The sequence below is a fragment of the Rutidosis leptorrhynchoides genome, chromosome 4 (genome assembly GCF_046630445.1).
Source record: "Rutidosis leptorrhynchoides isolate AG116_Rl617_1_P2 chromosome 4, CSIRO_AGI_Rlap_v1, whole genome shotgun sequence".
In the NCBI taxonomy this organism is placed as follows: Eukaryota; Viridiplantae; Streptophyta; class Magnoliopsida; order Asterales; family Asteraceae; genus Rutidosis; species Rutidosis leptorrhynchoides.
Window position 1 is genome coordinate 277,726,443 of NC_092336.1, and position 72,089 is coordinate 277,798,531.

General features: G+C 32.3%; 1 protein-coding gene and 1 non-coding gene across 2 annotated transcripts; both read left to right on the top strand.

The window, feature by feature from the left end:
• Positions 1-20,301: 20,301 nt before the first annotated feature.
• On the top strand, positions 20,302-21,141 carry LOC139841627 (heat shock 70 kDa protein-like). Its single transcript, XM_071831838.1, has one exon. The coding sequence runs from the start codon at positions 20,302-20,304 to the stop codon at positions 21,139-21,141; it is 840 nt and encodes a 279-aa protein (XP_071687939.1).
• A 7,740-nt stretch (positions 21,142-28,881) lies between these two features.
• Positions 28,882-28,988, top strand: LOC139845951 (small nucleolar RNA R71). The gene has a single exon (XR_011758702.1). It is a non-coding gene; the product is annotated as a small nucleolar RNA R71 (small nucleolar RNA).
• The last annotated feature ends 43,101 nt before the right edge of the window (positions 28,989-72,089 follow it).

Sequence of the window (72,089 nt, forward strand, 5' to 3'; positions counted from 1 at the left end):
ATTGTATATTAGCTACTAAGTATGAACTTAACGGGTAGGTACTACCCGAATTTAAACTTATAAAACGCTAATATGAAGAAAAAGCTTTTATAAATGAGTTCATATTATGCTACGAAATACTATTAACTACTCTTAATATTATGTATGATTAACTTGTTCCATTTAACTATTTTGAAGGAAATGGCACCGACTACTCGACACACCGTGAATATGAATGAAGAGGAATTCCGTACTTTTCTAGCTTCAAACATAGCCGCAGTACAGGCTGCGCTACATACCAACAATAACCTTGGATCTAGCAGTACAGGAAATCGTGTAGGATGCACCTACAAAGAATTCACTGCCTGCAAACCTTTGGAATTTGATGGAACCGAAGGACCGATCGGATTGAAACGGTGGACCGAGAAGGTCGAATTGGTGTTTGCCATAAGTAAGTGTACTGAAGAGGACAAAGTAAAGTACGCTACGCATACCTTCACAGGTTCTGCGTTAACATGGTGGAATACCTATCTAGAGCAAGTGGGACAAGACGATGCGTACGCACTACCCTGGTCAGCATTCAAGCACTTGATGAACGAGAAGTACCGTCCCAGAACCGAGGTCAATAAGCTCAAGACAGAACTTAGAGGGTTATGAAACCAAGGATTTGATATTACCACGTACGAAAGACGATTCACAGAATTGTGCCTATTGTGTCCGGGAGCATTCGAAGATGAGGAAGAGAAGATCGACGCGTTTGTAAAAGGATTACCGGAAAGAATCCAAGAAGATATAAGTTCACACGAGCCCGCCTCCATACAACAGGCATGTAGAATGGCTCACAAACTAGTGAACCAGATTGAAGAAAGAATTAAAGAACAGACTGCTGAAGAGGCCAATGTGAAGCAAGTCAAAAGAAAGTGGGAGGAAAACGGTGATAAGAATCACCAATACAACAACAACAGCAATTACAACAATAATCGCAATAATTATCCCAACAATCGCAACATCAATCGCAACTACAACAAACGGCCCAACAACAACAACAACAACAACAACAGCAACTACAACAATCATCCCAACAACAATAATAACCGCAACAATAACAACAATCAGAAGCAGCTATGCCAAAGGTGTGAAAAGTATCACTCGGGGTTCTGCACCAAATTTTGCAACAATTGTAAAAGAAATGGTCATAGCACGGCGAAGTGTGAGGTCTACGGACCAGGGGTTAATAGAACGAAAGGAACAAATGGTGTCGGAACGAGTAATGGCGGAGCAAGTAGTGTCGGAGCAAGTTATGCCAATGTAGTTTGTTATAAATGTGGAAAACCGGGCCACATTATTAGAAATTGCCCGAACCAGGAGAACACGAATGGACAAGGCCGCGGAAGGGTTTTCAATATTAATGCGGCAGAGGCACAGGAAGACCCGGAGCTTGTTACGGGTACGTTTCTTATTGACAATAAATCTGCTTACGTTTTATTTGATTCGGGTGCGGATAGAAGCTATATGAGTAGAGATTTTTGTGCTAAATTAAGTTGTCCATTGACGCCTTTGGATAGTAAATTTTTACTCGAATTAGCAAATGGTAAATTAATTTCAGCAGATAATATATGTCGGAATCGAGAAATTAAACTGGTTAGTGAAACATTTAAGATTGACTTGATACCAGTAGAGTTAGGGAGTTTTGATGTGATAATCGGTATGGACTGGTTGAAAGAAGTGAAAGCAGAGATCGTTTGTTACAAAAATGCAATTCGCATTATACGAGAAAAAGGAAAACCCTTAATGGTGTACGGAGAAAAGGGCAACACGAAGCTACATCTTATTAGTAATTTGAAGGCACAAAAACTAATAAGAAAAGGTTGCTATGTTGTTCTAGCACACGTCGAGAAAGTACAAACTGAAGAAAAGAGCATCAATGATGTTCCCATTGCAAAAGAATTTCCCGATGTATTTCCGAAAGAATTACCGGGATTACCCCCACATCGATCCGTTGAATTTCAAATAGATCTTGTACCAGGAGCTGCACCAATAGCTCGTGCTCCTTACAGACTCGCACCCAGCGAGATGAAAGAACTGCAAAGCCAATTACAAGAACTTTTAGAGCGTGGTTTCATTCGACCAAGCACATCACCGTGGGGAGCTCCTGTTTTGTTTGTCAAGAAGAAAGATGGTACATTCAGGTTGTGTATCGACTACCGAGAGTTGAACAAACTTACCATCAAGAACCGCTACCCACTACCGAGAATCGACGACTTATTTGATCAACTACAAGGCTCGTCTGTTTATTCAAAGATTGACTTACGTTCCGGGTATCATCAAATGCGGGTGAAAGAAGACGATATTCCAAAGACTGCTTTCAGAACACGTTACGATCATTACGAGTTTATGGTCATGCCATTTGGTTTAACTAATGCACCAGCTGTGTTCATGGACCTTATGAACCGAGTGTGTGGACCATACCTTGACAAGTTTGTCATTGTTTTCATTGATGACATACTTATTTACTCAAAGAATGACCAAGAACACGGTGAACATTTGAGAAAGGTATTAGAAGTATTGAGGAAGGAAGAATTGTACGCTAAATTTTCAAAGTGTGCATTTTGGTTGGAAGAAGTTCAATTCCTCGGTCACATAGTGAACAAAGAAGGTATTAAGGTGGATCCGGCAAAAATAGAAACTGTTGAAAAGTGGGAAACCCCGAAAACTCCGAAAAACATACGCCAGTTTTTAGGACTAGCTGGTTACTACAGAAGGTTCATCCAAGACTTTTCCAGAATAGCAAAACCCTTGACTGCATTAACGCATAAAGGGAAGAAATTTGAATGGAATGATGAACAAGAGAAAGCATTTCAGTTATTGAAGAAAAAGCTAACTACGGCACCTATATTGTCATTGCCTGAAGGGAATGATGATTTTGTGATTTATTGTGACGCATCAAAGCAAGGTCTCGGTTGTGTATTAATGCAACGAACGAAGGTGATTGCTTATGCGTCTAGACAATTGAAGATTCACGAACAAAATTATACGACGCATGATTTGGAATTAGGCGCGGTTGTTTTTGCATTAAAGACTTGGAGGCACTACTTATATGGGGTCAAAAGTATTATATATACCGACCACAAAAGTCTTCAACACATATTTAATCAGAAACAACTGAATATGAGGCAGCGTAGGTGGATTGAATTGTTGAATGATTACGACTTTGAGATTCGTTACCACCCGGGGAAGGCAAATGTGGTAGCCGATGCCTTGAGCACGAAGGACAGAGAACCCATTCGAGTAAAATCTATGAATATAATGATTCATAATAACCTTACTACTCAAATAAAGGAGGCACAACAAGGAGTTTTAAAAGAGGGAAATTTAAAGGATGAAATACCCAAAGGATCGGAGAAGCATCTTAATATTCGGGAAGACGGAACCCGGTATAGGGCTGAAAGGATTTGGGTACCAAAATTTGGAGATATGAGAGAAATGGTACTTAGAGAAGCTCATAAAACCAGATACTCAATACATCCTGGAACGGGGAAGATGTACAAGGATCTCAAGAAACATTTTTGGTGGCCGGGTATGAAAGCCGATGTTGCTAAATACGTAGGAGAATGTTTGACGTGTTCTAAGGTCAAAGCTGAGCATCAAAAACCATCAGGTCTACTTCAACAACCCGAAATCCCGGAATGGAAATGGGAAAACATTACCATGGATTTCATCACTAAATTGCCAAGGACTGCAAGTGGTTTTGATACTATTTGGGTAATAGTTGATCGTCTCACCAAATCAGCACACTTCCTGCCAATAAGAGAAGATGACAAGATGGAGAAGTTAGCACGACTGTATTTGAAGGAAGTCGTCTCCAGACATGGAATACCAATCTCTATTATCTCTGATAGGGATGGCAGATTTATTTCAAGATTCTGGCAGACATTACAGCAAGCATTAGGAACTCGTCTAGACATGAGTACTGCCTATCATCCACAAACTGATGGGCAGAGCGAAAGGATGATACAAACGCTTGAAGACATGCTACGAGCATGTGTTATTGATTTCGGAACCAGTTGGGATCGACATCTACCGTTAGCAGAATTTTCCTACAACAACAGCTACCATTCAAGCATTGAGATGGCGCCGTTTGAAGCACTTTATGGTAGAAAGTGTAGGTCTCCGATTTGTTGGAGTGAAGTGGGGGATAGACAGATTACGGGTCTGGAGATTATACAAGAAACTACCGAGAAGATCATCCAAATTCAACAACGGTTGAAAACCGCCCAAAGTCGACAAAAGAGCTACGCTGACATTAAAAGAAAAGATATAGAATTTGAAATTGGAGAGATGGTCATGCTTAAAGTTGCACCTTGGAAAGGCGTTGTTCGATTTGGTAAACGAGAGAAATTAAATCCAAGGTATATTGGACCATTCAAGATTATTGATCGTGTCGGACCAGTAGCTTACCGACTAGAGTTACCTCAACAACTCGCGGCTGTACATAACACTTTCCACGTCTCGAATTTGAAGAAATGTTTTGCTAAAGAAGATCTCACTATTCCGTTAGATGAAATCCAAATCAACGAAAAACTTCAATTCATCGAAGAACCCGTCGAAATAATGGATCGTGAGGTTAAAAGACTTAAGCAAAACAAGATACCAATTGTTAAGGTTCAATGGAATGCTCGTAGAGGACCCGAGTTCACCTGGGAGCATGAAGATCAGATGAAGAAGAAATACCCGCATCTATTTCCAGAAGATTCGTCAACACCTTCAACAGCTTAAAATTTCGGGACGAAATTTATTTAACGGGTAGGTACTGTAGTGACCCGAACTTTTCCATGTTTATATATATTAATTGAGATTGATATTTACATGATTAAATGTTTCCAACATGTTAAGCAATCAAACTTGTTAAGACTTGATTAATTGAAATATGTTTCATATAGACAATTGACCACCCAAGTTGACCGGTGATTCACGAATGTTAAAACTTGTAAAAACTATATGATGACATATATATGGATATATATATAGTTAACATGATACTATGATAAGTAAACATATCATTAAGTATATTAACAATGAACTACATATGTAAAAACAAGACTACTAACTTAATGATTTTTAAACGAGACATATATGTAACGATTATCGTTGTAAAGACATTTAATGTATATATATCATATTAAGAGATATTCATACATGATAATATCATGATAATATAATAATTTAAAATCTCATTTGATATTATAAACATTGGGTTAACAACATTTAACAAGATCGTTAACCTAAAGGTTTCAAAACAACACTTACATGTAACGACTAACGATGACTTAACGACTCAGTTAAAATGTATATACATGTAGTGTTTTAATATGTATTTATTCACTTTTGAAAGACTTCAATACACTTATCAAAATACTTCTACTTAACAAAAATGCTTACAATTACATCCTCGTTCAGTTTCATCAACAATTCTACTCGTATGCACCCGTATTCGTACTCGTACAATACACAGCTTTTAGATATATGTACTATTGGTATATACACTCCAATGATCAGCTCTTAGCAGCCCATGTGAGTCACCTAACACATGTGGGAACCATCATTTGGCAACTAGCATGAAATATCTCATAAAATTACAAAAATATGAGTAATCATTCATGACTTATTTACATGAAAACAAAATTACATATCCTTTATATCTAATCCATACACCAATGACCAAAAACACCTACAAACACTTTCATTCTTCAATTTTCTTCATCTAATTGATCTCTCTCAAGTTCTATCTTCAAGTTCTAAGTGTTCTTCATAAATTCCAAAAGTTCTAGTTTCATAAAATCAAGAATACTTTCAAGTTTGCTAGCTCACTTCCAATCTTGTAAGGTGATCATCCAACCTCAAGAAATCTTTGTTTCTTACAGTAGGTTATCATTCTAATACAAGGTAATAATAATATTCAAACTTTGGTTCAATTTCTATAACTATAACAATCTTATTTCAAGTGATGATCTTACTTGAACTTGTTTTCGTGTCATGATTCTGCTTCAAGAACTTCGAGCCATCCAAGGATCCATTGAAGCTAGATCCATTTTTCTCTTTTCCAGTAGGTTTATCCAAGGAACTTAAGGTAGTAATGATGTTCATAACATCATTCGATTCATACATATAAAGCTATCTTATTCGAAGGTTTAAACTTGTAATCACTAGAACATAGTTTAGTTAATTATAAACTTGTTCGCAAACAAAAGTTAATCCTTCTAACTTGACTTTTAAAATCAACTAAACACATGTTCTATATCTATATGATATGCTAACTTAATGATTTAAAACCTGGAAACACGAAAAACACCGTAAAACCGGATTTACGCCGTCGTAGTAACACCGCGGGCTGTTTTGGGTTAGTTAATTAAAAACTATGATAAACTTTGATTTAAAAGTTGTTATTCTGAGAAAATGATTTTTATTATGAACATGAAACTATATCCAAAAATTATGGTTAAACTCAAAGTGGAAGTATGTTTTCTAAAATGGTCATCTAGACGTCGTTCTTTCGACTGAAATGACTACCTTTACAAAAACGACTTGTAACTTATTTTTCCGACTATAAACCTATAATTTTCTGTTTAGATTCATAAAATAGAGTTCAATATGAAACCATAGCAATTTGTTTCACTCAAAATGGATTTAAAATGAAGAAGTTATGGGTAAAACAAGATTGGATAATTTTTCTCATTTTAGCTACGTGAAAATTGGTAACAAATCTATTCCAACCACAACTTAATCAACTTGTATTGTATATTATGTAATCTTGAGATACCATAGACACGTATACAATGTTTCGACCTATCATGTCGACACATCTATATATATTTCGGAACAACCATAGACACTCTATATGTGAATGTTGGAGTTAGCTATACAGGGTTGAGGTTGATTCCAAAATATATATAGTTTGAGTTGTGATCAATACTGAGATACGTATACACTGGGTCGTGGATTGATTCAAGATAATATTTATCGATTTATTTCTGTACATCTAACTGTGGACAACTAGTTGTAGGTTACTAACGAGGACAGCTGACTTAATAAACTTAAAACATCAAAATATATTAAAAGTGTTGTAAATATATTTTGAACATACTTTGATATATATGTATATATTGTTATAGGTTCGTGAATCAACCAGTGGCCAAGTCTTACTTCCCGACGAAGTAAAAATCTGTGAAAGTGAGTTATAGTCCCACTTTTAAAATCTAATATTTTTGGGATGAGAATACATGCAGGTTTTATAAATGATTTACAAAATAGACACAAGTACGTGAAACTACATTCTATGGTTGAATTATCGAAATCGAATATGCCCCTTTTTATTAAGTCTGGTAATCTAAGAATTAGGGAACAGACACCCTAATTGACGCGAACTCTAAAGATAGATCTATTGGGCCTAACAAACCCCATCCAAAGTACCGGATGCTTTAGTACTTCGAAATTTATATCATATCCGAAGGGTGTCCCGGAATGATGGGGATATTCTTATATATGCATCTTGTTAATGTCGGTTACCAGGTGTTCACCATATGAATGATTTTTATCTCTATGTATGGGATGTGTATTGAAATATGAAATCTTGTGGTCTATTATTATGATTTGATATATATAGGTTAAACCTATAACTCACCAACATTTTTGTTGACGTTTTAAGCATGTTTATTCTCAGGTGATTATTAAGAGCTTCCGCTGTCGCATACTTAAATAAGGACGAGATTTGGAGTCCATGCTTGTATGATATTGTGTAAAAACTGCATTCAAGAAACTTATTTTGTTGTAACATATTTGTATTGTAAACCATTATGTAATGGTCGTGTGTAAACGGGATAATTTAGATTATCATTATTTGATAATCTACGTAAAGCTTTTTAAACCTTTATTGATGAAATAAAGGTTATGGTTTGTTTTAAAATGAATGCAGTCTTTGAAAAACGTCTCATATAGAGGTCAAAACCTCGCAACGAAATCAATTAATATGGAACGTTTTTAATCAATAAGAACGGGACATTTCAGTTGGTATCAGAGCGTTGGTCTTAGAGAACCAGAATTTTGCATTAATGTGCCTTATCGAGTTTGTTAGGATGCATTAGTGAGTCTGGACTTCGACCGTGTTTACTTGAAAAATGATTGCTTAACAAATTTTGTTGGAAACTATATATTTTTAACATGTGAATATTATGTGATATATTAATCTCTTAACGCGTTTGATATTATGTGATAGATGTCTACCTCTAGAACAAGTCTCATTGACTCACCTAATAATAATGAAGAGTCAAATGTAAATTGGAATGATTCGTGGACTGATTCACAAGTTCCCGAAGAGGAACCGGAAGAAGAGTCGGAACCGGAAGAAGAATCGGAACCGGAAGAAGAATCGGAACCGGATGAAGAAATAGAACCGGTGGGGGAAATAATAAAACGGTTAAGTAAAAGAAAATCCTCAACCAACCGACCAAGGTTAATTATGGTCAATGGTGTTTCCGCCAAGGAAGCAAAATATTGGGAGGATTACCAATTCTCCGATGAATCGGATTCCGACGAGAATTCCGATGATGTTATAGAAATTACCCCAACTGAATTTAAAAAGGCAAAAGAAAATAATAAGGGAAAGGGCATAAAAATAGAGAAATCTAATTCCAACCCCGATGAACTTTATATGTATCGTCAACGCCCGAAGTCCTTAAGTTGTAACAATGACCCAGGAACCTCTAAACCACCAGGTTTTTCTAAACCAATGTGGATCACGACGGCTCGTATTAGGGGAACATCATATATCCCTAGAAACTTGGCAAAACGAACCAAAACTGAAGAAGAAGAAACAAGCGAGTCAGAATAAGATAGTTGTATTCGTGTGGTGTAATATATGTAATATAGTGTGCTTATGCTTTATGATATATGTAAAAATTGCTTGTATTAGTAAGTATTTTTTTTTATGAATCTAACTCTTGTCTATTTTACAGTATAAAAACACAAAATGGATAGACAACCCAATATTTTAAGAGACCTACCCGGAGACATGATTGATGAAATCTTGTCTAGAGTCGGTCAGAATTCTTCGGCACAACTATTTTTATGTGTTAACATATTCATAAGAAATATCATTTTTCCAGAACATGAACTTCCAATTCAAAGTTTAAGATGGTTTTTAATTCTCCAACCCAAAACAGCCCCCGGTTGCACTCCGACGACGTAGATTCAGTTTTTAAGATGTTTTTTGTAAAACCAAGTTATATCTTGTTAGGTTAGCATATCATTATGATATATTACAGGTCTTGAAGTGTTTTAAAAGTCAAGTTAGAAGGATCTATTTAGTTTGCGAACAAGTTTGAAATCATTCAAACTATGTTCTTGTTGTTAAAATTTTATACCACAAAATAAGATAGCTATATGAATATGAATTGAATAAGATTATGAACAAGGTTACTTGAACAAAGTTACTGCAAAAGATAAGAAATAATCTTGGAATCAAAGAGTGGTGGAGTTAGATCAAAAGGTTGGAAGTAAACTTCTTCAAATGGGTGGTTATTTTGATATATTCTTGAAAGAGTTTTCTTATGGTGTTTAAGGCTTGTAATTGAAGCTAAACGATGGAGAAAATGCTTGTAGATGATCAAGTATGAAGTTAGGAGTATTTTGAGAGAGAAATGAGGGTGTAGGTATGAGAAAATGGAGTGAAGAAATGGTGTTCATTTATAAAAAAGTTTTTAGTTTATAAAGAAAGAAAAGGATTCCTAATTTTGTTTTCTTACTAATAATTCATACTACTTGATAAATTCTAGTTACCTCATATCTAGGGCAGTAATAATGTTGATTAGGATGTTGATTTGATGTGTATATACCAATAGTAAATACATATAGAAGTTGGGTATGATACAGGTACATATACCCTAGATATACGTATAGAAATCTTGAGAAAACGGAACGAAAATTCAAATATAGCTATCTTTTGTGAATATACTTATATTGTTTTATGTATTTAAGTCCTTAAAAAGTGATTAAATACATTATATATATGATACATGTATACGCATTATAGATTATAAGTATATATATCAAAGAATGTTACGTATAGTTATCGTTTTGAAAACTTAAGTTAGTAGTTTCAAAATATACTTATAACTCATTGTCATTAGTACACAATGAGATGTTAAACCATCCTTAGATCATGTTAAATATATATAAATACATATATATACACAAACGTATAATTATCGTATGTTATATAGCTCGTGATATCATCGGTCATATTGGACGGTCAAACGTTGTGTAAAACTCTTTTCAAAAACACAAGTCTCAACAATTTGGATTGCTTATCATGTTGGTATGGTTTAATTTATGTAAATATTAATCTCATAAGTATAATTTGGTCGCAAAATTTCGGGTCATTACAGTACCTACCCGTTAAAGAAATTTCGTCCCCGAAATTTGATAGAGGTTGTTATGGATAACAATAAAAAGGTTTTCATGACAAATATAAGGTGATAATGGAGTTTTATCATCATTGAGTAATGTAGATAAAATGATTCGATTATGCGAAGAATATAAATGAGACTATCGTAAAAGAGTGAGATGAGTAAAATATATTCGTCTTAACCGATGACGTAGTTATGATTGATTTTCGGGATTTAAGGGATTTAAAGAGAATCTTACGTAATAAGATTCGGTTCTTTGGTGATTAAGGAAATCAGGATCTTCTTTGATTATATGCAATAATCTGTTTCGATTACTCTGTCGGATATTTCACTATAAATTCACCCCTTCGTTTCCTTATTTTCCACGACTCACACCTTCTATTCTTTCTCCCTTGATTCTTACTTTAAAGCATTCATCAATATGCTCCATCCAGTCCTGATTCTTGATATACTCCTAACTTTTATATCTGTCATTCTTCTTTTTCATCTACCACCAGAAGAATCTATTTACTTCTACTATACTCTTGTGTTTATAGTGTTTCTAATTCTCCCGTGTCTCTATATTGCTATCTGCATCGATATACACGGTTTGTAATTTCGAGGTTATTATCGGAGTTTATATTCTTCATTATTTTTCGGAGCTTCATGCTTTCGTTTTCTCTTCCCGACTTCGAGTCAAGCGAGTAATTGTCCGGAATTCGTAGATATGAAATTCAGAATGAACATAGCTAATGCTCTAAGAAGAAAATGGTAATAGAACGATTGTGATTTGTTAAATTACCAGAATACCCTGGAGAAGACCGAGTCATCCAGAAAAATATTCTCTTGATATGTTTAGAGATTAGATAGAATGTAAGAGTCGTGTAAATGGCACATGATGACGGTACTGTGAATCATCATGCTTCATTAGAAACTCAACATGACTTACTGTAATATAATGACGTTGATCAAGTGTCATTATATTATACTAATCCATGCTTCAGTTCTCAACACTACTTCAAAACATTCATATTTTAAACTCGAAGGTTTCAGAATTTAGAAACTAACACAGTTTCTTTTATGTTGCAGATATTACGGAGAGATAAATGATCTCAGATAAGAATAGTTGTGAAAATATCGCCAGAAATATGGAGGATATTTATAATAAAACATACGAGAATATCTTAGAATTTCTAATATCAATGGATGATGAAGAAGATTTGTCTGTGAAGGTTTAGAATGAGAAATAAGATGTTTGCTAACGATTTCAGCAGGCACAGAATCATTTGGATTCTTTGAAGGCAAACTTATTCTTTGTGATTTGTCCACGACTTTCTTCATAGTTTTGCATAATCCGCTTTTTGGTACTAAATTTTCTATCGAGCGTTCCTAACACTCCTTTCTTTATCATCAAACTTTTGGCCATTAAGATCATCTACAACATGCTGCTTCGTCAGCATTTTCAAAGTTAACTGATCTGGGTCATCGGTTATCAAACCGAGGTAGTTTCAGGAGAATTGTGTTTTTAGAATGATTAATCGCTGATGGTAATATTGTGGAATATAAAAGGTTCCCCGGTAACAATAAAGAGTACGCATATATATCGCGGTTATAATAAAGTTGTTTCGGATGAAAAGTCGGAGTTGACTTGCTGGAGCTGTGACAAAATTAGCTACTTTGGAAAGGGATTGCAAAACGATCTTCAGTAATAACAATGTCAAAGGAACTAGAACAGATACGTGTCAAACATTTACTCAGTTTCCGAGGGTTTTTCAGGTGCATAACTATATGCATCAATCTTTTCTTCCGTAGATGAAGTGCGGTTGGTTTATCCTCTCGATTGAGGTGTTTTTAAGAATCATGATAGATTTGAACGCTGATTGTAATCGTCGAGATACAATGAGGTTTAAGATGAAATCAAGTGGCAATCTTGAAGAAATGTTTAGTTTCATATGTTATAATCAATATTTTAATTTATTTTAATTGTCTAATGTCATTAGTCCATAGTCGATAGTCCACAGTAACAGTCCAATAATTCATATATAGTTTAATATATAATATACGAATTAATTAATACGTGTCGTGACCCGTATACGTCTCAGACTCGATCACAACTCAAACTATATATATTATTGTAGAATCAACCTCAACCCTGTATAGAGAACTCGATCATTACTGCATATAGAGTGTCTATGGTAATTCCAAATAATATATATAGATGCGTCGATATGATATGTCAAAACATTGTATACGTGTCCCGATATTTAAAGTGCGTAAAATAATTACAGAAATTAAATGACGATAAATAAAAGTGCGATAATTAAATTGCGATAAATAAACTGCGATAAATAAAATGTAATCAGTTAGCTAGGAACAGTTAGCTGGAACAGTTAGCGTGGATTCTTAACAAAATTTTTCATAGTTAATTTGTTTGTTTCTAACAGATTTTATTTTGTCATATGTTATCTTCATATGCCACTTGTTGGATTCTGGGAAGTCAAATCCAAATATGAAATTGAATGAAAATGGTTATTATGCGGTGAACAGATACGTATATCGGTAGTTGTAAGTAGGATAGTAAATGACTATTGAATCAGCTTCGACGAATGTACAATGTAACTTATTAAGATGAAATCTAATTATTCCTCGGGTATTACTTACCCGTTAAAAAAAAAAATTTCACCATTAATATTTTGTACAAAAGAACTTTTAATTACAATATTTATGAAAACAAATATACATATATATTTTCTTCAGATGAAATCATGAATTTAATGAGTTAATATGATATTAATCTCATTTGCTTTTCGGTTTGAGCTAGAATAAGAAATCTCTAAAACTTTTTGAAACCACATATTCTTTGCAGAATACCAATGAAGTTATGGATCAATACTTCATCGTTCATTATTGTTGGTACTCCTTGGTATCTATGGTGCGTATGATGTTGATGTTTGTGGGACAGATTATGATGTCGAGACGTGTGATGCGGATGTTGTTTGTTAGTGGTGATGATGGTATTATTGATGTTATTGATGGTGGTGCTGATTATGCTGCTGGTGCTGCTGCTGGTGTTTGCAACTTTTGCACCATGTTCTCCAAAGCCGTCACGCGAGCGCGAAGTTCGTTAACTTCTGCTAGTACACCGGGATGATTGGCGGTTGGAGCGAGCGAATGAACAAGATTTGTAATATGGGATAGTATATAATCGTGACGAGATACTCTAGAAATGAGAGAGAAAATGGTGTTTCGAATAGGTTCGCCGGTAAGTGCTTCAGGTTCATCGCCAAGAGGGCAATTTGGTGGATGGAATGGATCACCTTCTTCTTGTCTCCAGTGATTTAGTATATTACGAACCCATCCCCAATTCATCCAGAATAGATGATGGGAAATTGGTTGATCCATTCCGGTGACGCTGCTTTCGGAATGGAAATCCATATCGGCATAACTGTCGGAATCTGAAGAATTCGAACTAGATGCGGAATCCATCTTGTATAATGGGGAAAATGAATTTTTGGTATGGAATAGATTATAGGAGTTAGATTTGGTACTCTTCAATACATAATTTACATATGTATATATAATATCAAAATCCCGTAAATTACGGAGAATCTTTGAAAAGATATCAGTCAAAGTTCGCAATAACAGATATGCTAAGATAAGAATTCGTCTATACACTATCAATGCAGTAAATGCAGTAAAACGTGTCTAGAATTATGAATGATAAGCAGGTAATTTCCTAAGGATGATAAGTAGATGATTTTCGACTAGAAATGATAAGCAAAACTTTTGACATGTAGACACGGTCGAAGTCCAGACTCATTAATGCATCCTAACAACTACTAGTTAGACACACTAATGCAAGACCTGGTTCGCTACGACCACCGCTCTGATACCAACTGAAAGGACCCGTCCTAATCCACCTGGACGAAGTCATCAACATTTGGTCCCATTGCGATGATCGGCTCCAAGTAATGTCCTTATATTGAGCAAATGCACAGCGGAAGACTTAATTCGTACCTGAGAATAAACATGCTTTAAAGTGTCAACCAAAAGGTTGGTGAGTTCATAGGTTTATCAAAACAATCATTTCAATATGTTAATAGACCACAAGATTTCTTAATCATAAACATAATACACTCGCAAGTGTATGTAAAGCATTCTAAGTGGTTGAGCACTTGGTAACCATACTTAACATTTAATCAACGTCACATATTCCCTTTATTATGAAATCTCACTCCACCGTACCAAGTGTAGTCACCAAAACGAAGTACTGCGCAACCGTTGAATACTGGTCGTCCAGTCCGGTTGGGGTTGTTAGGCCCGATAGATCTATCAACAGGATTCGCGTTTACAATACCCATGTAAATAGTAGTTACCAAGCTACAGGGAAATATGCCAGTGGTACAACTCAACGTAGAATATATTTTTAAGTACTTGTGTCTATTTTGTAAACATGTATAAAAGCAACGCATGTATTCTCAGCCCAAAAATATATATTGCAAAAGCAATTAAAAAGGGAGCAAATGAAACTCACTTTTGCCTTGAAGGTATTTAATTCGACTTGGTCTCCGATAGATATCACGAACCTAACCATATATATAATATATCAACATATTTTCTTTTTAAGTAATCGTTACATATATATATACTTTTAATACTTTTAATACTTTTAATATTTTCTTAGTCCGTAGTTAGCAGTCCGATGTTAGTGGTCCACAATTAGTTGCTTAAATAAAATAAATAAAGACCCCATCGTATTCGTATTGATCAGAATTAATCTCGACCCATGGTACCATGTTGTCAAATGACGTGTTGCGTACATAAAGTACCGTGTTGTCAAATGACGTGTTGCGTACAATCATGAGGTCTTATGATTAATCTTCTCGTGTTATTTACGGGTGGTCCTGAAATATATAAAATCAAATCATAAGTAATTATATATAAAATATCATATTAATTATAAAAGATATGATTAATTTACTTTTTCTCCAAATATTTTCGTAGCTAAACTAGCTTCGGATACCCAATCTTGTTTTAGTCGTAGTTTCTTCAATACAACTCCGTTTTTGTTGGTTCAACTTGCCACTTCCTTGGATCGAGTCAAATTTTAAGAATATGAACTGAAAATACCTTAGTTTGTATTCAAAATCATAGGTTATAGGTCAAACTTTGGTGAAACTTATGAAAGTGATCATTTTCCATCATAAAAACAACATTTAATGATCATTTTTCTAAAAATACTTATACTTTGAGTTAAACCATAAAATTTTTATGTGTTAACATATTCATAAGAAATATCATTTTTCCAGAACATGAACTTCCAATTCAAAGTTTAAGATGGTTTTTAATTCTCCAACCCAAAACAGCCCCCGGTTGCACTCCGACGACGTAGATTCAGTTTTTAAGATGTTCTTTGTAAAACCAAGTTATATCTTGTTAGGTTAGCATATCATTATGATATATTACAGGTCTTGAAGTGTTTTAAAAGTCAAGTTAGAAGGATCTATTTAGTTTGCGAACAAGTTTGAAATCATTCAAACTATGTTCTTGTTGTTAAAATTTTATACCACAAAATAAGATAGCTATATGAATATGAATTGAATAAGATTATGAACAAGGTTACTACCTCAAGTTACTTGGACAAAGTTACTGCAAAAGATAAGAAATAATCTTGGAATCAAAGAGTGGTGGAGTTAGATCAAAAGGTTGGAAGTAAACTTCTTCAAATGGGTGGTTATTTTGATATGTTCTTGAAAGAGTTTTCTTATGGTGTTTAAGGCTTGTAATTGAAGCTAAATGATGGGGAAAATGCTTGTAGATGATCAAGTATGAAGTTAGGAGTATTTTGAGAGAGAAATGAGAGTTTAGGTATGAGAAAATGGAGTGAAGAAATGGTGTTCATTTATAAAAACGTTTTTAGTTTATAAAGAAAGAAAAGGATTCCTAATTTTGTTTTCTTACTAATAATTCATACTACTTGACAAATTCTAGTTACCTCATATCTAGGGCAGTAATAATGTTGATTAGGATGTTGATTTGATGTGTATATACCAATAGTAAATATGTATAGAAGCTGGGTATGATACAGGTACATATACCCTAGATATACGTATAGACATCTTGAGGAAACGGAACGAAAATTCAAATATAGCTATCTTTTGTGAATATACTTATATTGTTTTATGTATTTAAGTCCTTAAAAAGTGATTAAATACATTATATATACGATACATGTATAAGCATTATAGATTATAAGTATATATATCAAAGAATGTTACGTATAGTTATCGTTTTGAAAACTTAAGTTAGTAGTTTCAAAATATACTTATAACTCATTGTCATTAGTACACAATGAGATGTTAAACCATCCTTAGATCATGTTAAATATATATAAATACATATATATACACAAACATATAATTATCGTATGTTATATAGTTCGTGATATCATCGGTCATATTAGACGGTCAAACGTTGTGTAATACTCTTTTCAAAAACACAAGTCTCAACAATTTGGATTGCTTATCATGTTGGTATGGTTTAATTTATGTAAATATTAATCTCATAAGTATAATTTGGTCAGAAAATTCCGGGTCATTACATAAAATGCCACAGAATTTTGGTGATCGTTTCAAATGGTGGTATTATGATGGAAGAACAGAAGAAGCAGTGATTGTGTTGGATAATCCTGATGGTACTTTGGATCAGATCAGGATTATTGATCCAAGGTGGATTCACAATTTGTTCAAGAATAATATCAATGTGTTAAGGAAACACCCAATCTTTCATGAGTTGCCAAATACTGATCAGGCAATTCAGTTTAATCGTGCTGTTCGTACTTGTTATGCTTATGATATCCATGCTTAATGTCTATCGTGTGTTTCTATTTTCATGAACTATGAACTTGAATTTGAATGTTTCATTTTCAAATTTATTTCGATTTGGTTGTAATTACTTGATTTTTACGTCTTAATATTCATATTATTGAATGTGTTTGACTGTGTGATTAGTTGTTTTGCAGGGAAAGTACAGTTTGTGGTTTTAGATAATGAACTGGGTCCTAGGGGGAGTTTTTTGGTGCATAATTAGTCTCCGAGTTCATTGTAATCAAGTTAAAGTGCTTTATTGTTTAACTTTCTCTGCTGGTATGCAACCGCACGGTTGCAGGAATGCAACCGTACGGTTAGACAGGCAACCGCACGGTTGCAAGGTGCAACCACACGGTTGCAACGTGCTGTGTGTATTTAATGGGTATTAAGGGTTCATTGTTAGGTTTACGAATCCTAACATATCCTACACGTACAATTCGATACTCTGGTGTACTAGCATTCATTATAGTCGATCTTTAACATATTTAAGTCGATTTTGTCATTAAGATCAAAGGTTTACATTGGATTTTGAGTATAAAACCCAATAACGAGATTTTCAGCACTCGTTATTGAATCTAAGATCGTTTAATCCTGTTTACACGATCCTACAACATTGTACCACCTGATCGGTCATTGAGATGACCATGAGATTAACCACGTTAGGGTCCCATTCGAAAATAATCGGCGTGCCAATTTGGCACATACTATTATTAGATGACCACCTCCATGACGGGAACACGAAGTTACAGATTTCGGATAATCGAGCCTAGGAAACATGGGATTCCAAAAATGCATATATACACAACTTATTACTAGCCACCACATCTCGAGCCTCCTTTCGCTTAGGGGTGAGGTTCATACCCCTTAGCAAACTTACTCATCATAATCTAAAGCCGGAGGAACCGATTTAAAGAAAACTCATATTTCGACATCAAATAAAAATGACATTCAGTGCAATTAAGAGTTGTCTTTCCATATGCTTGTGGACCATATATCTCCATTACACGTCCCTTCATATGTATATTGACACTTTAAAGAGAATAGAAACATTAACAGATTATAAATACCCTCGAAAACCCTAAACACCTACATCACGAATCCAAAACATAATAACATTAAACTAAAAATAGATATTGTAATAGAATTTCAACTTGCACTAAGTAATTGAAAACCCTAAACACCTACATCACGAATCCAAAACATAATAACATTAAACTAAAAATAGATATTGTAATAGAATTTCAACTTGCACTAAGTAATTGAAAACCCTAAACACCTACATCACGAATCCAAAACATAATAACATTAAACTAGAAATAGATATTGTAATAGAATTTCAACTTGCACTAAGTAATTGAAGGTTACTCATTAGCTTTAACCCCTTGAAGATTTCTCATATTTAATCCCTTGATAATTTTAACCGTAAGTGATTTTGAAGATTTGTGATATTTAGGAGATTTGATTACTACCCGTCCTTTTTTTTTTTATGAAAGTTTAGTCATTAGCTTTAATCCCTTGAACGCGTTGCAATAATCTTATCATTTAATCCCTTTCAATTAGCATTAGCTTGTGGTTGCCAAAGTTGCGATGATTAAGAGATTTGACTCGATCAAATTTCAACTTATCATTTCAACGTGTTGGACGAGATTGATTGAAGCGTAATAATTTATATTCGAAATTAATAAACTATGTAAGGTAAACTTACCTTTGCAAAAATTTGTATACGGTGGGTGTAATTGTTTCTCGTCAATTGGATGAATGGATGGATTAGAGTGTACAAATTACTATACTATCTAAAACACAAAATCCTGTAACACTATTTATCAATAGTAATCAGAGGGTATTTTTGTCATTTCACTTTTTTTTTGTCTCCAACGATAAAAGTAGCAACTTTCATAAAAGAACCAACCCTTTAATGTTACCAAAAGATGTCGAAAAAAATTCTTTTTTACAAAAAAATCAACTACCTTTTTTTTTCCTTCCTCAAAGATAAAAGAGGCAACTTTCATAAAAGGAACAACCCTTCAATGCTACCAAAAGATGTCGAAAAATATTTTTTTTTTTACAAAATAGATCAACTAACTTTTAAAAAAAGCGCTAAAAGAAGCAACTTTCACAAAAGGAACAACCCTTTAATGTTAGATATCGAAAAAAATTCTTTTTTACAAAATAGATCAAGACTTTTTTTTTAATTCGCATACAAAACAGAGCCTCCGGCGCGAAGCGAGGGCTCCACAACTAGTTTGATCTAATGACCAGGATTGCATTTGAGAACTTTTTTTAAAAATTAATTATACATTTAAAGGCTCTTTTTAATGAGAAGGGAAAAGGGAGAATTTAATTTTTCGGATCATATAATTTGTGTATTAAAATTAAAATTAAATATATATGTTGAAATTTAAAATTATTTCATCTGAGATCTCGGAAACAAATTATTATTAAATAGAATCAATTTAGATGAATTACATACATTAATACGCTTAAAACGCTTAAAATGGTAACTCCCTAATTTAGTGGATCGATTTAGTTTCACTAATGAAAATTGTAATACTAATTTGTTCTAAAGGTAGGTTAGTCTTTGGGGATTTGAATTAATGGTTAGATCATTATATATTTACTTTTAATCTAATGGTATTTGAACACTTAAAATGAAAGATTATTTCACTATTTTGCACTTTTTTTTTTTAATAAGTAGGGAGAGGGAGATTGGAATTAGTATGCATAGGTCGACCAAATATCATGGATTCAAAGAGATTGTACGTGGAATAGAGCCTTCCATTTCTTTAGGAGAGTTTTCAGTGAGTAATGGGTCAAGTGGGTACTAGTTTGTTGCTATATTCATGCTAAAGTTGTAACTTTTTTGAGGCTACATATAGCCTATTTGTTTTGATAAAAAGGTGTGGCAGAAATATTTTTGTTCCCTTTTTATTTCAATCATTCCGTAGCTTTTGCTTCTCATTTGTTTCTTGAATTCTTTCACATTCTTTGACTAAATTTAGGGCAGGTATCCAACAATGGATGCAAAAATGGATAAGAAACAAGTGGATGATGTAGTACTTGTTGGTAGGTCAACTCAGATAACGAAAGTACTAAAACTTCTGCAAAAGCTTTTTAACAGGAAAAAGCTTAGTAAGCGGATCCATGTTGATGAGGCGGTTGCACATGGAGCAGCAAAGTTAAGTGAAGATGAACTAGGTCAAAAGGTGAAGGATTTGGTGTTGTTAGATGTTGTTCCGCTATCACTTGGTGTCGCTACATACGATGGCACTACGAGTGTTATAATTCCAAGAAATACCCCAATACCAGCCAAAAAGGATCATATCTACACAACAGCTAAGGATAACCAAACCCATATCATGGTTAATGTTTATCAGGGTGAGAGGGTTATTGCTAAAGAAAATAAGTGGCTAGGGAGATTAATAATTGGTGTCCCACTAGCACCAAAAGGTGAATCGAAGATTAAGGTGGTTTTCGATATCGAAGCTAATGGTATTCTGAAATGCTCGGTAGAGGAATTAACTACTGGACTAAAGAAGAAGATTGTAATTAGCGGGGACAATCAACGGCTTTCAAAGGAACATATTGAGAAGATATTAAAGGATGCTCAAAAGCACAAATATGAGGACGAAGAGTACAAGATAATGGTGGTTGCACGTAAAGATTTAGAGGTATACATTGACAAGGTAAAAAGCAAAATCAAGACCCACAGAGAAGATTTGATGAAAATTGATATTGCAATAAAGGATGCAAGCCATTTACTTGAAAGAAGCAAGATTTTTAATGTTGGTACGTATAAAGATACACTTGAACAGCCGGAGGAAATATGTGATCCAATCATTGCTAAGCTTGTGTAAACAGCAAGCTGTTTCATCTGTGGTGGATATAAAACATGTTGGAGCGCCATGCTTTATCATCCGTCGAAATCCCTAGTAGATCAATGTTTTTGTTTATTTTTTTTTCCAATAACTGCTGGACTTTATGTTGAAGTTTCAGTATTGCAACTTTTGTTTTTCGTATGTTTAGTGTGATGATATATACATTTAATAACTAGTTTTGTTTTTAAGAAAGGCAATATATTATACAAATAAATAAAGTCACGAGACTTTACAAAATAATCTAGTAGAAATTTGCATGAAGAAACCAGGGGAGGCCCGCATGGGCAATCTTATCTGATTGACTCTTGGGCATACGATTTTCACTTTTTCAGGGCCAAATTTTTTATATATAGAAACACAATCGAATATTTGAAAAACACGATATATAGGTAAACACAACTCACAACTAAAGCACCGAAAGCGAAAGGCTCAAAAGCAACATTTAAAGGTCTCAGAAAAAAAAAAAAAAAAACAAAGTCTACTAACATTCTAAAAATGCCAAAATGACCTTTTATAGATTGCTTATATTATTCGTTAGGGCATAAGAGACCTTTTTTAAATACATTATATTATTCGTAGGGCATAAGGGCATGTTTTCACCTCGTTTTAAATTCTGGGGACCTGCCTCGAAGAAACAATGCAATCACAAAGAAGTACACGAGAAAATTAAAAAAACTTAATAATAAAAGGATAACAATCATAACACGGCACTCGATACTTCTTTTTATCCTCTTGAAAACTTTTTATTTGTAGTTCGCTATGTGCATTCTACTATTCTAACACCTTTTCTGGAACACATTTTGATTTTTGTTTTAGTCGTTGTTTGAATATTTTTAGCTTACCCGATACTCCCAACCCAATGATCATACCGCAAATAAGTGTGCACACCACCACCAAATTATTTTGTAAATGAGTTCCTAAACTCACAACTTACTTTATCAAAACATTCCCCAATCTTTTATACTGTTCCATGTTGACCCAACCCCTCGATACATGCCCAATCTTTTATCAGTAAACACTAACAAACATTCACTTGTATTTCTGATATATATTAATATTATATATATATTTAATAGACAAAAGTTATGAATAGTAACTAAGGGCATTTTCGACTTTTCACCTTTTTTTTTAAACTAAATTTCATTTCACCACCAAAGCCCCCCCAGACTTTTATTAGTAACTAGGGGAATGATATGCCCAAATCGGACGGTTTATTTATGCGGTGTCGTTAGGTCGCAAAACGTCAAGTCATGATATCAACAGAAAGAAGTTGATTGTTTAATTTATATATGCTGGGCCTAAATCTATTATTCCTTCCTATGGGTTAGCAAGGGCAAATATGACCTAAGGTCGTTCCTTGAGCGGTCGAATTTGAAACGAAACTTATTCAGATAATTTAGTAATTAAGATTGGGTTTATACAAAATTTAGTATCCCAGACTAGTGGCCAGGTACACCTTGTGTAGAGAGGCAGGATCCTTTTGTTCCCATAAATTGACGACTGTTTGAAAAATCCAACAACCAAGTCCAACCGGTTTATTCTAGACACCATTTTATCCGGAATATTAAATTGTGTAAAGACAATAGTTGGGTTGATTTGATTTATAATTGTATTTAAAATATTAAAAGAATATAATTAAAAAAAGCTAGCTAGCATGCAACAGGTAAGGATAGAGAAGAAGTGGTTCACCATGATTTAAGATAACGTAGTGTCGGGATGATTATGAGACACCGCTTGGATAGATATACCTTGGTGTGAACACTAGATTCCCTACTAAGCGGTTTTTCGATTAGCATATCACGAGGAACTAGGCTTTGAAGATTCTGATCGGATGGACTAAGCTCAACTCCTGACGCTTCATCTTGTTTAAGGATATAAGCAGCCCATCTTGGATGCAATGCATACCTTGGACGCACGAATAAAGTAGCATAGTCATATACATATAATATCCAACCTTTCTTAACACCTTAGTGTATCACCCAAGTAAGTGGTTATGATTGTGTTTCTAATTCCTTTCTGTCAATGGTTTTGTAAAATCTAAGGGTTTGTAGAAAAATTAGAACCTCTGATAGTTCTCAGTCATCCTTAAAGATTTATAAGCTTAGTTTGTATTGTAGTGCGTTAATTTCCCATTTATGATTTAAACCAGCCCTTACTTAAATCTACCCAATAAATCCCTTAGTTATCCACCATGTACTAGACTTATAGTGGTTCCATAGCTTCTAACCTTGACCATGCTCAAGTGGTCCTATAGTACATCAACATGAGTCTTTTACTCTTGACCAATGTCTTGATCTGGTTCTACGGTAATTCCCCATGTACTTTATAGTATTTTCGATGGGTTCATACCTTGACCAATGTATAAACACAGATAATTAATTACCTTTATAATGTCGACTTTATAAAAGGTTTTAATCACGTTTATTGGCGGAAGGACGATAATAACGAGGTTTAATATCATAGACAAAAAGCGAGTACGAAACGATAATCATCCCTAACTAACATTATTAAATCATGGCAAACAATCAAGTAATTACTCACACATCATGGCAACAAGCATTTCTAATATTAATAAATCACAAACATCAAACAAGAATATTATAATAAATTAATAAAAGAAAGGATAGATGTTACCGAATAATGTCGGCAGAATAACACTTGTATTTCTTCATAATATCCATAGCATTACGATGCTCGATAGCTTCTACTACTAACTACATACTAATCTCCTATTGATCACTAGAGAGCGATAATACAGAGATAATTACATTTCCTAATCTCTGTACTTTTCTCTCTCTAGAATCTAAAGAGAGAAAGTAGAGGGAACTAATCTCCTATAGATCACTAGAGAGCGACTATAGAGAGATATTGAGAGAGAGAAGTGAGAAAGGTGTGTGTTGAAATGGTGGGATGAAGCCCCCATTTATAGAATATGATTGGTGGCAAAGTTGTTAATAAACTGCTGAAAAACCCCTGGCAAGTAGGATGTTTGTTAGAAAATGGCTGGCAAACGACTGGCACGCCGTTTGGCAGGCCGTTTGCCAGGCCCGTTTGCAAGGGCAAGCCGTTTTGTGTGCCCGTTTGCCAAGGCCGTATGGAAAGCCTTTTTACATACTGGCAGGCCGTTTGGCAAGCCGTTTGGCAAGCCGTTTGGCCTGTCTGTTCCCTGGATCGTAACTTGATTTCTTGTCTTTCACCGTTTTCGCTCTAGAATCTTCATTTTAGCTCCGATTTTCTTGATTCTTTTAGCATCGTCTTCGTAATTACTTTATCTACAAATTTAACTGAAAAACTGATTATTTTGCCGACAAAGTTTTGAACTTTATGCTTTTGGGACTCAATATCGGGGGTAAAAACGTGACTTTTTAGCTGATATCAAATATCCCACACTTAGACTTTGCGTGACCTCAAGCAAACCTTTCTTTTATTTTGAGTTCAAGGATGCTCCTGAGGTTTCTGTTCTATTATTCAAGTGGCTTATTATTTATTATAAGAGTAAGATCAGACAAACCGTCTTCTAAAAGGGTAGAAACTATCTATGCAAGCATGAGGGGTGGGTTACATGACTTTGGCTTCCTTACACGGGTCACTCAAATCACTCAAGTGTTTGGGTTTCCCTATCAATCTATGAATAGAATTCGCTCATAGCCAGTCATGCTGCAAGTATTGTCATAGGCTTGACCAAGAATCAAATCTCCACCGGTTAGATAAGGACGGCACTGATCTTCTCCCTAATCATTCTTTCAAGAGGAAGAGTGGGTTTTAAAGGTTGGTTTGCGGAGAAAAGTGAAGGTTTTGATATGGTAAAAAGGGTGATTTCGAATCTTTGAAATTTAGAAAGATTCGATAGATTTCGGTTTCAATGAGGATATACTTTTTCTAGGAAAGATGGTACTCAATTTTTGTTGAAGAGTTCCTTTAGAGGGTACTGATTTTCAGTGAAGACTTTGCTTCTTTTCTGCAATCCTCCTGGGCCACAATCTTCATTTTCTTGAGGGATTTACGCTTTTATTTGAAGACTTTTCTCTTCTTTATTTTTGAGACTTTGCTCAATAATTTTTTTTTTTTTTTCATATCCCATCTTCATAACTTTGTCTATTTCTTCTTGTGCCCAGATAGAAAGGTTTTCACCAGAAATAGGTCTTTTTAACCTATCAAAAACAGTCTAGAATTTCGGAATTTTTTGACAAGTGTTTGAAGTAAACTTGGTCGATCTATCTCTTTGAATTTCTAGATTTTGGAAATGAGAAAGAAAAGAGGGTGGAAAGGGTAACGTATTGATAGTGAATTTGGGGTGAGTATTTTCTGATTCATCAACTCTTTGGCATGAGTTGGTCGGTTTAAATGCGTGGAGTGGAAACGAAAACGGATGGTTTTTGTCTTCTCTATTCAGAATGAGTTCGGAAGGAGTATCGCACCTACACCACGTATGGCGCTTACTAACCATTGGCCTCGAAATGTATGTCAAGGTCAAGTTCTAACTCTTAATGCTAACATCGACACTCTCAACGGAAAAGATAGTGAGGCATTAAAAATGAATGCTTATTGGGCAATTTTTGGGGTGCCTCACAACAATTATATTGGGTTGATAATGCCTAGTCATGCAATGCTCTTTTAGAGAATCGGTTCATCCTTAAGAAGATTTATGTCCTCATTAGTCTTATTTTTAGAACAAACACACTTGATTTTCGAAAGTACTTTTTCAGAAAGTATCATTTAGTCAAAATTTTTGAAAAATTTACGTTGAGGACAAAGAATCTAAATAGTAGGTATACTCGAAAAGCTTAGTAATATTTTAAGTTACGAACATTTTCCGAGCATCCCATAGCTAATTACGGTGTACTACACCGCTATCCCACACTTAGAGGAACATTGTCCCTAATGTTCATTCTTAGATTTTAGGGACTAAAATCCCACACTTAGAGTTTGAACATGTCGGAAATGTATCTAAGCTCAATATTAGGTTGGAACCCCACACTTAGTGATAAGCTTAGGGTAGGGTATAGTTTAAAGATATAACGAAGCAAAATAAACGAAGAAAAAGAAACGAATTACTTCCCTTGAGTGTGGCTGTGTGCTGAGGATCTGAAGGTAGATGGAGTCGGAACCATCTTCTGCTGGTTCGAATCGGTCTTCTTGAAGTGTACTCAAGCTCATTAGGGCGTTCTCATCCTCCATACACCATCCACCAATAACTTGTAATGAAATAATCAACGTGTTTCCTTGTCGTTTCATCATTATTCAAAGAGTCTTCACCACAGGCATCAATAACTGTCTATTACTTGTAAAAATAGAAAAGATCAAACCTAGACAGGTGATTAAGCTTTAGGGCATATACTCACTGATTTGCGTTTTGATGAAAACGTTTTTTGAAAATTTGAGGTTTTTTAAAATTCAACAAATCAGTGTATGACTAAAAAGCTTAATCCCATACTTAAAGTGTTGACTGCCTTTAATTTTAAGACCTTTGAAATAATGTAGCAAATAGTGCATTTAAGCTCAAGACAAGTAGGAGAAGTGAATTCGTCCTAAGAAACGTTGAAAATTTTATTTTAAGTTTCACTTTCTCATTTATTCAATTACCCTAGTTATTCTAATCTAACTACTACTAAAGCTATAGAAAATTAAACACACGGGTTGCCTCTCGAGAAGCGCTTGCTTTTGTTCGAGTCACGAGCCTGACTCTAGCCTTATTTCTCAAGAAATCTAGGCGGCTCCCTTGCATCCATCAGTAGACACAAGAGGTAATATTGGAACATACCAATGAGATTGAAGCGGACATAGAATAAGGTATGTCCAATTAGAAAAGAAGGTGATTTAAAGTGAATGCTTTGTTTAACTTGAGGTATAACAAAGCTATCAACTTCTTTTACCTCCTTGATTGGTGCGGGTTGGTCAAAGGGGTCCTCATCACTCCATGATGTGTATGTCATTAGGTATTTGAGTGATGGTTTATAGGGTAGCCCTGACGCAAAACCCGTCTTTCTTCTTTGTGACTTCAGGTTGGTCGTAATGTTGTACTCTAAGGATGGAGGTGGGATGATGTCCATTGAAGTCTCCAATGTGGTAGCAACATTAACAACTACTTCGGTGCTAGAATCCTCCATCTCCTTCTTCTCATTCGGGCTCTCCATTTCAATTTCTTCATCCACCTCCTCGTCACTCTGGTCGGGAGCTTCAAGTATAATTGGTTCAGAGAGTTCTTCTAGAACGAAATCCTCTCCAGTCATTAAAAGATCAAAATAAGGCGAAAGTGAAGATTGGGTAGGTGTGGAGTGGTTATTCTTCTTGTCTTCTACTTCTATCTTCTTCTCTACATTCTCGAAATTTGGTTCACGAAAGATGACTTCATTAGTGGATATGGTATTTATTTCACTGTTCCCATCAGAAGGACATACATACTCGTCGATCGTGAAAGTGACCTCTTCTCCACGGGCTCTCAAGGTGATAATTCGTGAATAAACATTAATGATCGCTTTGCCTGTATTCATGAAAGGCCTTCCTAAGATGATAAGGGTTTTCATGTCTTCTTTATAGTCCATAACCACAAAGTCAGTCGGAAAAAGGAATTTGTCGATCTTAACCATGACGTTCTTAGCTATTCCCTTAGGATATCTAGTGGATTGGTCAACTAACTGGATGCTCATTTTGGTAGGGTTAAGGTTTCCAATTTTGAGTTTCTGGAATAGTGAGTAGGGCATGAGATTGATGTTGGCACCAAGGTCAGCGAGAGAATAGATAGTACCAGATTGGTAGATAGAACAAGGAAGGGTAAATCATCCCGTGTCCCCTAGTTTTTCAGGAAAAGTATTTAAGAGAATGGCTGAACAATCCGCGTTCAGCGGGACATTGGGTACTTCGGGTACCTTATCCTTGGTTGATAGGAGTTTCCTAAAATACTTCTTACTATGAGGAGTTTTAGACACAGTGTCCAAAAATTTACTGTCAAGCTTGAAAGATTTCATCTTGTTATGTCTTTGGTTGAGTTGGCCAATGGAATGGAATGGGTGCTTTCCCATTGGGTTTAGGTGATGACTCAATGACTGCTACCGAACGGGCATTAGTTAGTTTCTTCTCCTTAGATGAAACTGAAGGTTGGCTATGTGCCACCTTTGAGTCATTTTTAGGACAACCTAGAGAATCGAGACGTTGATTTAGCTGGCTTATTTGATTTTCAAGACTACTCAAGTGATTAGTCATGACTAAGTCATCTGCGTCTTGTCTTGCTGTGATAATATGGATGATTCGCAGTAAGACATCGTCTGGATTTTTCTTTGGTGGGGTAGTGGGTTTAGTAGGTTTAGTGGGTGGGTTGTGTGGATGAGCTAGGATCTTATCGGAGTAGACAACAGAGTCCTCACATTCAGCCTCGTATACCTTGGCCAGATGTGGACAGTACAATTCTGGCATAATTACACTTGAGACACATGTTGCGGGAGTTTCTTTGGCTCTCCAACTTCTTTGGTGAGGTTTTCTATTTAGACCGAGAGATATTTTATTGTTTTATTTTCGATAGGATCGGAGGCGGAAAGCGGTGTTGCTGATGAAATTTGCTCTTCCGTGTTCCAATCGTGATGGTGCATAGTCATCTCCTCGATCAATCTCCAGGCCTCATCAGCAGTGAAGTTCATGAAGTTACCTTGAGAAACAACATCAAGAGTAGACTTGTTGTTCGGATTCAGACCTTTGTAGAAGGTCAAAATCTGATCAGAGCTCTCAAGACGGTGGTTCGGGCATCTTCGAAGCAAATTTTTGAATCTTTCCCATGCAGTGTAGAGTGATTCATCGTATGCTTGTTGAAAGTTTACGATATCATTCCTAAGTCTGATTTGTTTTGATGGGGGAAAGTACTTGATTAAGAAAGTTGTTGCCATTTCCTCCCATGAGGTGATAGAGTTGGGTTCTAACCCCTCAAACCTTGTTTTTGAATGAAGAGTTAAGGAATAGGGGAACAGATATAGACGAACTACATCTTGTTCAACCCCGTTTTGCTTATAAGAGTTGGATAAGGAGAGGAATCTATCAAAGTGAGAGTTGGGATCGTCATTTGGTAAGCCATGGAATAGACAGTGATTCTGAATGAGTTGTATGATGATATGCTTAAGCACAAAAGACGCTCCGTTAACCTCTGGATAGAGTATCGGTCCTCCTCGTCCTTCTAACGAGGGTTTGGTGATATCAGCGAGAGTGATGTGTGCGACCATCGTCGAACTATCGGCATATAAGTGTGGATCTCGTCGGATGGGTACAACGTATGATATCGGATAGAAGAAAGGATGTGTCGGAAGAATGCTTAACAGTCTAAGTAGGTTAAACCATCCTAAAGGTTCACTAATAAGGAAGTCCATTTTAAACTTTAATTAATCGAAACGGAGCTTATTCAGATAATTTAGTAATTAAGATTGAGTTTATACACAATTTAGTATCCAAGACTAGTGGCCAGGTACACCTTGTGTGGAGAGGCAGGATCCTTTTGGTCCCAATAAATTGGCGACTGTTTGGAAAATCCAACAACCAAGTCCAACCGGTTTATTAGACACCACTTTATCCGGAATATCAAATTGTGTAAAGACAATAGTTGGGTTGATTTGATTTATAATTGTATTTAAAATATTAAAGCAATATAATTAAAATAAGGTAGCTAGCATGCAACAGCTAAGGATAGAGAAGATGTGGTTCACTATGATTTAAGATAACGTAGTGTTGGGATGATTATGAGACACCCTTTAGATAGATATACCTTGGTGTGAACACTAGATTCCCTACTAAGTGGTTTCCCGATTAGCATGTCACGAGGAACTAGGCTTTGAAGATTCTGATCGGATGGACTATGCTCAACTCCCGACACTTTATCTTGTTTAAGGATATAAGCAGCCCATCTTGGATGCAATGCATAACTTGGACGCACGAATAAAGTTGCATAGCCATATACATATAATATCCAACCTTTCTTAACACCTTAGTCTATCACCCAAGTAAGTGGTTATGATTGTGTTTCGAATTCCTTTCTGTCAATGGTTTTGCAAAATCTAAGGGTATGTAGAAAAATTAGAACCTCTGATAGTTTTCAGTCATCCTTAAAGATTTATAAGCTTAGTTTGTATTGTAGTGCGTTAATTTCCCATTTATGATTTAAACCAGCCCGTACTTAAATCTACCCAATAAATCTCTTAATTATCCACCATGTACTAGACTTATAGTAGTTCCATAGCTTCTAACCTTGACCATGCTCAAGTGGTCCTATAGTACATCAACATGAGTCTTTTACTCTTGACCAATGTCTTGATCTGGTTCTACGGTAATTCCCCATGTACTTTATAGTATTTCCGATGGGTTCATACCTTGACCAATGTATAAACACAGATAATTAATTACCTTTATAATGTCGACTTTATAAAAGGTTTTAATCACGTTTATTGGTGGAAGGACGATAATAACGAGGTTTAATATCATAGACAGAAAGCAAGTACAAAACGATAATCATCCCTAACTAACACTATTAAATCATGGCAAACAATCAAGTAATTACTCACACATCATGGCAACAAGCATTTCTAATATTAATAAATCACAAACATTAAATAAGAATATTATAATAAATTAATAAATGAAAGGATAGATGTTACCGAATAATGTCGGCAGAATAACACTTGTATTTCTTCATAATATCCATAACGTTACAATGCTCGATAGCTTCTACTACTAGCTACATACTAATCTCCTATTGATCACTAGAGAGCGACAATAGAGAGATAATTATATTTCCTATTCTCTGTACTTTTCTCTTTCTAAAATCTAGAAAGAGAATGTAGAGAGAGAACTAATCTCCTATAGATCACTAGAGAGCGAATATAGAGAGATATTTAGAGAGAGAAGTGAGAAAGGTGTGTGTTGAAATGGTGGGATGAAGCCCCCATTTATAGAATATGCTTGGTGGCAAAGTTGTAAATAAATTGCTGAAAAACCCTGGCAAGTAGGATTTTTGTTAGAAAATGGCTGGCAAACTGCTGGCAGGCCGTTTGCCAAGGCCGTTTGCCAGGCCCGTTTGCAAGGGTAAGCCGTTTTGTGTGCCCGTTTGCCAAGGTCGTATGGCAAGCCGTTTTACATACTGACAGGCCGTTTGACAAGCCGTTTGGCCTGCCTGTTCTCTGGATCGTAACTTGATTTCTTGTCTTTCACCGTTTTCTCTCTAGAATCTTCGTTTTAGCTCCGATTTTCTTGATTCTTTTTGCATCGACTTCGTAATTATTTTATCTACAAATTTAACCGAAAAAGTGATTATTTTGCCGACAAAGTTTTGAACTTTATACTTTTGGGACTCAATATCGGGGGAAAAAATGTGACTTTTTAGCCGATATCAGGGCATTTTTGACTTATCAACTTTTTATATTTAACTAAATTTCATTTCACCACCAAAGCCCCCTAGACTTTTCACCTTTTTTTTTTTTTAACTAAATTTCATTTAACCACTAAAGCCTCCCCAGAGTTTTTTCAAAAATTCAAATCGACCCCCCAAAGAGGGGGGTAAAGTGTCAAATAACTATTTCATAAGAAATCTTAAATAAACTCCACCCAAATATTCAACGGGTCATATCTTCTCGCTCGCAACGAGTTAAATTTTTCTGACACCATCGTTAACCTCGAAATAATTTTAGGAACACAATTGATCATATATATAGACATATATATGTATATTTCAAGTGCAAAAGGCAACTCAAATACAAGTATAAATAGAACCACGGTGACAAGTGAGTAATTGCGCGCTGCGCCTAAACATTGCGGGAATCCGCATAAAGAAAGTTTGCGAAGATGTCCCGCACAAACATTGCGGATATGTCGGTGCTGAGCGAATAATAATTACACGGATATCTGAAGCCTATAAATAGGGAACTTGGCCTCTCATTTTAGGTTGTTGATTATGTGCAATTGCTCTGGTCTTTATGATTCACTTGTGAATATGCCCAAGTATCAATCATAATCGAGCCAAGGTAATGCAATCAAGACCGGGACATGGTGATTGATCACTTGAATCTAAGTGAAAGACGATCATAAGGTCCCAAAACATTATCAACACCACCATCTACCCCTCATTGCACTCAATTCCTAAATTAGATCTTGGTAACTAATTTAGGATTGATCAATTGGCGCCATCCGTGGGACATGAATTAAAATTGAATTCGATAAATTTATTCTGCGTAATTGAATGATTTAATCGTGAATTCAATTGTAGTCATGTTCTTGTTAAATGATTTGCAGGTTTCTACGTTTAATTGAAAGCGTTAAGCTAAAATGACAACGCATAACAAAAAGAAGAGTAATAACACAGCTGGTATATGTGATTTTAGAAGCTCAACGTCATTTGATTTTCAAAAAAGTCCTGAGATCAGCAAGCAAACAAAAGATTTGCTTGCTAAATCATCAGGAAACGCCATCGTTAATGAAGGAACACAACAAAATGTTATAATTGAAAAAGCAATTGCAGCTAAACGCAATACTCAACAAGCTGTAAGCAATCGTGAAGAAAATACCGTGAAGGTTAATTCTGCAAATCCTCAAGGGAATGCAGACAAAAATTCAACGAATTAAAGCACTGCGAATGCTGTTAACAAAAATGCAGAAAAAGATGCAACAATTAAAACTACAAAGCGTGTAATACTGCCTTTAGAGGCAAGACAATTGCTTCAAGAGAAAGGTCTTGATCTTCATATTCCGCTAAACTATGAATGGCCACTCAATGACACTTCGTCACAAAAGAAACAATTGGTTATAAATAATAGCGATGATTTAGCTGAAGATGTGCGCGATTGCAATGCGTTTGGATCGCCCGTGCTGCTTTCAAAGAAAGAAAAGCATTCAAAAGTACAGCGCCAACTCTCTGATAATTCAGAGAGTGATCTCGAAGTTATTGAAGTTACAAATCTTAAACGCAGAGGGCCTAGAACACCAATTCCACAATATATGGAAGAGGGCAAAACTTCACAAGCTGCAGAGAAAGAAAATGCGCAATTGGTTCTAGTGGACATATTTCGCAAAATTGCACCAAAAGATATGCAACATAAGTTTGATCAACCTGATGTGATTCAAAAGATGATTGAGAGGTACTGCGCAGAAACAAAGGAAACGCGAACTAAAATAGCGACAGAAATTACTTCAGTTACAGAAAAATTTGTCCCGCATATTTCTGATTATCCAATAACGACACCTCCAATTGTGCCTGCAACTTTGGGCGTGTACTCAGGCTTAACTGATCTGCTAGATTTCTTACAGCGGTTTGAAGGAATCGTGAGTACATATAATTGGGATAAGCCTGTCGCATGCAGAGTTTTTCCCATGGTATTACAAGGCTTAGCGCGAGAATGGTTCCACAATTTGAATGCACGAAGCATTTGATAACTCCTAAATTACACATGTTTTTGAATACATTTTAAGGAGTTATTTTGTCATTTTAAAGACAATTGAATACTTAAACATACAAAAATGGGCAAAAACGGGAAAAAATTATTTTTAATGTTTTGTTTGAGAAATGTGTTAAAACGAGATCAAAAACAGATAAAAGTTGCAGAGATGGATGAAGCCACCGGCATGGATGCAAGGAAGTCGCCGGCTTAGTGAAGAAAGTTAAGAATGTTCCAGAATTGAGCAAAAATCGAAGAACTTGGAGAATAAGCAAAAGCAACAGAAGACGCCGTCTAATGAAATAAAGTCGCCGGCTAAGTCAAACGGAAGCCGCCGGTTACAATGCCATTTATGGAACCAACTTGGCCACCAAGTAATGCGTAAAGTTTACAGAATCTGTATTTTGGCCATAACTTACTCATACGATCTCCGATTAACACGCAACGCAAAGTTTAGTTCATTCTGTTACAAAAATGCCAAGTACAAGGGGCAATAGCAGTATGATGGCGACAATTTTTATGTGCAATTTGCAATTTTTTGCAGTTGGGTTGCGTAGATTGTTTCTACAAGGTTGTGTAGATGATTCATTGTATGTGCATACCCCAGTGAAAATTGAAAAGTCTGTTAATATGATTGGGCATGGTATAAAGACTTGATAAGCAACAATGGCAAAGTCAAGCACTTCATTGCAATATTTGCGCAATATGGCGCATTATCATAATTACTATCGCGAAAAGAAAACACCTGTAAAAATGTTGAAAAACATTATTTTGGGAAGCGTTTATTTGTATGAAATCTTTTAAAGGATGATGTGCTTAAGGCACATTTAAGTAATAAAGACAGTGTTTGGCGCACACTATTGTGTATTTCTTTTATAATAACTTTGCGTATTAAAGCGCAGTAGTAATCAAACAGCGATGGAAAAGCCCGCTAATTTGGAATAAAAATTTTAATTAAGTGTTTGCGAAATGATGGGAACTTGTATATATTAAATTCCTAAGTTGTGAATTTGCCCAACTTAGATGCTTCGCAATAATACATTTGGCGTATTTTAAATGCAAACATTTACCCAATGATCGTTTCGGCGGACTTGAAAGATTCGTAAGGTATATTGATTATACAATTAAAAGATTGTTTCGTGAAAGTAAATATTTATTATGTGCACAATAGTAAATGTTGAAATTGAAAAGGACAAGTCTAGCGATTACGAATATAAATTGAAACAAAGCGGTATATAAATAAATGAAATAGTTGCAACTGAGATTTATAAAAGAGAAACTTTATTGAATAATATGCAAAAGAATTGCGTCAAAATGTTTGCACAAAGTTACAAGAATAAATGCGTACATACGCGCAGTTAACAACAAAAATCTGCAAAAAGTTTACAACTTCAAATTTATGATATCTTCTGCGGTTATGTCTTCTCTGCGGCTAATTTCCAATAGCACAGGAATGTCAATCTTTTCAATTTCTGTTGCGCATTGCTTATATGCTTCACGAGCATCTTTAAGTGGGCATACTTCTTTTTACACCGCTTAAGGCAATGGCGTATTAAGATGTAAAGACCCGTCCTAATCTATAAGAACGAATACAATAACATATGATTATATTGCGAGGTATTTGACCTCTAAATGATACATTTTACAAACATTACATTCGTTTTAAAAGACAAAATTTCATTTCATCGAAAGTTGACAGGCATGCATACCACTTCATAATATCCAACTATAAATGATCTAATTTGTCATTTACTTAATCATAATCTTTACTGAACTCAACGACTTGAATGCAACGTCTTTTGAAATATGCCATAAATGATTCCAAGTAACATCTTTAAAATGAGCAAATGCACAGCGGAAGATTTCTTTAAATCCTGAGAATAAACATGCTTTAAAGTGTCAACCAAAAGGTTGGTGAGTTCATTAGTTTATAATAATCGATCATTTTCATCATTTCAATAGACCACAAGATTTTCATTTCCATTTCTCATAAATATACGTCCCATGCATAGAGACAAAAATCATTCATATGGATTGAACACCTGGTAACCGACATTAACAAGATGCATATAAGAATATCCCCATCATTCCGGGATATCCTTCGGACATGATATAAAACTCGAAGTACTAAAGCATCTGCTACAATGGATGGGGTTTGTTAAGCCCAATAGATCTATCTTTAGGATTCGCATCAATTAGTAGATCGGTTTACTAATTCTTAGGCTACCAAGCAAAAAGGGGCATATTCGGCTTCGATCATTCAAACATAGGATGTAGTTTCAATTACTTGTGTCTATTTGGTCAAACATTTATAAAAATGCCTGTATTCTCAGTCCCAAAAATATATATTGCAAACGCATTTAAAAAAGGAGTAATGAAACTCACAATACGGTATTTCGTAGTAAAAATACATATGACGTCAATGGACAAGTGCAAGGTTGGCCTCGGATTCACGAACCTATATTAATTATATATAATTATATGTTGGTCAATATTTGTCTAACACTTTAGGTCAGATCATAGTGTATCACAATCCTAATGCTCGAGACTACTATGCAAAAGTAAACAAAAGTCAAATTGACTCAAAATGATTTCCAAAAATTTATACATGATTATTATATAGTTTAAATATCCTCGTTTTATATTTTTTAATATTTTTAAAAGGTTTATTAGAGTAAATAATATAATTCATTTTTTAATAAATAAAATTTTATATTAAAACATACTCTTATATATCTTAAGTAATAAAATTTATAAAGTTCATTTAATTTCATAAAATAATATGATAGGTATTATTAATGTAATTATATTACACGTAGTAAAATATGTTTGTATCACATATTTATTTGATAAAATAATATCTATAATAATAGTAGGTAAAAGTTGTATTATTTTGTAATAATAATTATTATTATTCTACTAATAATAACAACAATATTTATTTTTACTAAAAATGATATTATGATAAAATGATAATTTTTATTAATAGTAATACTAAAATGATATTGATATTTTATATTAACAATGATATTCCTATAAATAATAATTTTTGTAAAAATGATAATTTTAATATTAATAATACTTTTAATAATAATAATAATGATAAAAATAATGAAAATGATATATTTATCTAAATCTATATCTTACAATATTTTAAATTTCATCCAGATACCCATACTCATTATTTCCTAATCTATTCGTCTAATAGTTTTTAATCGTCTTTTATATCGCGTTCATATTAATAATAGTAATCATAATAATTAGGTGTTACTAATATTAGTTTTAATTATAGTAATACTAATAATAATAAATATTATGATAATCTTAATGATAATACTAATAACTATTTTAATGTTAATAATAATAATACTAATTATGACTTTTACTCAAATAACGATAGTAAAAATAACAATTTTTAATGATAATACCTTTTATTGATAATAATAATAATAATAATAATAATAATAATAATAATAATAATAATAATAATAATAATTATTAGATAAAAACTATAACGATGATAATAATGACGATAATAATAATCATTTTTAATAATAATACAAAAATTCAATTGACTATAACTTCTAATCCGTTCATCGACACCATTCGATATCTAAATGAAAAGTTCTTAATTTTTCGCTAGCTTTCCAACGACATGCATATCTTATACCTTATCTCAACCGCATATGTAACTAATTCAGGATTCAACATAACCTATCTAATGACAATATCAAAAAATACAAGCATGCATAATCCTATATACTCGAGCACTAGTCAGAGATACACTATTAATATATAAATGTTAAGTTATGAGTGCTCACGTATCAATATTGAGATTCAATATTGCAGAAAAGATACGTAGACGCAACGGAGATGATAAACACTAGGTTGACCTCACGAGCATATCCCCCGAACATTACCCATCACCTCCATAGTTATAACCCATAATTTCCTTAGCTTTATCCCGCTCATAAAAAAAATCCGTTTTGAAAATAATGCACTCATGACCTCGTCGTAGTATTTTATGTATATTCTTAATAATAATAATACCACTAATAATAATACCATAAGATAATAATCTTTAATAATAATAATAAAAATAAATAAATTAAATAAATATTTACGGATTATAAGATTAGAGGGATAGAGAATTTGATAAATGAAATGCACTAGATCACGTCGAGTTTTATAGATCCAATCCTGGACCCCATGCTTCCGTTGATTGCGAGCTTCAAATTTTACATCTCATATGAATAAAGAAAAAAAACGTGATGAGGTTGGTTTATATAATATTTAATGTATATATAATTTATATAATTAATTAAATATTATATTATATTTACGTGCATAGTTGATCTGTAATTTTTACACCGATGAACTGTACGTTGACTCTCGACTTCCTTGCTGGTTCTGATTTTTCGAACGTCCTTTCGTACGCTTAGAAAACTTGTACTTTACGTTTCGTGACACGTACCTTTATCAATAATTAGACTTAATTCACCAATAATTATACTCCATGAAATGTAACTTATACATTTGAATGTTTTGGTCATTTGCTTCTATAAATCACCGCTCGTTATATGTACATAGGGTAATTTAAATCAAAACGTTTTGTATCTAGTTAATATTATGTTTAATCACTTTGTAAAATATATATATATGTATATATATTCTCAAAGAAAAATATAATTTTGTACATATTATATAGGATTGAAATATTTATTTAACAATATTATATTTTAATTTTTCAAAAGTAATTATATTTCAAAGTTCGTTTATAATCGTTTAAATAATAGAAAAATATTATGTCGTATCACATTTACATTTTTGAAACACTATATATATACTTGTAATTTATAATATAAACTTTAATTAAATTCTTCAAAATTCATAAACAAGTTATCTTAAAATGTTTTAATAATAAAGTTCTTTTTAAACCGAAAACATTTTAGTACGTTTGAAATCAAATCAAATAAACATTATAATTTGTTTTTCAAAGTTAAATATATTTAGGAATCATTTTGTTTAAAGGTTAAACTAATGGGAATTGTTATATCATAAAATGTTTTAGGAAAGTAAAATCGTATATAACTCATAACAGGTTTTCAAGTTATTAAATTACTATTTGCTGGTGAAGCGTAAGATATAGTCCGAAGGTTAGATAAACGTATGAAATTACTTTAATGAAGAAAAAAAATGTCATTTTTATTAACTTGTCGATATCCATTTTCTAAGTTATCTATATTCCCAACATTTCTCTTTCACTCTAAATAATATGACAGTTAACTAGTTAACACCTATATAGGAAATCGAACAGGAAACTCCACTAACCCTTGTCTAGTTCCTTTTTGTAAATCACTTTACCAATTATTCCGAATACCGTTAAAAAGGAAAGATTTCTTAAATCATAGTGGACCTCTCAACGGAGACCCGTAATCATAACACAATGTATCAGATAACTCAATCATTTGATATTATCTTTTAATCTCGTCGATAAAAATATTAAACTTATGTCGAAACAAATGCGTTCATGTAAAGTATTATACATTTAATACTTCGTTAACTTTTCAAGTTATACTATATATACACATATACATATATAATCATATCCATTTATATATTCGTTTGTGAATCGTCAAAACTTGGTCGAGGTTAAATGAATGTATGAACAAAGTTTAAAATTTTTGAAATTTAACTTAACAAACTTTGCTTATCGTGTTGAAATAATATAAAGATAAAGTTTAAATTTGGTCAGAAATTTTCGGGTTGTCACAGTACCTACCCGTTAAAGAAATTTCGTCCCCGAAATTTGACCGAGGTCGTCATTGTAGTGACCCGAACTTTTCCATGTTTATATATATATTAAATGAAATTGTTATTTATATGATCAAGTGTTTCCAACATGTTAAGCAATCAAACTTGTTAAGACTTGATTAATTGAAATAGGTTTCATATAGACAATTGACCACCCAAGTTGACCGGTGATTCACGAACATTAAAACTTGTAAAAACTATACGATGACATATATATGGTTATATATATAGTTAACATGATTTTATTATAAGTATGTATCTCATTAGGTATTTTAACAATTAGTTATATACATAAAAATGAGACTATTAATTTAAGAAACTCGAAAACGATATATATAACGATTATCGTTATAACAACGTCTTACTAGGTACATATGAATCATATTAAGATATTGATACACTTGGTTAATTATATTAAATGATAATTAAATATATTATTAAGTGTATTAACAATGAAATACATATGTAAAAATAAGACTACTAACTTAATGATTTCGAAACGAGACATATATGTAACGATTATCGTTGTAACGACATTTAACTGTATATACATCATACTAAGATATATTATATATCATAATATCATGATAATATAACAATTTAACATCTCATTTGTTATAATAAACAATGGGTTAACAACATTCAACAAGATCGTTAACCTAAAGGTTTCAAAACAACATTTACATGTAACGACTAACGATGACTTAACGACTCAGTTAAAATGTATATACATGTAGTGTTTTAATATGTATTCATACACTTTTAAAAGACTTCAAGACACTTATCAAAATACTTCTACTTAACAAAAATGCTTACAATTACATCCTCGTTCAGTTTCATCAACAATTCTACTCGTATGCACCCGTATTCGTACTCGTACAATACACAGCTTTTAGATGTATGTACTATTGGTATATACACTCCAATGATCAGCTCTTAGCAGCCCATGTGAGTCACCTAACACATGTGAGAACTATCATTTGGCAACTAGCATGAAATATCTCATAAAATTACAAAAATATGAGTAATCATTCATGACCTATTTACATGAAAACAAAATTACATATCCTTTATATCTAATCCATACACCAACGACCAAAAACACCTACAAACACTTTCATTCTTCAATTTTCTTCATCTAATTGATCTCTCTCAAGTTCTATCTTCAAGTTCTAAGTGTTCTTCATAAATTCTACAAGTTCTAGTTACATAAAATCAAGAATATTTTCAAGTTTGCTAGCTCACTTCCAATCTTGTAAGGTGATCATCCAACCTCAAGAAATCTTTGTTTATTACATTAGATTATCATTCTAATACAAGGTAATAATCATATTCAAACTTTGGTTCAATTTCTATAACTATAACAATCTTATTTCAAGTGATGATCTTACTTGAACTTGTTTTCGTGTCATGATTCTGCTTCAAGAACTTTCAAGCCTTCCAAGGATCCTTTGAAGCTAGATCTATTTTTCTCATTTCCAGTAGGTTTATCCAAGGAACTTGAGGTAATAATGATGTTCATAACATCATTCGATTCATACATATAAAGCTATCTTATTCGAAGGTTTAAACTTATAATCACTAGAACATAGTTTAGTTAATTCTAAACTTGTTCGCAAATAAAAGTTAATCTTTCTAACTTGACTTTTAAAATCAACTAAACACATGTTCTATATCTATATGATATGCTAACTTAATGATTTAAAACCTGGAAACACGAAAAACACCGTAAAACCGGATTTACGCCGTCGTAGTAACACCGCGGGCTGTTTTGGGGTTAGTTAATTAAAAACTATGATAAACTTTGATTTAAAAGTTGTTATTCTGGGAAAATGATTTTTACTATGAACCTGAAACTATATCCAAAAATCATGGTTAAACTCAAAGTGGAAGTATGTTTTCTAAAATGGTCATCTAGACGTCGTTCTTTCGACTGAAATGACTACCTTTACAAAAACGACTTGTAACTTATTTTTCCGACTATAAACCTATACTTTTTCTATTTAGATTCATAAAATAGAGTTCAATATGAAACCATAGCAATTTGATTCACTCAAAACGGATTTAAAATGAAGAAGTTATGGGTAAAACAAGATTGGATAATTTTTCTCGTTTTAGCTACGTGAAAATTGGTAACAAATCTATTCCAACCATAACTTAATCAACTTGTATTTTATATTATGTAATCTTGAGATACTATAGACACATATACAATGTTTCGACCTATCATGTCGACACATCTATATATATTTCGGAACAACCATAGACACTCTATATGTGAATGTTGGAGTTAGCTATACACGGTTGAGGTTGATTCCAAAATATATATAGTTTGAGTTGTGATCAATACTGAGATACGTATACACTGGGTCGTGGATTGATTCAAGATAATATTTATCGATTTATTTCTGTACATCTAACTGTGGACAACTAGTTGTAGGTTACTAACGAGGACACCTGACTTAATAAACTTAAAACATCAAAATGTATTAAAAGTGTTATAAATATATTTTGAACATACTTTGATATATATGTATATATTGTTATAGGTTCGTGAATCAACCAGTGGCCAAGTCTTACTTCCCGACGAAGTAAAAATCTGTGAAAGTGAGTTATAGTCCCACTTTTAAAATCTAATATTTTTAGGATGAGAATACATGCAGGTTTTATAAATGATTTACAAAATAGACACAAGTACGTGAAACTACATTCTATGGTTGAATTATCGAAATCGAATATGCCCCTTTTTATTAAGTCTGGTAATCTAAGAATTAGCGAACAGACACCCTAATTGACGCGAATCCTAAAGATAGATCTATCGGGCCCAACAAGCCCCATCCAAAGTACCGGATGCTTTAGTACTTCGAAATTTATATCATGTCCGAAGGAGGATCCCGGAATGATGGGGATATTCATATATGCATATTGTTAATGTCGATTACCAGGTGTTCACCATATGAATAATTTTTATCTCTATGTATGGGATGTGTATTGAAATATGAAATCTTGTGGTCTATTGTTACGATTTGATATATATAGGTTAAAACTATAACTCACCAACATTTTTGTTGACGTTTAAAGCATGTTTATTCTCAGGTGAATACTAAGAGCTTCCGCTGTTGCATACTAAAATAAGGACAAGATTTGGAGTCCATGTTTGTATGATATTGTGTAAAAACTGCATTCAAGAAACTGATTTCGATGTAACATATTTGTATTGTAAACCATTATGTAATGGTCGTGTGTAAACAGGATATTTTAGATTATCATTATTTGATAATCTACGTAAAGCTTTTTAAACCTTTATTTATGAAATAAAGGTTATGGTTTGTTTTAAAAATAATGCAGTCTTTGAAAAACGTCTCATATAGAGGTCAAAACCTCGCAACGAAATCAATTAATATGGAACGTTTTTAATCAATAAGAACGGGACATTTCAGTCATGGATAACAATAAGAATGTTTTCATGACAAATATGAGTTGATAAATAGAATTTTTTATCATCATTGAGTAATATGAATAAAACAATCCGTTTAGGTGAAGAGTTTGAGTGAAGTTATCACAAAAGAGTGAAATGAGTAAAAGTAAGTTTCGTCATATCTTTTGGCGTAGATGGGTTGATTTCTGGAGTTCAAGAGATTTGGAGAAAATCTTTGTAATAAGATTTGATTCTTCGGTAATTAAGGAATTTAGGATCCGCTTTAAATGCGATCATCTGTTTTGATTGCTCTGTCAGATATTTTACTATAAATCTACCCCTTCATTTCCTTACAACTCACACCTTTTATTCTTTCTCCCTCAACTCATACTTTAAAGCATTCGTCAATATACTTCATCCAGTTCTGCTTCTTGATATATTCCTAACTTTCATATCTGTCATTCTTCTTTTTCATCTACTGCCGGAAGAATCTATTTACTTCTACTATACTCTTGGTTTTATAGTGTTTTTAGTTCTCCCGTGTCTTTACATTGCTATATGAATCGATACATATGGTTTGTAGTTTCTGGGTTGTTGTTGGGCTTTATATCTTCCCTTATATTTCAAAGTCCCGATTTCTGTCTTCTGTACTCATTGTCATCCAGAGTTAATGCTCCCTTCTATTTCGAAGCTTCATTCTTTCGTTTCCTCTTCTTGTGATTAATATGTAATGGTTGATGATGTAGCGTGAGGGTACGAAATAGTATTATTTTTACTAGGAAATACTACAAAATATGACACAAGTTTTATTAATTTACGGATGGGATATACCTAAACCTTACTACAAAACTATAGGCAGTGTACCTAATCGTAGAGTAGTGTAGTTTTTAGTAAGTCCGGTTCGTTCCACAGGGAGCTAGTGATTACGTACTATATTTTTATAAAACTATATTTATATAAATATATATATATAAGTAGTAATATTATTATAAAAGGGGGTTTTTTTACCGTTTAATGACCGGTTTGTCGATTTTATATTTTTAAGCGTAAAGATAAATGACAATAATTAAACTGCGTAAAATATATAAATGACGATAAATAAAATAACAATAAATAAAATTGCGATAGAATATGAAATAAAAGGATTATGCTTATTTAAACTTCCGTAATCATGATGTTTAACATTTTGATTTTAATTAATTGTTACTCGGGTTAATTGTCCTTTGTCATGGTTTATTTGATACCTATCTGGTTTTTGTCCATAATAGTCCATCGGTCATAAATATAAAGTGCGAGTGTCCTCGTCAAATTACCCTTATACCCGAAGTCAAATATTCCAACTAATTAAGGATTTAAACTGTGACGCAGTTATCACTTCTGTCAACAATTACACCAGTTATCACTGTATGTAATCCACCCCTGTTTTGATTAGATATGAATATTAATTTACCCACTTGATTAGTTTGAATAATCAATTACCCAACCCGAATAATTAATTAAATGATTATAATAGATTCCATATGAACGTCACTAAATAGGACAACCATAATCATTATTAATTATTAGGTTAATTAATTTGAAGATAGGTTCGACAGACTCCAATGAGTTGTCACTCAATTAGACAATACCCCCCATCTATTAATAGTCAATAGTCCAATTTCCACAAGTGTCGGTCTTTTGCCCAAACCTTAATTATGGTACAAAGTTCAATAACCCCGTCTTAATATTTTAGCCCAACATCACGATTACTTCGGCTCAAATAAGCATAATAATAACTTAGTTACGAGACATTAAATTAAAAAGGAAGAACATAGCTTACAGTGATGATTAATCGCGTAGCGTTGCACGGACAGAATTTCGACTTAAAACCCGTAAAATATTTCTTACAATAACCCAACTAAACCATAACTTTATTATTAAAATTAACTTATATTAAAATTATAATATAAATATATATTACATATTACAGAAGAGAGAAAGGAATATGAAGAAAGGTGTACATAAATCGATCAAATGAATTGCCTTTTATAGGCAAATATTGAATTGAAATTTTCACTTATGACCCCTTAACTATGCTCAATTAACAACTTTTTATTATTTATTATTATTCTTATTATGAATTATTTAAATATTATTTTATATTCTTGTGCATAGTTGACTTGTACTTTCAGCTCCGTTGCGTCGAGCGTTGATAGTTGGCTCGGGTACCGGTTCCGGATTTTCGAACGTCCTTTCGTATAATTTAATATCTTGTACTTTGCATTTTGTAACTTGTACTCTTGTCATTTTTAGACGTTTCTCATCAATAAATTGAACCTTTTGAATTGTATCTTGTACATTTGAGCTTTTTGGACGTTTGTGTCTTCAAATCTTCATTTTCGCCTTTTGTCTTCACACTTATTTATTTAAACAATTACAATGAAAATATAATACAATTACATATGAAAACCTATTATTTAGAAGGGATATTGCTATGAAATATATGTTCCTTTTTAGCCTTATCAAATATCCCCACACTTGAGTGTTGCTTGTCCTCAAGCAATACAGAACTTGAAATAAAAACATACATGAATCACTTTTTTATTCATCACACTTTGTACATTAGTGAGTTTGATATGGTGGTATAAACAATGATAGTAACGATAGAACCATTGTTAAAGGTGGGGGTGTTATCCACAGTTGCCTCGGGTTTAGGTCAACGACACTTGCAATCAAATAGCCGATTTACTTTCGGTTTCCAAAGCAAAGTGCACATTTGAAAGGTGGTTTACAGTACCACATGACTATGAAAATGTAGATCCTTAAGGAAATTGGATCTTTATGAAAACATTTGATCTTTTTGAAAATTTAATCTAGCTTTTACCCTAGATAAGTTTTTCGGAATAACCCTTCACCGGTGTTTGCAAAATATTTTTGTGGGTTGTGTGGGTTTCAGATTTGAAAATTTTAGCTCAACACTTGTGGTTTTGTGTTATCCACTTGCTAACCTTGTATTGGGAAAGCAACACGTCCAGTTTACTTGTTCCGTATATTACCTTTCGGTAAACTACCGTCCGGTTGTAAAGGAAAGCGATGAACAAGAAACTGTTAAAGCAATGTCTAATGACATGCATATGATTATGGTCTTAAAAAGTGTCGGATGATAGTACTATCCTTTGTAGGAGCAATAGTAAAGATCATCCTATGATTTTTCGGTCTGGCACAAGGTCCTGTCTCTGACCATGCTATGCAACCACCGTTTCTTACGGTTGACACGCGATTTGGTTCAGGTGACCTAATGAATTCTGATGAATTCTCAGGATTTTACGTTCAATGGTAATGAACGCATTGAAAATAGGTTTTCAGAAAACAAATCGGTTTTATTTTTGATTAAAATATTTTCTCGTTCAAGCTCGAGTTTAGATATCATTGAATTCCATGAGTTTGTAATTCTCAATCTTTAAGGTCAATCTCTAGAATTGAGTAATATCAGTCTTAAAAGCTGATTTTTGATCTTTAAGGAGATTATCCTTTCTGGAGATTTGATTCATTAGTCTTATCAAGCTAATTTGCACGGTGCCCCCCCCATTGTGCGAGATAAATCCTTCTCATGGTTAGGATAAATCTGACCACATGGCGACCCTGTTTGATGCTGAGGTCCGTGGATTTCCTGCTGATTTTAGAGATGACTTTTCTAGATTTTTCGTCAACCTACAGCTGGTCTGGACGACAACTTCATGACCTAAATCAAGAAGCGCGTTTCTTTTTCGGAAGACTTTACTTCCTTTTAATGATGGAATTGATTCATCGTGTAGATCCATCTTTCTTACAGTAAATCGGGTAAACCAGTTAATTTAGTCCAAAGTAAAAGCACCTGCAATAACTTTACAAAAACATGTGATAGATAGTTTTTAATTGAATAACTTGGTACATTCTCCCCACACTTGGCTTTTTTCATGCGTCTTTTTATATCTTAATAAATAAATTCAAGCATTTTAGTTGTTTCTCAATTTATGTCCTTTCCGAGGTAACAATAATTTCGGCATTAACACCTAGTTTTATCGTTTATAAATATGTATAAACATCATTTTGAATTCATTTAGTTAAAAAATTTTAAAATTTTCATAATATTTAGAAAATAAGCCAAGTATAAACCCGAGAGAATTTATAACCCTTCCCCACACTTGAGATCATGCAATGCCCTCATTTGCATGAAATCAGACTATAATTATAAATTCATGAGGGTGATTAGTGTAGGAAAGTGATTAAAAATACCCAGTTTGTAATTACAAAGCTCGTCGAATGATAGATGGCGCGCCTCATCGTTCATTCCTTCATTTATTATATCACATTTGTTGTTTTTCATCTTGTCGTCAAAATCAGTAGCTTTTGCTGAACTTAATGTTAGTCTTTGAAAGTGCGTTGTTTTACCCTGTTGTTTACATGATAAAATACAAACATATATACATATTTTTAAAGTTGGGTATATTACCCCACGTTCAAAAATTTATAAAATCAAATATTTTTTTTTTTTTGCATACTTTAAATCAATAAAATTAAAAATAATAATGACAAAATTTTTCGCCCCGCCCTCGGGTAAAGTAATTTCGGCTCAACGACTTAGTCTTCAACTCTCGACGAATTTTAGAAATCATTTTTTTTCAACTTAATGAAATAAAGTAAATTTTTGTTTTTAAATTCACACAAAACTTAAATTTAAAAAGCATATTAATTTCATATAAAACCTACAAAATAAAAAAAAATCAGAATGGGGGGAGAAAACTAGTTCTTTAGTGTCTGCTAGTGGAAAAGACCAATCGGATTCCATTCTCGGAACTACACGAGAACAGAACAACTAACTCCAAACAACATTTTCTTTTTAGAATATTTGAATCTCCTCACACTTAGGTAGATGTGGTGTCGAAATTGTGATTAACTTCATCGTCAATTTCTCTTGGACCATAATCAACTTGCATATCTGTGACTTTTGCTTTAAGCCAGTGACCAGCTTTTTCCGTAATATCCACAAATTCAACTAGCTTCGCCTTTTCTTTAGGCGACAGATTGGATACTAACCGGTTATATAACTTAAAGTTCCCCTTACTTTTAGCATCAATAACCCGTTTAAAAAGTTTCTTCATTGAACTGTTAATAACGGGGTCATTTAATTTCGTATCAACTATGGGGTTCTTTATTATCAAGTCATCATTAGGTGTTACTTTATTTTCCCAACACTTAGGCGTTCTATTATTGTTAAGCATTACCGTTGGAGTTGGTAAAACAACATGGTTCTTACCAATCGTTTTTGTCGGTTCAACGGTTTTGGTTTGTGGATATTTAGACTTTCGAATCATAAAGGTGTGAAAGGACCCGTTCATATACATTATAAACGATTCACAATAGTTGATTACATCGCGAGGTATTTGACCTCTATATGATACGTTTTACAAACATTGCATTCGTTTTTAAAAGACAAACTTTCTTTACATCAAAAATTGACGGCATGCATACCATTTCATATTACATCCAACTATAATTGACTTAATATTAATCTTGATGAACTCAACGACTCGAATGCAATGTCTTTCAAAGTATGTCTTGAATAACTCCAAGTAATATCCTTAAAATGAGCTAATGCACAGTGGAAGAATTCTTTAATACCTGAGAATAAACATGCTTTAAAGTGTCAACCAAAAGGTTGGTGAGTTCATTAGTTTATCATAATCCATCATTTCCGTAATAGTAATAGACCACAAGATTTCAATTTCTATAAATATCCGTACACTCGCAAGTGTATAAAAGTATTCTATAAGTTGTAGGCACCCGGTAACAAGCTTTAACGTTCATGTTTTACCCTCTGAAGTACACCAGATCAGGTGTGTTTAAAATAACCTCGAAGTACTAAAGCATCCCATAGTCAGGATGGGGTTCGTCAGAACCAATAGATCTATCTTTAGGATTCGCGCCTACCGTACATAGACAAGTAGTTTAATGTTACCAAGCTAAGGGTATATTTCTGGTTTAAACCCACATAGAATTAGTTTTAGTACTTATGCCTATTTCGTAAAACATTTATAAATCAGCGCATGTATTCTCAGCCCAAAAATATATATAAAAAGGGAGCAAATGAAACTCACAATACTGTATTTCGTAGCAATTATGTATATGACGGCACTGAACAAGTGCAGTGTTTATCTCGGATTCACGAACCTATATTAAGTATATATTTATATGTTGGTCAATATCTGTCTAACAATTTAGGTCAAGTCGTAGTGTATCACATTCCTAATGCTCGAGACCGACATGCAAAAGTCAACAAAAGTCAACTTAACCCAAAATGACTTCCAAAATCTATACATGTTTATTATATAACTTATATACAGTAGTTTTATATATTTAAATATATTTATCAGATCTTATTATACTAAATAATACAAGTCATTTATTAATAAATAAAAATTTATATTAAAATTCATATATGATAAAAATATACTTTTATATATCTCAAATAATAAAATTTATAAAATTCACTTAATATCATAAAAATATAATGGTATGTATTATTAATGTAATTACATTACGTGTGGTAAAAATATCTTTGTACACATATTTATTTGATAAAATAATATTGATAATAATAATAATGTTAAAAATAATAAAATGATAGTTTCAATAAAAATATTAATTTTTAGTAATAAAGATAATTTTAGTAATAACATCAACTGATAACAGTTATAATAATCGTTTTAATAATAATATTAAAATTAATGATAATTCAATTGACCATATCTTTTAATCCGTTCATCGAAACCACACGATTTCTAAATGAAAAGTTATTAATTTTTTTCTTCAAATTTTCAACGACATGCATATCATATAACTTATCTCAGTAGCATATGTATCAAATTTGTGATTTATCATAAACTATTTAACGACGAAACTAAGCATACAAACATGCATAATCATATATACTCGAGCACTAGTCAGGGATACACTATTAATATATAAAAGATAAGATATGAATGCTCACGTATCAATATTGTGATTCAATATTGCAGGAAAGTACGTAGACGCAACGAAAATGATAAACGTTAGGTTGACCTCACGAGCAATACCCTCGATCAATACCCATAACCTTCATAGCTATAACCCATAATTTCCTTAGCTCTATCCCATTTGAAAACTTATTTTGAAATCGTCTGAATATAACTCCGTCGTAGTATTTTATGTATACTAATAATATCTTGAAATAATACTAAGTAATATATATATATATATATATATATATATATATATATATATATATATATATATATATATATATATATATATATATATATATGTAATTCGATTGAGAGAGTTTAGAGAAATATATTTTCAAGTTTCTATGAAATAATGAAACCTATTGAATTCTATTTATAATAGATTTTTGAATTATTAAAGTAAATTATTAAAGTATGAATTATTAAAGTGAATTATTAAAGTATGAATTATTAAAGTGAATTATTAAAGTATGAATTATTAAAGTGAATTATTAAAGTATGAATTATTAAAGTGAATTATTAAAGTATGAATTAAAGTGAATTATTAAAGTATGAATTATTAAAGTGAATTATTAAAGTATGAATTATTAAAGTTAAAGTAAAGTAAGGGTAAAGTAAAGGTAAAGTTAAAGTATAGTAAAAGTATAAAACTATGTACGTATAATACGCGTATAAAAATATATATAATATTAATTTAAATTGTTATATATATATATATATATATATATATATATATATATATATATATATATATATATATATATATATATATATTTAATAAAATAAAATATAAATATCGTTATCTTTATCATACTGGTTAAGTAATGAGTTGTCAAAAAAAATAGATTTCTTAAATCACAGTGGACCTCATAACATAGGCCCGTAATCATATCATAATGTATCTGATAATTCAATCATTTGATATTATCTCTTAATTCTGTCGATAAATATATCGAAACAGATATGTTTATGTAAAGTATCATATATCTAATACTTTGTTAATGTTTTCAGTTAATATTATATATTATATATACATATCTATATACACATAATTGTTCGTGAATCGTCGAACACGGTCAAAGGGTAATTGATTACATGAATGTAGTTCCAAACTTTTTGAGATTCAACATTACAAATTCTGCTTATCGTGTTAGAAACATATAAAGGTTAAGTTTAAATTTGGTCGGAAATTTCCAGGTCGTCACAGTACCTACCCGTTAAAGAAATTTCGTCCCGAAATTTGATCGAGGTCGTCATGGCTAACTATAAAAATGTTTTCATGACGAATATGAGTTGATAAATAGAGTTTTATCATCATTGAGTAATATAGATAAAACAATTTGATTACGCGAAGAGTATAAGTGAAGCTATCGCAAGAGAGTGAAATGAGTAAACGTATATTCGTTTTAACCGATGACGTAGTTATGATTGATTTCCGGAATTCATGGGATTTAAAGAAAATCTTTGCAATAAGATTTGGTTCTTCGGCGATTAAGGAAATCAGGATCTTCTTTGATTAAATGCGATAATCTGTCTCGATTTCTCTGTCTGATATTTTACTATAATTCCACCCCCTTCGTTTCTTTATTTCCACAGCTCACACCTTCTAGTCTTTCTCCCCAATTTATACTTTAAAGCATTCGTTAATATGCTTCATCTAGTATTGATTCTTGATATACTTTTAACTTTCATATCTGTCATTCTTCTTTTTCATCTATCACCGGAGGAAGTTATTTTCTTCTACCATTACCTTGGGGTTATTGTGTTTTTCATTCTCCCGTGTCTTTATATTGCTATATGCATTTATATACACGGTTTGTAATTTCGGGGTTGTTATCGGGCTTTATATTCTCCATTATATTTCGGAGCTTCATGCTTTCGTTTTCTCTTCCCGATCTTAAGTCAAGCGGATAATAGTCCAGAATTCTTAGATATGAATTTTTGGATGAACATGGTTAATGTTCCAAGAAGAAAATCGTAATGGCACGATCTTGATTTGGCAAATTACCAGAATATCCGAAAATATAGAGCTATCAAGATGATATGTTCTTAATATTTTTGAAAATTGGGTAGAATGTAAGAGTCGTGTAAACAGTACATGATGACGGTATGTTCTATGAATCATCACGTTCCATTAGAAACTCAGCATGACTTACTGTAATATAATCACGTTGATCAAGTGTTATTATATTATACTAACTCATGCTTCAGTTCCCAACACTACTTCAAAAACATTCCTATTTTAAATTCAATTTTTTTTTAAATTTAGAAACTAACACAGTTTCTTTTAATGTTGTATCGCAGATATTGCGAAGAGATAAAAGATATCGGATAAGAATAGTTGTGAAAATATCTTCAGGAATATCGAAGATATTATAATAAAAGATACGATAATATGGATGATGAAGAAGATTTTTCTGTGAAGGTTTAGAATAAGAAGTAAGGTGTTTGCTAACGATTTCAGTAGACACTGAATCATTTGGATCCTTTGAAGGCAGGTTTAGTCTTTGTGATTTGTCCACAGCCTCCTTCATGGTCTGCTCAATCCGTTTTCCAGTTTCAAACCTTATCTTTTTCTCAGCTTTACCACCATACTATTCTTTATCATCAAACTTTTGACTGTTAAAGTCGTTTACAGTTTTTGCTGCTTCATCAGCATTTTTCCAATTTCGGAGAACTAGTTCATAGTTTGGGATGTTTTTCAGAAAATTCACATTCGAAGTATGTAAGTCTAGGAGATAGACGTTATATGTATAACTTTTGACGTAAAATTGTCGCGAAATTCAAAATACTGATTGCTAATTCCCAGTAGTTGGTGTGACAATTATTGTTATAGGATGTAGGTGAGTACATGATGGGGTTTTAATGAATAAGTATAGTGGCTTTTCGGAGAGGCTTAAGTCGAAGGTTAATGAAGTTGTTGATAAGTTTACTGCTAATGTGGCGAGATATGAAAGGTTCCCCGGTAACAATGATGAAGGGGTAATTGTTATAATAAGGTTTATTCGTATAAACAAATGAAGGTGATTTGATGGAGCTGTGACAAAACTGTCTATTTTGGAAAGAGATTGAAAAATTATATTTGGTAATAAATATCAAAGGATCTGACACGGAGACGTGTTAAACTATAACTTTGGTTTCGAGAGCTTTTCAGATGCATGACAGTGGGTAATATGTGGTTGGATCATCATCTCGCATGTCTTTAGGAATTTTGAAGTGTTTGAACACATATTGTAATTGTTAATATACATATGATGTTCTAAGATTTTGAATGATACAAATATTTTTGTGAGTTCCATGAATAGAAATGAGGTTCTATGACAGTTTTGAAGTCAAAGTATAGTTTTGAAAGATGTAGGAATCTAAGAGTGATGATTTCGGTTATATCTTGAATCGAATTCTGAGATTTCAAAATCAGAATATGTAATTAGATTTTGAATGAGTATGGTTGTTTTGATTTCTATAAAAGAATGTATATTGTTGTGAAAGTAGGGAGTATAATGGATGATTTGCTGAATCAGATTCGAAGAATGTAACATATTAATTGTGAATTTATATATCTCTCGGGTATTACCTACCCGTTAAAAAAAAATTTCACAATTAATATTTTGTACAAAAGAATTTTATTACAGTCTTTATGGAAATATATATGTGTATATTTCTTCAGATGTAATATTGATTTAATGAGTTAATATTAAATTAAACTCATTTGATTTATGGTTAAGGCTAGGATAGATAATTTCTAAACTTTAGAAATTACATAATCACCGTAGAATGTTTCCCCAATGAATTTATGAATCAATACTTCATCGTTGTGGTATTCCTTGGTATCTACATGGCGTATGACGTCGATGCTCGCGGGACAGATTGTGAAGTTGAGGTTTGCGATGCGGTTGTTGTTGGTGGTGGTAATGGTACTGTTGATGTTATTGATGGTGGTACTGGTTATGCTGCTGGTGCTACTGCTGGTGTTTGTAACCTTTGCACCATATTCTCCAAAGCCACTACCAGAGCGCGAAGCTCGTTGACTTCTTCTATTACACCGGGGTGATTGTCGGTTCGGACGAGCGGATAAATAAGATCTAGAATTTGGTGTAGTATATAATCATGATGAGATACTCTATAAATGAGAGAGAAAATGGTGTTTCGGACAGGTTCGCCGGTAAGTGCTTCAGGTTCATTGCCAAGAGGGCAATGTGGTGGATGAAAGGGATCGCCTTCTTCTTGTCTCCAATGGTTAAGTAGATTACGAACCCATCCCCAATTCATCCAGAATAGATGATGGCTAATTGGTTGATCCATTCCGATCATGCTGCTTTCGGAGCTCATGTGGAAATCCATATCGGCATAGCTGTCGGAATTCGAGGAACTCGAACTGGTTGAGGGATCCATCTTGTATGATCAGGGAAAGAATTTTTTTTTGGTATGAAATAGATTGTAGAATTTAGATTTGGTATTCTTCAATATATAATTTACATATGTATATATAATACCAAAATCCCATAAATTACGGAGGAATCTTTGAAAGATGTCAGTCAAAGTTCACAGTAACAGATATGCTAAGATAAAAATTCGTCTATACACTATTATGCAATAAATGTAGGAAAATGCTTCTAGACTTAAGAATGATAAGCAGGTAATTTCCTAAGGATGGTAAGTAGATGATTTCCGACTAAAAATGATAAGCAAAACTTTTGACATGCAGACACGGTCGAAGTCTAGACTCACTAATGCATCTTAACAACTATCAGTTAGATACACTAACGCAAGACCTGGTTCGCTAAGACCACCGCTCTGATACCAACTGAAAGGACCCGTTCATATACATTATAAACGATTCACAATAGTTGATTACATCGCGAGGTATTTGACCTCTATATGATACGTTTTACAAACATTGCATTCGTTTTTAAAAGACAAACTTTCTTTACATCAAAAATTGACGGCATGCATACCATTTCATATTACATCCAACTATAATTGACTTAATATTAATCTTGATGAACTCAACGACTCGAATGCAACGTCTTTCAAAGTATGTCTTGAATGACTCCAAGTAATATCCTTAAAATGAGCTAATGCACAGCGGAAGAATTCTTTAATACCTGAGAATAAACATTCTTTAAAGTGTCAACCAAAAGATTGGTGAGTTCATTAGTTTATCATAATCCATCATTTCCGTAATAGTAATAGACCACAAGATTTCAATTTCTATAAATATCCGTACACTCGCAAGTGTATAAAAGTATTCTATAAGTTGTAGGCACCCGGTAACAAGCTTTAACGTTCATGTTTTACCCTCTGAAGTACACCAGATCAGGTGTGTTTAAAATAACCTCGAAGTACTAAAGCATCCCATAGTCAGGATGGGGTTTGTCAGACCCAATAGATCTATCTTTAGGATTCGCGCCTACCGTACATAGACAAGTAGTTTAATGTTACCAAGCTAAGGGTATATTTCTGGTTTAAACCCACATAGAATTAGTTTTAGTACTTGTGCCTATTTCGTAAAACATTTATAAATCAGCGCATATATTCTCAGCCCAAAAATATATATAAAAAGGGAGCAAATGAAACTCACAATACTGTATTTCGTAGCAATTATGTATATGACGGCACTGAACAAGTGCAGTGTTTGTCTCGGATTCACGAACCTATATTAAGTATATATATTTATATGTTGGTCAATATCTGTCTAACAATTTAGGTCAAGTCGTAGTGTATCACAATCCTAATGCTCGAGACCGACATGCAAAAGTCAACAAAAGTCAACTTGACCCAAAATGACTTCCAAAATCTATACATGTTTATTATATAACTTATATATAGTAGTTTTATATATTTAAATATATTTATCAGATCTTATTATACTAAATAATACAAGTCATTTATTAATAAATAAAAATTTATATTAAAATTCATATATGATAAAAATATACTTTTATATATCTCAAATAATAAAATTTATAAAATTCACTTAATATCATAAAAATATAGTGGTATGTATTATTAATGTAATTACATTACGTGTGGTAAAAATATCTTTGTACGCATATTTATTTGATAAAATAATATTGATAATAATAATAATGATAAAAATAATAAAATGATAGTTTCAATAAAAATATTAATTTTTAGTAATAAAGATAATTTTAGTAATAACATCAACTGATAACAGTTATAATAATCGTTTTAATAATAATATTAAAATTAATGATAATTCAATTGACCATATCTTTTAATCCGTTCATCGAAATGACACGATTTCTAAATGAAAAGTTATTAATTTTTTTCTTCAGATTTTCAACGACATGCATATCATATAACTTATCTCAGTAGCATATGTATCAAATTTGTGATTTATCATAAACTATTTAACGACGAAACTAAGCATACAAACATGCATAATCATATATACTCAAGCACTAGTCAGGGATACACTATTAATATATAAAAGATAAGATATGAATGCTCACGTATCAATATTGTGATTCAATATTGCAGGAAAGTACGTAGACGCAACGAAAATGATAAACGTTAGGTTGACCTCACGAGCAATACCCTCGATCAATACCCATAACCTTCATAGCTATAACCCATAATTTTCTTAGCTCTATCCCATTTGAAAACTTATTTTGAAATCGTCTGAATATAACTCCGTCGTAGTATTTTATGTATACTAATAATATCTTGAAATAATACTAAGTAAATATATATATATATATATATATATATGTAATTCGATTGAGAGAGTTTAGAGAAATATATTTTCAAGTTTCTATGAAATAATGAAACCTATTGAATTCTATTTATAATAGATTTTTGAATTATTAAAGTAAATTATTAAAGTATGAATTATTAAAGTGAATTATTAAAGTATGAATTATTAAAGTGAATTATTAAAGTATGAATTATTAAAGTGAATTATTAAAGTATGAATTATTAAAGTGAATTATTAAAGTATGAATTAAAGTGAATTATTAAAGTATGAATTATTAAAGTGAATTATTAAAGTATGAATTATTAAAGTTAAAGTAAAGTAAGGGTAAAGTAAAGGTAAAGTTAAAGTATAGTAAAAGTATAAAACTATGTACGTATAATACGCGTATAAAAATATATATAATATTAATTTAAATCGTTATATATATATATATATATATATATATATATATATATATATATATATATTTAATAAAATAAAATATAAATATCGTTATCTTTATCATACTGGTTAAGTAATGAGTTGTCAAAAAAATAGATTTCTTAAATTACAGTGGACCTCATAACATAGGCCCGTAATCATATCATAATGTATCTGATAATTCAATCATTTGATATTATCTCTTAATTCTGTCGATAAATATATCGAAACAGATATGTTTATGTAAAGTATCATATATCTAATACTTTGTTAATGTTTTCAGTTAATATTATATATTATATATACATATCTATATACACATAATTGTTCGTGAATCGTCGAACACGGTCAAAGGGTAATTGATTACATGAATGTAGTTCCAAACTTTTTGAGATTCAACATTACAAATTCTGCTTATCGTGTCAGAAACATATAAAGGTTAAGTTTAAATTTGGTCGGAAATTTCTGGGTCGTCACAAGGTGATCGATTTCTCATCATTACTAAGTGTCATTCTACCCTTTCTTACATCAAATAACGCCCCTGTGGACGCTAAGAATGGTTGACCTAAAATTAGAGGAACGTTTGAGTCCTCTTCTATGTCAATGACAATGAATTCGACTAGAAAGGTTAAATTACCTACTTGAACGGGTAGGTTGTTAGCAATTCCAACTGGGTGCTTAATGGTTTGATCAAGGAGTCGAACACTCATATCCGTTGGAGTTAACTCACCTACACCTAATCTCTTATATAATGAAAGAGGCATAACACTCACACTTGAACCTAAATCTGCTAGTGCATCATACATGACACAGTCACTAAGTAGACAAGGAACAATAAATTCACCCGGATCACCTACCATAGGTGGAGGATTTGGTGGAACTGTCTTCACCGGGTTTACTTCTACGGTTTTTATTTCTTGCACTTTCTTATTCTTCTTCTTCTTCTTCTTCTTCTTTCCAGAGGTATCACAAACTTTATTACCTATTACTTGCTCATACTCAACTCCTTTTCTTGGAAACGGGATGGGTGGTCTGTTTGGTGCCACCACTGGCTTTACATACTCGGGTGGTGGTGGTGGTGTAACTTCTTCATTGTTACTTACATCTAAAACCTCCCCATCTTCTGATGCTGGTTTTTCAGAATTTGTTGAAATCATGTTAACATTTTCATTCCGAGGATTTACTTCATTATTACTCGGTAGCTTTCCTTGTTCCCTTTCACTCATCAATCTAACAAGAGTACCTACTTGTTTTTCTAGATTCAAAATGGAAGCTTGTTGAGTTCTAAATGACTGATCAAACCTCTCATTCATTTGGGTTTGAGTTTTAATAAATTGTGTTTGAGATTCAACTAGCTTAAATACCACTTCTTCCAGATTTGACTTCTTCTCGTCGGTTTGTTGTGGTGGTTTATATAAGCCAGGTCTTTGTTGATTGAAAGTGTTGTTTTGAGTTGGTTGGTTATTCGTACCTTGTTTGTTGTAGAGTTATTGTTGGTTCCATTTGGATTGTAAAGAATGTTTTGATTTCGATTGAAGTTTAGCCTTGGCGGTTGATAATTATTTCCCGACCTTTGGTTCATGTAGGAAACATTCTCACATTGTTCCATCGTTTGTTCAACATTACAATCTTTCGTTAAGTGTGGTCCACCGCATTGCTCACAACTGATTCATATTGCGTGAATGTCTTTAGTCATCTTTTCCATTCGTCTCTCGAAAGCATCTATTTTTGCAGAAACAGAATCAAAGTTATGGCTAGAATCGGCTCTAGCTGCTTTAGATGATCTAACGATATCTTTTTCTTAGTGCCACTCATGTGAGTGGGAAGCAGTGTTATCAATAATTTTGTAAGCATCAGTTTCGGTTTTCTTCATAATAGAACCACCAGCTGCTGTGTCGATATCTTTTCGTGTAGCGATGTTTACGCCTTTATAGAAGATTTGCACTATTTGAAAAGTATCTAATCCGTGTTGAGGACATCCTCTCAACATCCTTCCGAATCTTGTCCACGCCTCATATAATGTTTCATTTGGTTTTTGCACGAACGTGGCAATTTCTCCTTGAAGTCTCACGGCTTTAGATGCCGGAAAGAATCTTTGAAGAAATTTCTCAACTAAAACATCCCATGTGTCAATCGTTCCTTTAGGTAACGATTCTAACCAATCTTTGGCTTCTCCCTTTAAAGTCCAGGGAAACAACATGAGATAGATCTGTTCATCCTCAACTTCTCGGATTTTAAGTAGTGTACAGATCCTATTAAACGTACGAAGATGTTCGTTTGGATCTTCCTTCGGCGCACCACTATATTGGCACTGATTAGTTACCATGTGTAGGATTTGTCCTTTGATTTCATAATCTGGCGCATTAATGTCTGGCTTAATAATGGCGTGACCTTGGTCCGTGCGTGTGGCTCTCATTCGATCTTCCATACTTAGAGGTTCCGTTACTTCCATAATTGAATTTGTTGAATACGAATCACTAGAAGATTCTGATTTAACGGTTTGTGGTTCAGGAGGAATGATTAGTGGTTCAGGATCTTGGAACTGTCCTTGAATATCCTCCGGGTTCTTGGTTTTGAGAGCCTTTATATTTAGGGTTTAAAAATTGGATTATCGGAAATTTGAGTTGGAGTACTTGGTCGTCTAGATGATGATTCTAAAGAAAAATCAACGGCGATAATATTGGCTAGATGTCTTGATCGAGTTACAGGTAGTGAATGTATGAAAGGTGGTGAACGTTTTGCTCGGTGCATTCACAGAATATCCTATTAATTATAAAAATAGAAAAACTTATATAAGTTGTCCAATTAATAGACTTTTCTGATTTTGCCCACGTTTCGAATAGCCAAAAGATGCAGCAGAGGGGCAGGATTCGTTTGGTCTCAATATAATTGAGGACTGTTTGGCTCCAATAACCCGGTCCACGTACAAATCCAACTATTACTACGAACCAGAAAATTTTGATGTCTTTCAATTTAACCACTTAAAATAAATTTTTGTAATTTTAAGAAATTTAGATAAGAAGTAGAATAAAAATCTATGTCCTAAAACTAGAATAGCGAGAAATAAGAAAGAAAAAGATTGCGCGTCAAAAAAGGTCGAAAAATAAAAAGTCGAAAAATAGGCGTCGAAAAATAAAAATAAGAAAGTAGCGCGAAAAACGGCGTCGCAAAATTCTAAAGCACATAAATCTTAGTCTAAGGAATAAGCACTTAAGGGATTTTACGGCAAACCTAAAAATTCTAGAAATAAAAATAACTATGGCAAAACTAAACTTAATACTAAAAATTGTAACTGGAGTTTAAAAATCTAAAGGTAATAAAAAAAACTTTTTTTTTAATTTTTTTTATATTTCGTTTTTTAAGGATTTTAAAATTTTATTTTTAAAAATTTTTTTTTTTTAAACTTTTTTTTTTTTTAATTTTCTTTAAAAAAAACGATTTTTTTTACAATTTTTTTTTTAAAATGAATTTTTTTTCTTTAAAAAAATGATTTTTTTACACAATTTTTTTTTAAAGGAATTAATAATTTTTTTATTATTATTATTTTTTTCAAAACTTTTTTTTAACTCATTTACTATTCATGAATAGTAAATGAAAAGAAATTAATTAATTTACTATTCACATGAAAGCGACATGATAGAAATTATTAATTGCAAGTTACATAATATACCCCTGAAATATTTAATAAATACGACTTTTTAAAACTTTTAAAACTTTTACGATTCAAAATAGTAAAGGAAAGAAATTAATTAATTTACTATTCACATGAAAGCGACATTGTAGAAATTATTAATTATAAGTTACATAATATACCCCTGAAATATTTAATAAATACGACTTTTTAAAACTTTTAAAACTTTTACGTATCAAATTTGATTCTAAAATATTATTATATTATTATATTTTATTTCAATATTATTATATTATTATATTTATTAAATTATTATATTTAAATTAATATATCTTTAATCAATCAAAAATTAAAAAAAAAACTTAAATACCCCGTGAAAACACAAAAAGTGTCCCCGAAATTACTTTTTTTATAACTATATTTTTACAGATATAAATTAAAAATATAGCGTTTTAGCTTTCCCCGGCAGCGGCGCCAAAAACTTGATGATGTAGCGTGAGGGTACGAAATAGTATTATTTTTACTAGGAAATACTACAAAATATGACACAAGTTTTATTAATTTACGGATGGGATATACCTAAACCTTGCTACAACACTAAAGGCGTGTACCTAATTGTAGAGTAGTGTAGTTTTTAGTAAGTCCGGTTCGTTCCACAGGGAGCTAGTGATTACGTACTATATTTTTATAAAACTATATTTATATAAATATAATATATATATATATATATATATATATATATATATATATATATATATATATATATATATATATATATATATATATATAAGTAGTAATATTATTATAAAAGGGGGGTTTTTTTACCGTTTAATGACCGGTTTGTCGATTTTATATTTTTAAGCGTAAAGATAAATGACAATAATTAAACTGCGTAAAATATATAAATGACGATAAATAAAATAACAATAAATAAAATTGCGATAGAATATGAAATAAAAGGATTATGCTTATTTAAACTTCCATAATCATGATGTTTAACGTTTTGATTTTAATTAATTGTTACTCGGGTTAATTGTCCTTTGTCATGGTTTATTTGATACCTATCTGGTTTTTGTCCATAATAGTCCATCGGTCATAAATATAAAGTGCGAGTGTCCTCGTCAAATTACCCTTATACCCGAAGTCAAATATTCCAACTAATTAAGGATTTAAACTGTGACGCAGTTATCACTTCTGTCAACAATTACACCAGTTATCACTGTATGTAATCCACCCCTGTTTTGATTAGATTAGTTTGAATAATCAATTACCCAACCCAAATAATTAATTAAATGATTATAATAGATTCCATATGAACGTCACTAAATAGGACAACCATAATCATTATTAATTATTAGGTTAATTAATTTGAAGATAGGTTCGACAGACTCCAATGAGTTATCACTCAATTAGACAATACCCCCCATCTATTAATAGTCAATAGTCCAATTTCCACAAGTGTCGGTCTTTTGCCCAAACCTTAATTATGGTACAAAGTTCAATAACCCCGTCTTAATATTTTAGCCCAACATCACGATTACTTCGGCTCAAATAAGCATAATAATAACTTAGTTACGAGACATTAAATTAAAAAGGAAGAACATAGCTTACAGTGATGATTAATCGCGTAGCGTTGCACGAACAGAATTTCGACTTAAAACCCGTAAAATATTTCTTACAATAACCCAACTAAACCATAACTTTATTATTAAAATTAACTTATATTAAAATCGTAATATAAATATATATTACATATTACAGAAGAGAGAAAGAAATATGAAGAAAGGTGTACATAAATCGATCAAATGAATTGCCTTTTATAGGCAAATATTGAATTGAAATTTTTACTTATGACCCCTTAACTATGCTCAATTAACAACTTTTTATTATTTATTATTATTCTTATTATGAATTATTTAAATATTATATTATATTCTTGTGCATAGTTGACTTGTACTTTCAGCTCCGTTGCGTCGAGCGTTGATAGTTGGCTCGGGTACCGGTTCCGGATTTTCGAACGTCCTTTCGTATAATTTAATATCTTGTACTTTACGTTTTGTAACTTGTACTCTTGTCATTTTTAGACGTTTCTCATCAATAAATTGAACTTTTTGAATTGTATCTTGTACATTTGAGCTTTTTGGACGTTTGTGTCTTCAAATCTTCATTTTCGCCTTTTGTCTTCGCACTTATTTATTTAAACAATTACAATGAAAATATAATACAATTACATATGAAAACCTATTATTTAGAAGGGATATTGCTATGAAATATATGTTCCTTTTTAGCCTTATCAATGGTCCAGAATTCGTAGATATGAATTTCGGAATGAACATAGTTAATGTTCTAAGAAGGAAATCGTAATGGCACGATTTTGATTTGTCAAATTACCAGAATATCCCGTAAAAGACAGAATCATCAAGAAAAATATTTTCTTGATATGTTTAGAGAGTAAGCAGAATACAAGAGTCGTGTAACATGGCCATGATGACGTTACGATCTGTAAATCGTCATGTCCCATTAGAAACTCAGCATGACTTACTGTAATATAATCACGTTGATCAAGTGTCATTATATTATACTAACTCATGCTTCAGTTCCCAACACTACTTCAAAACATTCTTATTTTAAACTCGAAAATTTCAAAATTTAGAAACTAAAACAGTTTCCTTTATGATATAATACAAATGGAGCGAAAAGATTATTGATTTCAGGTAAGAATAATTATGAAAATATCTTCAGAAATATGGAGGATATTATAATGAAAGATACGATGATATCTTAGAATTTCTAATATCAGAGGATGATGGAGAATATTTTCCGCAGGGGTTTAGAGTCAGGAGCAAGGTATTCAATAATGACTTCAGTAGACACGGAATCATTTGGATTCTTTAAAGGTAGATTTCGTTCTTGTGATTTGTCCACAGCCTCCTTCATACTTTGCTCAATCCGTTTTTCAGTTCCAATCTTCTCTTTTTCTGAGCTTTCCCAACACACTATTCTTTATCATCAAACTTTTTACCGTTAAGATCGTTTACAGTTTTTGTGCTGCTTCATTCAGCTTTTCAAAAAAAATCCGGAGAACTAAATCGTAGGTTGGGGTGTTTTTCAGAAACTTCACATTCAAAGTATGTAATTCCAGTAGATAGACGTTATATGTACACATATAACTGTTGGCGTAGCCATGCTACGAGGTTTCAAAATACTGATTGCTGATTCCTAATAATTGGCATGAAAATCCTTGTTACAAGATGCGGATGGGTAAATGATGGGGTTTTGATAAATATAATGATTTTTCGAAATGTCAAAGATCGGTGAAGTTGTTGGTAAGTTTATTGCTAATGTGGTGGAATATGAAAGGTTCCCCAGTAACGATGGCGAAAGGGCAACATATCTATCGAGGTCATAATAAGACTAGTTCGACTGAAAATTTGAAGTTGACTTGCTGGAGATGTGACAAAACTGTCTATTTTGAAATGGAATTGAAAAGTTATTTTAGCTAGTAAATGCCAAAAGGTCTGACACGGATACGTGTTAAATTATGACTTTGGTTTCGAGAGCTCTTCAGGTACATAACTGAGGGTAACATGTGGTTGGATCATCATCTCGATTGTTCATTATTTGAAGTGTCTTCTGGAATTTCGAAGGGTTTGAACACCAATTGTAACTGTTAATATACATATGATGTTCTAACACAGTTTTGCAGTCAAAGTATAGCTTTGAAAGATGTAAGAATCTAAGAGTGATGATACCGGTTATATCTTGAATTGAATTCTGCGATTTCAAAATCAGAATATGTAATTGAATTTGAATGAGTATGGTTATTTTGATTTTTATGAAAGAATGTATATTGTTATGAAAATAGTAAATATAGTTGATGATTGCTGAATCAGATTCAAAGAATGTAACATATCAATTATGAATTTATATATCTCTCGGGTATTACCTACCCGTTAAAAAAAAAATTCACAAGTAATGTTTTGTACCAGAGAATTTTAATACAGTCTTTATGAAAATATGTTTATATTTTCTTCAGATGTATTACAGATTTAATGAGTTAATATCATATTAAGCTCATTCGATTTTCAGCTAGAACTAGAAATGAATATTCTCTAAAACTTTAGAAATTTCGTAATCTTCGTGGATTATCACTTCAACGTAAATGAAATTCTGAATCAATACTTCATTATTCATTTTTATTGATATTTACTCAGTGAATGATGTTGGTGTTCGTGGGATTCTTGTAAACTTCGTAAGGTACGAATGATGTTTCTAGGAAGTTTTGAGTACATCGAAGATGAAAGTGTAAAACGAAACATATAATTGAATGATACACTTGATTTATTATGAAATGGAATTTATTGAAGTGAAACAGAAATTGTAGTTAACGGTAGTTAAGTTGTTAACGAAGGATGTACATCATAGCATATTAGTAACATGAATTAACAGAGTAGTTTCTATCAGTTAAAATTCACATATAATAGCTTAGTACGAAAAGATATATTATGGTTTCCAAAATTTATATACGTATTATATAAATTCTTGAAACTAATAAGTTAATACTTCATAACTCGTTATTATATCCATAGGTGATTGTGGTGTTGATATCGTTGGTGGTTATGTAACTGATGGAGCTTGTAGTGTTACAGGTGTTGCTGGTGTCGGTAATACTGACGGTGATGCTGGTGGTACTGACGGTGACGATGATGCTGACAATACTGTTGATGCTGTTGGTAAAACAAATCTAGCTTGTAAATTGTGCACCATTCCGGTCAGGTTTTCTACTCTTCCTTCTATCATTTTGGTCCACTTATCTGATTTATGGTGAAAGCTAGAATAGATAATCTCTAAGACTTCAGAGATTACATAATCGCCGCAGAATGTTTCTTCAATAAAGTATTGAATCAACACTTCATCATTTGTTGTTGTTGGTATTCCTTGGTATCTACAGAGCGTATGATATTGGTGCTCGTGGGATAGATTGTAAAGTTGAGGTTTACGACGCGATTGTGGTTGGGGGTGGTAATGGTATTGTTGGCGTTGATGATGGTGGTACTGGTTATGCTGCTGGTGCTACTGCTGGTGTTTGTAACATTTGCACCATATTCTCTAAAGCCACTACCCGAGCACGAAGCTCGTTGACTTCTTCTATTACACTGGGATGATTTTCGGTTCGGACGAGCGGATAAATGAAATCTAGAATTTGATGTAGTATATAATCGTGATGAGATACTTTAGAAATGAGAGAGAAAATGGTGTTTCGAACAGGTTCGCCGGTGAGTGCTTCTGGTTCTTCACCAAGAGGACAATGTGGTGGATGGAAAGAATCACCTTCTTCTTGTCTCCAATGATTGAGGAGACTACGAACCCATCCCCAATTCATCCAGAATAAATGATGGCTGATTGGTTGATCCATTCCAGTCACACTGCTTTTGGAGCTTGAATGGGATTCCATTTTAGAATCCGAGGGACTTGAACTAATGACTAATTCCATTTCGTACGGTTAAATAAGGAATTTTTCGATATGAAGTGATTTCTGGCTATCGGATGATATTCTTCTTACATAGAATATCTATATATATATAGAGCAAAAGATTTCGTAGGTTACGGAGGAATTTACGGAATATATCAGACAAAGTTTACAGTACTAGATATGATAAGATACGATTTAGCAGATACGCTAAGATATGAATTTTGTCTATACACTATTCATGCAATCAATGAAGTAAGATGTGTCTAGACTAAGAATGATAAGCAAGTGATTCCCTAAGAATGATAAGCAGGTAATTTTCGACACGAAATGATAAGCAAAACTTTTGACATACAGACACAGTCGAAGTCCAGACTCACTAATGCATCTAAATAACTATCAGTTAGACACACTAATGTAAGACCTGGTTCGCTAAGACCACCGCTCTGATACCACATGTAAAGACCCGTCCTAATCCATAAGAATGAATACAATAGCATATGATTACATTGCGAGGTATTTGACCTCTAAATGATACATTTTACAAACATTACATTCGTTTTAAAAGACAAACTTTCATTTCATCAAAAGTTGATAGGCATGCATACCACTTCATAATATCCAACTATAAATGATCTAATCTGTCATTTACTTAATCATAATCTTTACTGAACTCATTGACTTGAATGCAACGTCTTTTGAAATATGCCATAAATGATTCCAAGTAACATCTTTAAAATGAGCAAATGCACAGCGGAAGATTTCTTTAAATCCTGAGAATAAACATGCTTTAAAGTGTCAACCAAAAGGTTGGTGAGTTCATTAGTTTATCATAATCGATCATTTTCATCATTTTAATAGACCACAATATTTTCATTTCCATTTCTCATAAATATACGTCCCATGCATAGAGACAAAAATCATTCATATAGATTGAACACCTGGTAACGGACATTAACAAGATGCATATAAGAATATCCCCATCATTCCGGGACATCCTTCGGACATGATATAAAACTCGAAGTACTAAAGCGTCCTCTACAACGGATGGGGTTTGTTAGGCCCAATAGATCTATCTTTAGGATTCGCGTCAATTAGTAGATCGGTTTACTAATTCTTAGGCTACCAAGCAAAAAGGGGCATATTCGGCTTCGATCATTCAACCATAGAATGTAGTTTCAATTACTTGTGTCTATTTCATCAAACATTTATAAAAGCGCATGTATTCTCAGTCCCAAAAATATATATTGCAAAAGAATTTAAAAAGGGAGTAATGAAACTCACAATACGGTATTTCGTAGTAAAAATACGTATGACGTCAATGAACAAGTGCAAGGTTGGCCTCGGATTCACGAACCTATATTAATTATATATAATTATATGTTGGTCAATATTTGTCTAACACTTTAGGTCAGGTCATAGTGTATCATAATCATAATGCTCGAGACTACTATGCAAAAGTCAACAAAAGTCAAATTGACTCAAAATGATTTCCAAAAATTTATACATGATTATTATATAGTTTAAATATCATCGTTTTTGATATTTTTAAATATTTTTAAAAGGTTTATTAGAGTAAATAATATAATTCATTTTTTAATAAATAAAATTTTATATTAAAACATACACTTATATATCTTAAGTAATAAAATTTATAAAGTTCATTTAATATCATAAAATAATATGATAGGTATTATTAATGTAATTATATTACACGTAGTAAAATATGTTTGTATCACATATTTATTTGATAGAATAATATCTATAATAATAGTAGGTAAAAGTTGTATTATTTTGTAATAATAATAATTATTATTCTACTAATAATAACAACGATATTTATTTTTACTATAAATGATATTATGATAAAATGATAATTTTTATTAATAATAATACTAAAATGATATTGATATTTTATATTAATAATGATATTCCTATAAATAATAATTTTTGTAAAAATGAAAGTTTTAATATTAATAATACTTTTAATAATAATAATAATGATAAAAATAATGAAAATGATATGTTTATCTAAATCTATATCTTACAATATTTTAAATTTTATCCTGATACCCATACTCATTATTTCCTAATCTATTCGTCTAATGGTTTTTAATCGTCTTTTATATCGCGTTCATATTAATAATAGTAATCATAATAATTAGGTGTTACTAATATTAGTTTTAATTATAGTAATACTAATAATAATAAATATTATGATAATATTAATGATAATACTAATAACTATTTTAATGATAATAATAATACTAATTATGACTATTACAATAATAACGATAGTAAAAATAATAATTTTTAATGATAATACCTTTTATTGATAATGATAATAATGATAATAATAATAATAATAATAATAATAATAATAATAATTATTATTATTATTATTAGATAAAAACTATAACGATGATAGACGATAATAATAATAATTTTTAATAATAATACAAAAATTCAATTGACTATAACTTCTAATCCGTTCATCGAAACCATTCGATATCTAAATGAAAAGTTCTTAATTTTTCGCCAGCTTTCTAATGACATGCATATCTTATACCTTATCTCAACCGCATATGTAACTAATTCAGGATTCAACATAACCTATCTAATGACAATATCACAAAATACAAGCATGCATAATCCTATATACTCGAGCACTAGTCAGGGATACACTATTAATATATAAAAGTTAAGTTATGAGTGCTCACGTATCAATATTGAGATTCAATATTGCAGGAAAGATACATAGACGCAACGGAGATAATAAACACTAGGTTGACCTCACGAGCATATCCCCCGAACATTACCCATCACCTCCATAGTTATAACCCATAATTTCCTTAGCTTTATCCCGCTCATAAAAAAAATCCGTTTTGAAAATAATGCACTCATAACCTCGTCGTAGTATTTTATGTATATGCTTAATAATAATAATACCACTAATAATAATACCATAAGATAATAATCTTTAATAATAATAATAAAAATAAATAAATTAAAAAAATATTTACGGAGTATAAGATTAGAGGGATAGAGAATTTGATAAATGAAATGCACTAGATCACGTCGAGTTTTATAGATCCAATCCTGGACCCCATGCTTCCGTTGATTGCGGGCTTCCAATTTTGCATCCATATGAATAAAGAAAAAAAACGTGATGTGGTTGGTTTATATAATATTTAATATATATAATTTATATAATTAATTAAATATTATATTATATTTACGTGCATAGTTGATATGTAATTTTTACACCGATGAATTGTACGTTGACGCTCGACTTCCGTGCCGGTTCCGGTTTTTCGAACGTCCTTTCGTACGCTTAGAAAACTTGTAGTTTACGTTTCGCGACACGTACCTTTATCAATAATTAGAATTACTTCACTAATAATTATACTCCATGAAATGTAACTTATACATTTGAATGTTTTAGTCATTTTCTTCTATAAATCGACGCTCGTTATATGTACATAGGGTAATTTAAATCAAAACGTTTTGTATCTAGTTAATATTATGTTTAATCACTTTGTAATATATATATATATATATATATATATATATATATATATATATATATATATATATATATATATATATATATATATATATATATATATATATATATATATATATATATATATTCTTAAAGAAAAATATAATTTTGTACATATTATATAGGATTGAAATATTTATTTAACAATATTATATTTTAATTTTTCAAAAGTAATTATATTTCAAAGTTCGTTTATAATCGTTTAAATAATAGAAAAATATTACGTCGTATCACATTTACATTTTTGAAACACTATATATATACTTGTAATTTATAATATAAACTTTAATTAAATTCTTCAAAATTCATAAACAAGTTATCTTAAAATGTTTTAATAATAAAGTTCTTTTTAAACTGAAAACGTTTTAGTACGTTTGAAATCAAATCAAATAAACATTATAATTTGTTTTTCAAAGTTAAATATATTTAGGAATCATTTTGTTTAAGGTTAAACTAATGGGAATCGTTATATCATAAAATGTTTTAGGAAAGTAAAATGGTATATAAATCATAACAGGTTTTCAAGTTTTTAAATTACTATTTGCTGGTGAAGCGTAAGATATAGTCCGAAGGTTAGATAAACGTATGAAATTACTTTAATGAAAAAAGAATGTCATTTTTCTTAACTTGTCGATATCCATTTTCTAAGTTATCTATATTTCCAACATTTCTCTTTCACTCTAAATAATATGACAGTTAACTAGTTAACAACTATATAGGAAATCGAACAGGAAACTCCACTAACCCTTGTCTAGTTCCTTCTTGTAAATCACTTTACCAATTATTCCGAATACCGTTAAAAAGGAAAGATTTCTTAAATCATAGTGGACCTCTCAACCCGTAATCATAACACAATGTATCAGATAACTCAATCATTTGATATTATCTTTTAATCTCGTCGATAAAAATATTAAACTTATGTCGAAACAAATGCGTTCATGTAAAGTATTATATATTTAATACTTCGTTAACTTTTCAAGTTATACTATATATACACATATACATATATAATCATATCCATTTATATATTGGTTCGTGAATCGTCAAAACTTGGTCGAGGTTAAATGAATGTATGAACAAAGTTTAACATTTTTTAAATTTAACTTAACAAACTTTGCTTATCGTGTCGAAATAATATAAAGATAAAGTTTAAATTTGATCGGAAGTTTCCGGGTTGTCACATTAGATTGGTAACCTTCAGCAGAAGTTCTAGGAACTCGCATCGTGAAACAATATTTGAGGCCTGTAAATAGTTGTGAATTTTTTGGGTAACAGGCACCGAATCCATAATTTGTTTAGCTTAATTCAAGCAAATATCTGACTAGCTTGTTGAATTATTCTTCTGTGTCATACCCCCCAAATAGGGCCGGGGTGAATATGACTTTTCCAATATCATCACACAGTTATATAAACGAGAACGACTCTAAATGAGACGTTTAATAAAATCAGTAATTTAATTGCAGCGGAAAATGAATTGTTTTACATGGTAAACTAAAATGTAATAAATGTTTAACAAATGCTAAAATATAAGTAATGTGGACTCCAATGCAACAGGAAGCAAGCAACATAGGGCAGCACATAAGCTATTCATCACCTGAAACAAACATGCTTAAAATGTCAACACAATGGCTGAGTGAACATCATAGGTTTAATAATTAATAAGTTTAGACCACAAGATTTATTTCAAAACATCAAAATATTCAATATGCCATGAGTTATAATATTGAGCTAAACATTAACCCCTGACACTGTATGGGTGTCGGTAATCATTATTATGTACCCCTTTGACGATCGGTCAATGGGTAGAGACGTCGCTCTCAATAGGCCTACTCACAATAATTATGCTTACAACATTTTAATTCCAGCAATTAATAATATTATGGCGGGGATTTGCATGTAAGAATACAAGTTAACTAAGTCTCACAAAGTTGCATATCAAAAGTTTAGGCACCTGTGTCTAAATTGTAAACCATTTAAAAGCAAGCATGTGTCTCACCCCAAGATTTATAAAATACAATAAAATGTGTAAAAAGCGGGGCTATGAGATCACCTTAGTAGCACAGAAGAGTTATTCGACAAGAGAAATGAATTGAACGGAAGAATGTGATCGGAATCTCAACCTAGAGTTAGAATCTACGATCAGATATAGCATAATAGACATAAGTATAATAATTATACTAATGATGATGGTTTTCTAAAATAATTTCCATTTTCGAAAAGTTACCATTTATGGAAAGTTTCCACTTATAGTAACTTTCTAATTATAGAAAGTTCGGGTTATAATCTATAACAAGACGTTGTATACCTTCACCCAAATCTCGTTGCTATCATACAAGTCACTTGAATGATCAGTTGTTACTGAGCGCCCATGATTCTTGACCAGAATCTATGTCATGGCATTCGAAATCCATAAGCGGTTCCCATAAGGCAACAAGGACCACCCTAGGCCATATGTAGCGGTCAGGTTCGTA

What these genes read in the sequence shown, in the direction of transcription:
- LOC139841627 (XM_071831838.1), top strand. Translation starts at nt 20,302, where the DNA reads ATGGATGCAAAAATGGATAAGAAACAAGTGGATGATGTAGTACTTGTT.